The sequence below is a fragment of the Bufo gargarizans genome, chromosome 2 (assembly GCF_014858855.1).
Source record: "Bufo gargarizans isolate SCDJY-AF-19 chromosome 2, ASM1485885v1, whole genome shotgun sequence".
Lineage (NCBI taxonomy): Eukaryota > Metazoa > Chordata > Amphibia > Anura > Bufonidae > Bufo > Bufo gargarizans.
In genome coordinates, this window is record NC_058081.1 from 219803268 (window position 1) to 219875356 (window position 72089).

The window sequence follows — 72089 nt, forward strand, 5'->3', positions numbered from 1 at the left end:
GGGTGGAGTAATAGGCTTGGCTTCGTGTATAAATATATATTGCCATGGTGGGCTACACGTGACACTGATTATTTTTCTCCCCTTGGGCTTTCCACAAGGGGGGGTCTGAATATTGCTCCCTATTTGTAATCATTAAATTCAGCTGAAAACGTCCGGCTGCCTGCAGCCACCACCAGGGGGAGCTCAGTACATACCTCCCTATAGGTAGATAAGACTGTGGCGCACCCCATACTGCTGACTGAACCCCTGCCGCGGGAGCGAGACCGTATTGATTTCCTGCCACGTCCTCTGCTCCTGCATTGTGTCTGCGCCATTTATACCCGCAACTCGCCTGCGCCTCTTTACACGCTGCCTGTGGGGAGTAGTAGTCATTCACTAGGCTGACACATGTAGTCACATATGTTTTGGGCACATCCACACAGAATGGATCCACTTGGGATGCATATCTTATTTAAAGGGTTAATACTGCCACCGACCCCATGTATTTACACCGGCTGGGTTAAGTGTAACGTTATAAGCCAATGAAAGACTATTATTACCGCTGTCCTGAGGATCGGCCATCAGTATTAGGTCGGTGGCGGTCTGACTCTCGGCATCCTCGCTGATCATGTGTTTGAAGGGGCTCCAGCAGGAGCGGTAGATGTTTAGGGCCGCCGTTTTCTGACTGCGGACCCTGCACTCAATTGTATCTGCTTCCACTGGACCGAGATACAATCAGTGGCGGATTATAATTGGGGTGTTTGGGTCTGTAGCCCCGGGCCCGACATCGCTGGGGGGCCCAACGCCGACCCAAATGCCCAGCATGGGTACATGAGTGCACCCTTTAGGATGAGTGGTGCTATAGTCACATTTAATATAAACACTGTCCAGGAGCTGTACTATTATTGGCCTAAGTGTTTGCATTAAATGTGACTATAACCCCCCTCATTCATAGGAAAACACCTATGTGCTGCAGTGCATTAGTGAATTTCTATGGATGAAGGGGCTTATAGTCACATTTAATATTAACACTGTCCAGGAATTGTACCATAATGACCTGTGTATATTAAATGTGACTATAAGTCCCCTCATCTATAAGATTCTTATGGATGAGGGGGGGGGGGTTATAACACAGGTGAATTACGGTACACTTAACAGTGTTTATATTATATGACTATAACCCCCTTCATCCATAGGTATGAACCCATGTACTGCACATGTTTTAGCCCACCTTTAGGTTGAAAATATTTTTTTTATTATTCTCCTCCTTTAAACCTGGGGTGTGTCTTACATCCAGGTGCATATTATAAAGCAAAAAATACGGTATGTATTTTAAATTTGGCAACAAAATTTTTTATTTTGCTCCTAAATTTTTCAGTTTAGGAGCCAATGGCTCCTGGGTATTTTTGCAGTCCTATGTAACACTACAGATAGCATAAGGTAAAAGGTTTCTCTGGGATTTATATATTGATGGACTATCCTCAGGATAGGTCATCAATATGAGACTGGTGGGGGTCCGACTCCTGGCACCCTGGCCAATAAGCTGTTTGAGGAGACCGCGATGTTCCAGTAAGCTCCGCAGCCTCTTTGTTCAGCAATGTCATTTGATAGCACTGTGCTTGGTATTGCAGCTCAGCCCCAACCACTCAGATGGAACTGAGCTGCACCTTGGCCATGTGAACGATGAATGTGATGTCATATGGCCTAGGAAGAGACTGTGGCGCTCACGAAGCACCACAGCCTCTTCACATAGAAAAAACAACTAAACTAAAATAGAGGGAGGGGCCCAAGTTGGGTAGATAGCCCCGGGCCCATCATGCACTTAATCCGCCCCTGTTAGTATGGTGTTCCTAATAATTCTTTAGGTGAGTGTGTATATATATATATATATATATATATATATATATCTTAAAAGACATACATACATATTTTTGCATAATACTCCTTCCCTCTACATAACCTTTATAATATATGGTACATTTAGGCTACTTTCACACTTGCCTGATCCATCTGTATCTGTTATGAACGGATCCTGTTGTATTATCTTTAACATAGCAATGACGGATCCGTCATGAACTCCATTGAAAGTCAACGGGGGACGGATCAGTTTTCTATTGTGTCAGATTGTGTCAGATTTGCTCCGCATCTCATGACGGAAAGAAAACTACAGCTTGCTGCGGTTTGCTCTTCGTTATGGGAACGCCACCAAATGGGACGGAATGCATTTTGGAGCATTCAATTCAGTTCAGTTTTGTCCCCATTGACAATGAATGGGGACAAAACGGAAGCGTTTTTCTCCGGTATTAAGATCCTCTGCCGGATCTCAATACCGGAAAATGTGAACGCTAGTTTGAAAGTAGCCTTACTTGGAAAATGGCCTTAAAGGGGTATTCCCATCTCAGACATTGGGGGCATATCGCTAGGATATGCCCCCAGTGTCTGATACGTATGGGTGTCACCTGTGGGAACTGCACGTATACTTAGAAGGGAGCCCGCAAAGTCCCAGAGGGTGCACCGTGCATGCACGATTGCCCGGTCGATATATATTTTTTATTAATAAAAAATTCCAAATGAAAAATCAAGCTAATTTAGAATTTTTCAATTTTACATTTCTCAGCATTTAAGAAAGACTGCTCAAAAATACCTAATTATTAATATTTACATAGCTCCATTTGGCATCATTGTTCAATCCTACTTTTATAGTTTTTGAGATGCTAATGTTCAATTTTACAAAGAAAATTTCCAAATCCTATTTTTTTAGGGACAAATTCAGTTCTGAAGTTGCTTTGAGAGGCCATTCCCCTCATATTTAAAATGGCGTTTAGGACGTTTGTTAACTCTTTAGGTGTTTCACAAGAATTAAAGAGGACCTGTCATCACAAAATGCAGTGCAATCTGCAGGCAGCATGTTATAGAGCAGGAGGAGCAGAGCTGACTGATAAATGATTTACTATGAAAATTAATAAAATGTTTGGCTGCATTAGATGTATTAACAAGTTGTGGATTTGGGATGTAATTAATGTGCTCCAAAATTCTACTTTTAAAGGGAGTCTGTCACCACAGTATGCCATTATACACTGCCTACATAGCACTGTAGCTGTCACGAGTTGGACGTCCCAGGAGAGACCACCGCGTCGTCAAGCAATAAACGGAAATCAGGTACAGACACGCAAAAGTTTATTGCACAAACAAAAACCAGGGAAGGCAGCACAGACAAAACATGAGCTCTATGTACCGTCAGCACAGTGGGAGCAAACCCCCACTGCGCCACTGTCTAGTAATACTCCAGAGGGGCGTGACTAAGCAACTCCTGGTATTCACTAGGGCCCCAGATGGTAGGGTTAGGCTTTGCTGCAGGGAGTTGCCAGGGTCCACTCTGAAGCGTGAACTAGACAGTGACAACAGGAGCAAACGGACAACAGGTACCAGAAGGTACCGACAGTACATAGGCAAACATAAACAGGTAAATACAAATAACAACTAAAAACACAAGCAGGAGTTCACGCAAGGGAACAGGAGTGGCAATGAGCAGAGAAGGACTAGCTCCACCAGTGGTATACTGCGTGGCCTTGCCCATAGCACTCTGCAGCAAGGCATGCTGCAGCAAGGGCTTGCTGAACAGAGAAATATAAATACACAAGGTAACTCAAACATAACAGGCAGAACAGATAACAAAACACAGGAAAGAAGACGGGAATGAACAAGTAGGAAACCCACAGAGCACAGACAGACAGACATGGGATAGAGAGTACAAACTAGGAGCAGGACAAGACAACACACACCAGGAGAGCTGACCCAGAACTGAGGAAATCTCAGCCTTAGGCCTCTTTCACACTGACGTGTCCGGCCCGTTGCCGTATTGCGGCCCGCAAACTGTGGGCCGCAATACACGGGCGCCGTTCCGTGGGCATTCCGCATCACGGATGCGGACCCATTCACTTGAATGGGTCCGCAAATCCGGAGATGAGGAATGGTGCGGAATGGAACCATGGAACGGAACCCTACGGAAGCACTACGGAGTGCTTCCGTGGGGTTTCTTGCCGTTCTTCCGTTCCGCAAAAAGATAGAACATGTCCTATCTTTTTGCGCAACGGCCGGATCGCGGACCCATTCAAGTGAATAGGTCCGTGAGCCGCTGCGGCTGCCCCACGGACTGTGCTCGTGCATTGCGGCCCGCATTTTGCGGGCCGCTGCACGACCACGGGCCGTACACGTCAGTGTGAAAGAGGCCTTATATACAGGTTCTATGGGTGCAGCAGAGAGGCCACACCCATGGAGCAGACAGAGAGAATTAACTCCTAATAGGAACACAGGGGAGTTAACCCATACAGAACTACAAATAACACACAGAAACAAAACTTCAGCGAGGAGCGCCGAACGAGCAAGGACGGAAGGTCACAGCCAGAGATAGTGGCTGTGACAGTAGCATAACTATAGAGGAATCAAACGGTACCTGTTTCCTTTTGTTTTGATGTTCACCAAAGAAAAAAACACTGTTTTATTTGTATGTAAATGAGGGCTCGCAAGTGCCCGGGGCGGCGTTCGGGCTGTAAGTGCCCAGGTCGCTCATGCTTCTTCTCACATAACCCCTCCCCAGCCTGTTGCTGTAAGCCTCTTGCGTCATCCAGTTTACTGTATGAGATCCCGTCGGCTCATCACAGTGCGCATGCGCAGGCAGGATCTCATACAGTAAACTGGATGATGCAAGAGGCTTACAGGGCGGGCCAAGCAACAGGCTGGGGTTATGTGAGAAGAAGGATGAGCGACCTGGGCACTTACAGCCCGAACGCCGCCCTGGGCACTTGCGGGTCCACTGAGGAAGAGGGCAGTTGTATACCCTGAAACGCGTTTGGTTTCATGAAGACCCATCCTGACATGTCAGTTTGAAGATTCCCTGGATAAATCAGAACTTTGTGCTATTTATTGGATTCATTTCCTTCATACTCGGTTGAGGATATCAGGTTCACCGTGGTCACGTGATACATCACGTGACCAGCCAGCACTTCCTGCCGACACATCACGTGACAAGCCAGCACTATCTACCTTCGTTTGGTGTGGCTTTTGTTTGGGCCCGTAATAGCAGGACGTACTACTTGCTTACTGAGAGGACGGTATTTCCATCTGAAGACCTCGGTACAGGTAACAAGTGGTGTTGGTCTCGCACAGCCGTGGGACGCCTCGGCGTGCGGATCATCATTACCACACCACATTTACCGAACTCTGTTTGGATTTAACTATTGCTGTGGGTCCCCTTGACTGGCAGGTTTTATCAGAATCTATTTGTTCTATATACATCAGCCTGTTTGAAGTTATATTGACTTTATCCATCGTCTTCAGGAGGTTTTACTCCTTTAAGAAATACGCTTTCAAGCACAAGCACTTTATATAGAGTTTATCTCCAACTAAGCCCCCCAACTCGAGTCTTATTATCCGGATATTTATATTTCCCTCTTTATTTTCAGTTTTATTTGCATTCTGATGTTTTTATTGTATTGCATTTGCAATAAGCCGGACCGTGGTACGATGGCCAATTATGCAGTGGGTCAGGATAGGTGTATATAAGTCTATAGTTTGTTCGAGACGCCAATTGCAGCTTGCGCAGGTACTGTAGCAGGGCCCTTTAAGATGTTAAAGCTCACGTACCAGGTGAGGAATGTCAGAGGGGGATAATGTCTCTGTATAGCAGATATGGTAGTATCAACGGTGTCTCCTACCTTGGTACGGCTGGACTCCTGGATCCTGGCTCACTTGCAATAAATTGAGTGTTGTTAATAGGAGTAATTGAGGAACTTTGGTAGCAGTAAATGAGATCCAGACTGGTAATATAATTCAACTTGTCTTTACTGAATAGCAGCAGTAATCCATACAAGTTACAGCAATAGTCTCCGGATATGTACTCACAGCTCGGCTCGCAGGGAATGCTTCTTCCTGGAGGCTAGAGATGGCTGCTTTTCTTGTCAACCAGCTGAGGCTGATGGCTCAGGCTGGGAAGAATGATCTTTGCCTCAGCCGAGGCTCGATACTGTCTTGGGATCCCTGTTTCTGGGAGCTCCTACTAACACAGCCTACCCCAAGCGGGGGTAGTTGGTACACTAAACAAACTTCCTTCTCCTCCCCATGAGACAGGATATGGAACTAGCCCACTTCTGCTCACAGAGGAGGGGGCTAAAACTGGAATGAACTATTCCAGTCTAGCAATACTAAACTGGCTATGGACCTGATCACACATTGCTGCCACCTGCTGGTGTACAGGGAAATTACAGCATAATATAAAACAGGCCTAGAAATACATTAAATTACATTAATGACAATATACTTATATAGACGGACAGTAAAATTACACTTAACATGTTGTAGCAGGGAAAGAGAGTTTAGTAACATACTTCGGGATGTTACACATTTAGATGTTTATTAAATGTTTTATTAATGATTTTCGTTCCATATGCCCGTATGTGAGTGCTCGGACTATACTACATTTATATTCCTTTTCTTTAGTTGACTAGGCGGGTCAATCTAGTTCTTGTAGCACCACTGCACGATTTAGGCTGGGTGAGCCTCAATTGTATATACATTTAGTCATAGACTACTGGTTGCCTACTCTTGACAAGTGCATTTGTATTTATATTTGTTTAAAATTTAACTTTTATTTTGCTTTGTTAATAATAAATTGTGAGCATCTTATTATCTAACCTACTATATTAAAACTATCTCTGGACATCCATGTGTGTACTGATATTATTTATTTATTCGCTTTTAGCACTGTGATTGCAGCAGTGGTATAAAGATTGCAGTCGCTCTCTTTTAGCTAAGGCCTCTTTCACACTTGCGTTGTCCGGATCCGGCGTGTACTCCACTTGCCGGAATTACACGCCGGATCCGGAAAAACGCAAGTGTACTGAAAGCATTTGAAGACGGATCCGTCTTCAAAATGCTTTCAGTGTTACTATGGCACCCAGGACGCTATTAAAGTCCTGGCTGCCATAGTAGTAGTGGGGAGCGGTATACTTACAGTCCGCGCGGCTCCCGGGGCGCTCCAGAGTGACGTCAGAGCGCCCCATGCGCATGGATGACGTGCCATGTGATCGCGTGATCCATGCGCCTGGGGCGCCCTGACGTCACTCTGGAGCGCCCCGGGAGCCGCACGGATGGTAAGTATGCTGCTCCCCCACTCCCCGCTACACTTTACCATGGCTGCCAGGACTTTAGCGTCCCGGCAGCCATGGTAACCACTCTAAAAAAGCTAAACGTCGTATCCGGCAATGCGCCGAAACGACGTTTAGCTTAAGGCCGGATCCGGATCAATGCCTTTCAATGGGCATTCATTCCGGATCCGGCCTTGCGGCAAGTCTTCAGTTTTTGGGCCGGAGCAAAAAAAGCGCAGCATGCTGCGGTATTTTCTCCGGCCAAAAAACGTTTCCGTTCCGGAACTGAAGACATCCTGATGCATCCTGAACGGATTTCACTCCATTCAGAATGCATTAGGATAATCCTGATCAGGATTCTTCCGGCATAGATCCCCGACGACGGAACTCTATGCCGGAAGACTATAACGCAGGTGTGAAAGAGCCCTAACAGTAATAGGTTCTCACTGTTAGCTATATAGATACTTAATTTGTAACCTTTTACTGTGATCTGGCTACAATTTAGGCTGGTGTTAATTTGCTCAAGCAGTCTGGTTACTTTGAAACTGGCTGCTTGTACCTGTTTATCTGGCCCTTATTGCTGTGGCCATATATTGTAACATTTGCTGCCTTATGACGTCTTAGTCTCACAGATATTGGAATACCATTGCCTATCTTATGGTGCTGCTACTCATCTCACAGCTGCCTGCTAATTTGTAGTTAAATATTGCTATTACTTTAATATTGTTGCCATTGTTCCTGACTGTTAATATCATCCGAACTCCTACTCTTTCTATCTATAATCGAGCTGCTTACAGCGTCTTCTGCTAGCTAGTGATGCTTTATAGAACTGTGGAGTATCTTGCTTTGCTGACTAAACTATCGCCAGGAGCTTTGACTTTGACCGGCTGGATGCCCTAGAGTCTAAAAACTAATTACTGCCCCCCGACATGTTTCGCCATATCCATGGCGTCTTCAGGGGATCGGGCAGTCTGCACGGAGTTCGTGTGTGGCTGTGTTATTTATTACCTCCCTTTTCATGACGTTTTCTTGGACCAGCCAATCACTGTGCTTGTTAGAAATCGCACTCTTGTTACCTTCGATCTCTTTGGTTGTTTAATTCGATTACTACTGACGTATGTCTTCACGCGATATTTCATCAAATTTCGCGCATGTCTTCGGACTTAGAGCGTAAGGCTATTTTCGATCTGTGAATAGGCTTGTCATGATTCTTCGGTACGTTAAGCGCATGTCTTTGAACTTAGATCGTGGAGCTATTTTCGATTTTTCATCTGACTAATTTCGATTCTTTGCGATTTTACTATTATGGCATTAATTGTTTATATTAAACTTTCACTATATGTATTAATACCCACTGATCACTAAATTTATCTTACCACCACTCTCGCTGTTTGATTGGATTATTATTATTTTTTATACATACTTTATTAGACAAAACTATAAATTCTACATAATTTTCCCAATCATGAATTTAGGTTTTTATATATTTTTTTCTCTTTAGTCATGATTATAAATTCTACATATGATCATAAATTTTGATTATTTATTGATGAATCTATCACTGATTTTAGTAGTTGTATTAGGTACTTACCTAAATACATTTATTTATATAACTATATTTTAATATTGGCAAATCTATCTATTATAAGTGAATGAATTAACAGTGTTTTAGTGACTATTTCGCTAATATTATTGTGCCTATATACTTTTGATGGTGCACTTTTTATTAAACTATTAAATAATGTATACTTTATTCATTATTAGGCTCTCTTTCGTTAATATTAACTTTTTTTTATATTTTTGTGTTGAAAGGTGAAATAATATATTTTTATATTATATTTATATTTATAATTATATTATTTTTCTCTTCTCTTTTTAATATATATATTTATAGATTTACCAACTATTTTTATGATTTTGATGTATTATAAAGACATGATCGGTGGATTTTATATAACATTCATTAGTTTTTTTGTCTATCAGGTCTAATTTATTTTCCGGATAAGATGAGAGGTAATGTACTAGTTTATTTTTTTGTTTTTATTAGATATTTAATTATTGGTTGTTACTTTGTTTAGTTTTTGGCCACTACTCCATGATTTATTAATAGCGGTTAGACAACATATATTTCTCATATATTTATAGATTTGTCTATTCCTTTACTTTTAATTGTTTTTACAGGAAAGATGCATAGGTGAAGCCTTCGTTTAGACCTTGGGGTGTGAGGCTTTTTAATCTATATATCCAGTGAGTTTCTTCCTGCTGTAGTTTTTGATCTATATCGCCCTGTCTTGGGCCTGATTTTAATTTAATTATCCCTAATATTTTTAAGCTGTCGCTTTTACCGCCATGTTCAGCTTGTATATGTCTAGATAATGTAGTGTCCGTTTTTAGATTGATATCACTAAAATGTTTGGGAACTCTCCTTCGGAGTTGTTGTACTGTTTTCCCACGTATATTTTGGGGCAACTGCATTGTATAGCATAAACAACCCCCATTGTCTTACAATTTATATACTGGGAGATTTTGTACTTTTTCTGGTCAACCGGATTTACAAATTCTTTACAGGCTAGCATTTTACTGTTTCCACATGGATAGGATCCTTTTGTGGTTAACCATGTGTTTTTTTCTGTGTGTTGATAATTCCACTGGAAATTACTATGTACAAGCTGTTCTCTGAGGTTTGGTCCTCTTCTGTACGTGATTGTGGGGTATGGTGTAATCACTTTCTGTATATCCTCATCCATTCTTAGAACATTCCAATATTTCTTCAGAATGTTACTAACTTCTTGGTGTTTGATGTCATAGGTGCCTATACAGCGCACTATTTTTTCGGTGCCCTCTTTTTTGCGATCTTGTAATAGGTCGCTACGATCTACTTCTTTGGCCTTTCGATAGGCTTTATGTAACACTTTTTTTGGATACCCACGTTCCCAATTTTTTTTTGAGGTGAGCCTCAATACCTATATTCTTTTCATGAATCAAACGGTACCTGTCTTCTTTTGTTTTCATGTTCACCAAAAGAAAAAACACAGTTTTATTCGTATGTAAATGAGGGCTCGCAAGTGCCCGGGGCAGCGTTCGAGCTGTAAGTGCCCAGGTCGCTCATGCTTCACATAACCCCTCCCCAGCCTGTTGCTGTAAGCCTCTTGCGTCATCCAGTTTACTGTATGAGATCCCGCCGGCTCATGCGCACTGCATGGAGCGATGCTACTGCCCACAATGGTCATCACAGTGCGCATGCGCAGGCAGGATCTCATACAGTAAACTGAATGATGCAAGAGGCTTACAAGGCGGGCCAAGCAACAGGCTGGGGAGAGGTTATGTGAGAAGAAGGATAAGCGGCCTGGGCACTTACAGCCCGAACGCTGCCTTGGGCACTTGCGAGCCCTCATTTGCATACGAATAAAACAGCATTTTTTCCTTTAGTGAATAGTAAAACAAAAGGAGACAGGTGCCGTTTGATTCATCTATAGTTATGCTACAGTGCTATGTAAGCAGTGTATAATGGCATACTGTGGTGACAGACTCCCTTTAAACTTATGAGACGAGCTACCAACATATATTAGGTCACAATCTGTGCACATTATGACATATACAATGCCCACTGAATTACAATTGAGATACGTTTTAATGGGAAATGTCATCTTGTGCCCAGAATCATGAAAATTTCTTCTTTCCAAGACATAATGACATGTTTACTTGGATTTGTTCCACACTATATTGGAGCCAAGAATTAGTCTGTCTACAAGGAGCAGAAGTAAAATATGAGGGGGACAGTGCATTTCCCAATGGTAGAGGACGTCTTGGTACTATTCTACACCCTTTTTGAAGAACCTAGGACAAAATACCGTCCTCATGTAACATGGGTAAATACTTTAATATTGAATTCTTAATTTGGGAAAATAGTTTGCTATATGTTAATACTAGAGTAGATAAAATAGTGCTTAATTCCTTTTTATTTATCCTACAATTTCCACTTCTGTTTTTATGTTTTGTAGTAGCTTGATGTTGTTTTGGGCTATCCCCCGAGTCTCTAACAGTCCCTTGTGGGTTCTCATGATTAATAGACCTCCTGCCAAACAAGAGGTCCTCTCTTGACCTATTTTGTGCTATGATCCGCTCTCTGCAGCATCCAATGTGAATACCCCTTTAGTGTGACCGTGCCTCTATTGCTTTGCATTTCCTATGAAATGATTCTTGGCTACTGCAATTTCTGCATGCTCTAATCATTTCCCCTACCGGAATGCCCTTAATGGTATGTCGGGGATGATGGCTGGCGGCACATACAAAAGTATTTCCGCTGTATCTTTGTAATGCATTTCAGTTTATATGGGGTTATCAGGTAACCCTGTTAATTTCAAATCCAAAAAGTTGATGGTGCACGAGTCAGAAAGATACGTAAATTTAAGATTATATGTATTATTATTAAGATAGGAGATAAATGCTGGTATGGTAGACACATCACCCTCCCATATAATGAGCAGGTCACCATCCCAAAGAAAAAGGATTTACACTAGAATCCACATGATTTTCTTTCAAAAAAAAAAAAACACATGACTACGTTTGCTAAAGAGTGTGAAAATTTAGCACCCATGGAAACTCTGCTCTTTTGCAGATCAAACTTGTCATTAAACAAAAAATAATTATACTGCAAGAGAAACGCGGTTACATCCAGGATATATTCAATCAATGACGCAGAGCTGCTATATTTGTGGAGATGGCATTCCAACGCTGTGAGAGTAATATTGTGGGGAATCGATGTCTAGAGGGAGAGAAGGTCACTAGTCAGCCATATATACCGTATTTTTCGCCCATAAAATGCCCTTAGGTTTTAGAGGAGGATAAGAAAAACATATTTTCCATTACACCTCAGGTCAGACCAGCAATCAGACCCCCAATGTTAATCAGACCTCAGATCAGACCCCCAATGCCTCAGATCAGACCCCCATGCCCGCCCCATGTCAGCGATCATGCCCGCCCCATGTCAGCCATCATGCTCGCCCCATGTCAGCCATCATGCCACCCCATGTCAGCCATCATGCCGCCCCACATCAGCCATCATGCCCGCCCCACGTCAGCCATCATGCCGCCCCACGTCAGCCATCATGCCGCCCCACGTCAGCCATCATGCCGCCCCACGTCAGCCATCATGCCGCCCCACGTCAGCCATCATGCCGCCCCACGTCAGCCATCATGCCGCCCCATGTCAGCCATCATGCCCTCCGATCAGCTCATAAAATAAAATAATTTACCTCTCCTGCTCTTGGACGCCGCTGCTCCTCACCACCAGCGTTCTCTCTCTTTCTCTTCTTCCTGGTTCTCGGCTGTCAGCTGTAAAGGCTGTGCAGTGAGGTCACATAGTGCGCAGCCCTGAACAGCAGACAGCCAAGTGGAGGACCAGGAAGCGGTGAGTACAGATCCTTCACCGCTTCCCTGTCCTCCGGTACTAATGAAGCGCTTCCAAAATGGAAGCGCTTCATTAGTATTCGCCCCATAAGACGCAGAGGCATTTTCCCCCCACTTTGGGGGGGAAAAACTGCATCTTATGGGGCGAAAAATACGGCAATTATTTTTCCAGATTTTATTATCAGCGGCGGACTGGGAACTTAAAGTGGCTCTGGAAAAAAACTAAATGTGGCCCAATGTTGTAGGCGGGTCAAAATTGACAGAGGGCCATAGTGCAGAACTAAATATATCCCTAGCAGCAGTGGCGTACCAAGGGGGGGGCGGCCCGCCCCGGGTGCCACTCACAAGGGGGGTGCCATGACGGAGTCACCCCTCCATCCACTGGTGCACCGCGACGCGAGTGGATCCCGTCCTCGTCCGCCATCTTTACACAGACCGGGAGGAGCTAAGCTAGCGGGAGTCATGGGCAGTATCCAGTCTCCGCCTTCAGCCCCTGCGGTGAGTGACGCTACAGACAGGGCCGGCAGCATGGGCGCCCCGCAAACTTTCTAGTTGTGAAGTGAAAGGGAGCAGGTGTGTCCCCAGCAGGTAAGTGCGCGGCGTGCACCCCTCTGACTGCAATGAGTGGGAGCTGAAGCGGAGCTGAGTGGGAGCGGAGTGAGTGCTGAAGTTGGGGTTCACCTTGCAGCCAGGCTGTTCTTATAGTCTGGAGGGTAGTCATGTGGAGATGGTGACTTGCTGAAGTGGGTGACCCCGACCCTCTGATAAAGTGGCAGTGATAGAGGGGCTTTGTGGGGATCTGCACCCTCTGATAGACTATTTGTGGGGACCCCTACCCCCTGATTGAGGGGCTTTGTGGGTACCTGCACCCCATGATAGAGGGGCATTGTGGGGACATGCACCCCATGATAGAGGGGCATTGTGAGGACATGCACCTCATGATAGAGGGGCATTGTGGGGACCTGCACCCTATGATAGAGGGGCATTGTGGGGACCTGCACCTCATGATAGAGGGGCATTGTGGGGACCTGAGGGGGTGTAATTAAGGGGGGTGTTATTAAGGGAGGGGGTGTAATTAAGGTGGGGAGGGAGGGGGTGTAATTTGTAATAAATATTATTGAAAACATTGAAAAAAGTTTGTGCATGTTTTCTTAACTTTCTTGGGCGGGCGGGCGGGGGGTGCCAAACAAAGGGTTCGCCCCGGGTGCCAAATGCTCTAGGTACGCCCCTGCCTAGCAGAACCAAATACCACAGTGCAGCACAAAATATTGCAGCAGGCGCCACGGTATGGAACTGTATTATCATCCTGAGGACGTCAATACAGTTGAATTCAGGAGGGCACCTGCGGATGCTGGCCAGGTGCATAAGTACCTGATGCTCCTACACTAATTAATGCTGAGAACATCAGATCTTTATGTACCTGGCTGGCAGCCATGAGGAGGACTTGGATGGCCCCCTGGGAAATTTGCCTGTAAGGTCTATGGCCAGTCCGCCCCTGTTTATTATAAAAAAAACATTGAAGGACATCTGTTGTATCTTTGACATAGCCTGGTGTTCTCTTAAATAACGGCTGTAGAAAGGATTCTAACCACTTTCTTTTTTGTATTTTTCCATCAAAGTAGCTGTGTGAAGGCTTCTGTTTTTGCCAGATGGGCTGCATTTTATATTGGTATCCTTTTGGAGTACATATGTCATTTTGATTGCTTTTTATACCATTTTTTAAGTGAGGTGACTAAAACAGCAGTTAATTCATTGTTTTTTAAAGGGGTTATCCGATATCACGAACAGCCCCCCCCCCCCCCCTTGTGTCAGGCTCCGCAGAGGGAATATACTTATCTCGCTCCCCGCACCGCCGCGGTTGCTTCTCCCTGTACACGGATGAAAACATCCGGTGTCAGGGGAGAGCAGCCAATGGCAGGCGGGACGAGCTTCCCTAGCATCACAGGTGACGCTAGGGAGACTCCCCCCCGACACCGGATGTTTTCATTCGTGTACAGGGAGAAGCAGCAGCAGCGGGGACCAGGAGCAGCGCAGGGGCTGTTTGTGATATTGGATAACCCCTTTAAGTTATTTTTTTTCCTTACACCATTCACCACATGGGATAAGTAACTTGATCCTTTTATAGATCAGGTCGTTATGGAAGTGCTGATACCAATTATATGTAGTTTAATTTTTTTAACCTCTTGTAAATAAGTCTATATGAGAAAAGGCATTATTTTAATTGTAATTTTTATTTTACTACTTTTTTAAGTTCCACTTGGGGACTTGAAGATACAGAGCCCTGATCACTGGTAGTTTTGCACAGACACTGCACTGCCACCACACTAAATCGCTATTACACTCAGTTTGTCTTTGAAGTCTAGCGCAAGCTTTCACTGAATCTTTTCCAATTCTTCAAGACCACTCTAGGCTCCCCATCGCAATGTAGGTAAAGCACAGGATACATCGCAATGTAACGCTAACAATCCCTACACACTAGCGACTAGTGGAGACTTCCGGTCCCTTGAAACGCTTCACGTAAGATGCGTCAATGTTGCGTTCCAAGCCTCGTTTGTGGACGTTCGTCACTGTACGGTCGCATGTGATGCACGCACACAAGTCCCGCCCCTTCCGGCCAGCAGCGGGTGTTTATGGAGGTTTCTTACAGGTAGTAGGTGAGTATTGCCCTGTGAGGGTAAAACGTTTGGCCCCCTAAAGTCTGAAGCGTGCGGCCTGCGGTGCTCGGTGGTGAGGAGCCTGCTGCCGATATTCTCACTATGGTTGAGTTAGAACAGTACGGATGCCCTGAGCTGTGTTTGGCAGCCATTCTCAGTACTGGGTGAAGACACAATCCCCAAACCTGTCATTATAGAGAAAGCACTTGTAGCCTTACAGCAGGGGAAGCTGCCGATTGTGGCAGCCTGTACTCTGCTCTCATTGGAAGTCTGTCCTAAAGGGGGCACGTGCACGGGAAAACACAAGTTTCCTAATCCAGTTTGTGCCATATTTCTTTCCGTATGTTGGGCTGAGTTGAATTTTCCATCTATTTTTCATGATTTTGTTATTCGCTCATGTGAATTATGCAGGCATGGAGCAATCGTTAAGAGGTTGTCTGAGATGTTGATACTGATGGGTCAACAGGTTAGGTCATCAGTATCACATAGTGGTGGTGGGGTTTCCGATCTCAGGCACCCACGCCGATCCGCTATTTGAAGAGGCCTAGGCCAGTGATGTCAGGTTCATCGATGACATGGCCTAGGTGCATCGCGTGTTATATTAGGCCATGAGACTGTTAATAAACGTGGACCCATATGTCTTAGGAGCAGAGGCTGGGGAAATGTAGAGTTATTTTGTGCCCATTCAAATGTAATACATGGTCACACCTACTGGACTGCACGATAATCGGGACGATTATCGGGGACAATCGATTTTTTTTGCGGATGAACGAGCAAACGCTTATTCCTCAGCATGAAAGATGCCCAATTATCGGCAGCACAATCTCCCTGTGAAAAGAACAGAATGAGGGTGGAACGAATTGTCTCCTGCATTTATTTAGTATCCCCTGTGTAATCAGGCTGGTGCAAGTAAGCATCGATGTATGTGTTCTCATATATGAGATGCCTATCAGACTTGGTTCACATGTAGATTAGTGTGATTAATGTCTAAGGCTACTTTCACACTAGTGTTTCACTTTTCCGGTTTTGAGATCCGTCAGAGGGTCTCAATACCGCAGAAAAACACTTCCGTTTTGTTCCCATTCATTGTCAATGGGGGCAAAACATAACTGATCAGAACGGAATGCTCTAAAATGCATTCCGTTCCTTTCTCATACCAGAGAGCAAACTGCAGCATGCTGCGGTTTGCTTTATGTTCTGGGATGCGGAGCAAGACGGATCCGTCATGACCCACAATGCAAGTCAATAGGGACGGATCCGTTTTCTCTGGCACAATAGAAAATAGATCCATCCCCCATTGACTTTGGCAATGTTAATGTAACCTAGTCCCTTTATAACGGATGCAGACAGTTGTATTATCACTAACGGAAGCGTTTTTACTAAACCCTGCCGGATCCAGCAAAAACGCTAGTGTGAAAGTAGCCTAAGGGTAAGGGTACTTTCACACTTGCGGCAGAGGATTCCAGCAGGCAGTTCTGTCACCGAAGCTGCCTGCCGGGTCCGGCAATCTGGATGCAAACTGATGGCATTTGTCAGATGGATCCGGATGCGGATCCGTCTGACAAATGCATTGCAATACCGGTCTGCGCACATAATAAAGGTCTGCGCACCTAATGCCGGGTCCGGCACTAATACACTTCAATGTAAACTTAATGCCGGATCCGGCATTCCAGCAAGTGATCAGTATTATTGGCCGGAGAGAAAACTGCAGCATGCAGCGGTATTTTCTCCGTCCCAAAAAATTTAAGAGGGACTGAACTGATACATCCTGAACGCAATGCTCCCCATTCAGAATGCATTAGGATAAAACTGATCAGTTCTTTTCCGGTATTGAGCTCCTAGGACGGTACTCAGTGCCGGAAAACAAAAACGCTAATGTGAAAGTACCCTTAAACACACGTTTTACTGCAAAGTAATGTAGCCAATAAAGGGGTTGTCTCACTTCAGTACGTTGCATTCATGTACAGATAGTTAATATTACTTCCTTTGCTGGCTGGATTCATTTTTCTATCACATTATACACTGCTCGTTTCCATGGTTACAGACCATCCTGCAATCCAGCAGTGGTGATCGTGCTTACACACTATAGTATAAGGCCTCTTTCACACGGGCGTGAGTTTTTTTGCCCGGATAAGAGCCGAGTGCGTTGCGGGAAAATGCGCAATTTTTTCTGCGCAAGTGCAAAACATTGTTATGCGTTGCACTCGCGTGAGAAAAATCGCGCATGTTTGGTACCCAAACCCGAACTTCTTCATAGAAGTTCGGGCTTGGGATTGATGTTCTGAAGATTGTATTATTTTCCCTTATAACATGGTTCTAAGGGAAAATAATAGCATTCTGAATACAGAATGCATAGTAAACCAGCGCTAGAGGGGTTAAAAAAAAAAAATATATAATTTAACTCACCTTAGTCCACTTGATCACGAAGCCCGGCATCTCCTTGTGTCTCCTCTGCGCTGAGCGGCTGAACAGGACCTGGGGTGAGCTGCTCCATTAAATACAGGTTAAGGACTTTCGATGACGTCACTCCGGTCATCACATGGTACGTCACATGATCTTTTACCATGGTGATTCACCATGGTAAAAGACCATGTGATGACCGGAGTGACGTCATCGAAGGTCCTTAACCGATATTTAATGGAGCAGCTCACCCCAGGTCCTGTTCATCAGCAGCGGAGACACAAGGAGATGCCGGGCTTCGCGAGCAAGTGGACTAAGGTGCGTTAAATTTTTTTAAATTTTTTTTTTAACCCCTCTAGCGCTGGTTTACTATGCATTCTGTATTCAGAATGCTATTATTTTCCCTTATAACCATGTTATAAGGGAAAATAATAATGATCGGGTCTCCATCCCGATGGTCTCCTAGCAACCATGCGTGCAAATCGCACGGCATCCGTACTTGCGGTTGCCATCCGATTTTCACACACCCCATTCACTTCTATGGGGCCTGCGTCACGTCAAAATCGGAAAATATAGAGCATGCTGCGATTTCAACTGAACGCACAAGTGATGCGTTAAAAACATCGCTCATGTGCACAGCCCCATAGAAATGAATGGGTCAGGATTTAGTGCGGGTGCCATACGTTCGCCGCACGGATCGCACCCGCACGGAAAACTCGCCCGTGTGAAAGGGGCCTTAAAACGTCGGCCTCTCTGGTGGTAAGGACCATGGGAGCACACATAGGCTAGTGCTTTATCCCATAGTGTGCAAGCACGACCACCACTGCTGGATTGCAGGGTGGTCTGTAACCATGGAAACGAGAAGTGTATAATGTGATGGAAAAATGAATCCATCACAATACATTGTAGTAAGTGCCTTGTATTAACTTTCTCTACATGATAAATGTAATTTGCTGAAGTGAGACAATCCCTTTTAACTGTGTCAGAAAACCATGGAAAAAGGCACTGCCTCACGTGAACCCAGCCTTAGGTCAGATGGAAACTGTACTGGTGAAGAACCGAAGAATTAGGTGGATTGAAGTACCAAAAAAGGTTGACAAACTTGGGGTGAACTCATTACCTTCATGCAGAGAAAAGGATTCGTAGTACATATATGTTAGTAATTAGTACATTGCTGGAGATTTATTCTGAGGAATCTCCATACTAGGGTTGGGAAGAATTCCCCCCTTATGTGCATCTATATGATTGTTTTGCCTTCCTCTGGTTAATCCTGGTGAACTTGCCTTTTTATCAATCTTAGGGTCCATTCACACATCCGTATGTGTTTTGCGGATCCGCAAAACACGGACCCCAGTAATGTGAGTTCCTCATTTTGCGGACCGCACATCGCCGTCACTCTCATAGAAAATGCCTTTTCTTGTCCGCAATTGCGGACAAGAATAGGACATGTTCTATTTTTTTGCGGAACGGAAGTGCGGATCCGCAGATGCGGACAGCACATTCCGGCACCATTGAAAATGAATGGGTCCGCACCTGTTCCGCAAAATTGCGGACCCATTTTGCGGATGTGTGAATGGACCATAAGGCCACTTTCACACTTCTGTGTCTGTGATGAGCAGAACAAGACACTCAGTGATTCATTCATGGAGGATCAGTGTTTGGTCTGTGTGTACGTTTATTGCCCTTAGCTCGTCATTCGTCTTCCATGGACACAGCTAGGCTGAAAGTCAGTTTCCAGAGCATCTCTGCCAACGGTCCCTGAAAACCACTGACAGAACACAGATGCAATCCGTGTTGTATCAGTGGTTTTTGCAGACCCATAGCCCTCAATGGGCGTGTTTGGTCCACATCACAAACCAAAGTAGTGCATCTCGCCCACAGTGACACATTAAAATCAAAGGGTACGTGTACTATCCATGGAGAACACAGACGGAACATGTCCATGATTCACTGACTAGCTATGTTATAATAACCCCTTAAAATTAGGGTTTGCAGATAAGTATCATAAACTTGGTCTATGAATTGGAAAATGCCTTACATTTCTTCTCATACATTTATTCATTTTTTTTTTCCCCTTTGAAAGATTGCAGGTGAGGAAAATGTCTTTATACGACGATTTAGGCGTGGAGACGAGCGACTCAAAAACAGAAGGATGGTCGAAAAACTTCAAGCTTTTGCAGTCCCAGCTGCAGGTTAAGAAGGCAGCTCTAACACAAGCAAAGGTAAATGTCGGGTTCATTTGCTTTCTTTAGACAGAGGTCGCACTACATACATTTTTTCCGTCAGAGTAATATTAGTTCCCTTAGTATTTTTGTGCAGTATTTTTTTGCCATGGTGGAATACGAAATATTGTGCTGGGTGACTTTTGTTTTTATCTGGCCAGTAATTTTTCTGTAGTCATATGAGAGGTTGTTTTCTGTGGGATGAATTGTATCTTTTAGGCCTCTTGCACACACACGTATTTTTTATTTTTTTTTAGTTCCCCCCCCCTTGTTTCTGTTACCTTTTTGCGGTTACCTTTTTCCCCGGTTTCCATTACCGTTTGCGGTCTGTATGCAGAACCATTCACTTCAATGGGACCGCAAATACAACGGAAGGTACTCCAGTCCATATGCATTCCGTTTCCGTATTTTCCATTCTGTTCAAAGATAGAACATGTCCTATTATTGCCCGCGAATCACGTTCCGTGGCTCCATTCAAGTCAATGGTTCCGCAAAAAAAAAACGGAAGGCATCCTTATGTCTTCCGTATCCGTTCCGTTTTTGCAGGAACCATCTATTGAAAATTTTATGCCCAGCCCAATTTTTTTATGTAGTTACTGTTTAAACATTATTGTATGATTCCGCTTCCATTTGCGATCCGCAAAAAAACAGATCACAAACGGAAACCAAACTGAAAAACTGATCCGTTTAAAACAGACCGCAAAATACTGAAAAAGCTATACATACGGTCATGTACAAGAGGCCTTAATGACACTATTTTGGGGTACATATAACTTCCATACATATAAGCAGTTCTACCATTGTTTTTAGCACTTTATATTTCTGACGTTCTTCCTGCTGCATGTCTAGCATGTTACATTTATTCAGTGGGTCCAAACAGGTACCAGTTATTTAGAGTTTTATAGAATTATAGCAGGTGGCGTGCAAACATAGTGGAGGAAATTTATCAAACTGGTGTAAAGTAGAACTTTCTTAGTTGCCCATAGTAACCAATCAGATTCCACCTTTCATTTTCCAAAGGAGCTGTGAAAAATAAAAGGTGGAATCTGATTGGTTGCTATGGACAACTAAGCCAGTTCTACTTTAAACCAGTTTGATAAATCTCCCCCAGTGTTTTTTATATTGCCACATTTAAGGAGCCAGAACATGTTTCCATTAATGTAGCTTTAATAATGCATTGATATACTTTGTACACCAATGTGCTATAGCTTATCACTGTGACAGTGACAGGCTGGCTATTAGGGTACATGCACACGTTCAGGATTTATATGCGGAGAATCCGCAAGTGTTCGCAGGGATATCCGTGCGGTCAATCTGCATCAGTTGGTGCGGATTTGCGTCTGGATTTTCCTCATGCAGGTTTTCTCTCCCGATTGAAGTGAATGGAGAAAATCCAGTCAGGAAAAATAAAATAAATTGACATGATTTTAAAATCCGCACATAAAAAATCTGCATCGTGTACATGAGAATTTCAAATTTTTATAGAATGCAATGTACACGCAAATCTGGGTAGAAAATCTGCATGGATTTAGCCTTAGGTGCCATTTGTGGTACAGTCTAAAAGGCATGCAGTCATGGCAGGCTGAAGGCCTTTGTTAGGCTACATTCACACCTGCGTTAGGTGCGGATCCGTCTGGTATCTGCACAGACGGATCCGCACCTATAATGCAAACGCTTGTATCCGTTCAGAACGGCTCCGTTTGCATTACCAACGGATCCGTTTGACTTACACTGAAAGTCAATGGGAGGCAGATCCGTTTTCAATTGCACCATATTTTGTCAGTGAAAACGTATCCGTCCCCATTGACCTACATTGTGTGGCAGGACGGATCCGTTTGGCTCAGTTTCGTCAGACGGACATCAAAACTCTGCAAGCAGCGTTTTGGTGTCCACCTCCAGAGCAGAATGGAGATGGAACTGAGGCAAATTGATGCATTCTGAGCAGATCCTTATCCATTCAGAATGCATTGGGGCTGAACTGATCCGTTTTGGGCTGCCTGTGAGAGCCCTGAACGGTTCTCACAAGCGGACCAAGAAACGCTAGTGTGAAAGTAGCCTTAGCAGTGCATCACCACCACACACTTGCATTCACAGGGAGACCGATGGTGATAGACGGAGCCCTATTCCTCTGACTGACTAGATGCCACAGTTGCTATTTACCGTGGCATCTGAGGAGTTAAACAGCCAAGATTGAAGTTACAGCTAGCGGCTATCTTCAGTCAGCCCTCTGTGTGAATCTGTGTAATATAATTTTCTGTGCTTCCCAGCAGGAGGGTTAAACGCAAGTGCACTTTATTCTAATTGCCCGTGACAACACAATGACATCACTAGGGGTTTTCTGGTACTTTGAGTACTGTTTGAGAAGGCAGCAGTGCTCACAGTAGCTTTGCAGCATTCTCTCTGCTTTCCCTAGGCTGAGTGATGACACGTTTATCAGTCACGTGGCCTAGGGACAGCTCAGCCCCATAGAAGTACAGCCACTATACAATGTACGTTGGTGAGCATGAAGAGCGCTGGGACCTCCTTAGACAGCAGATACGGTTGACCCATCCACAATGTAGCTCATCAGTATTGAAAGCCCTTTTAAAAGCATAGATCCATCAAACATATACCTACGGTATGCATTTTATGACTAAACAATTCAAAATATTAAGTTGGTGGCGGATGTATATTTGAAATAGTGGTGTGAACTTATCTTTACATTAGGACCTTTTATTTTGTTTATTGGGGACCTTTGGTTGGACTGTTGTCAGATTCCCAGTAACAGAAATGACTGAATAAAGTCAGATGTCATTAAAGCACTCTGTAGCATTTCAGATCATTAAGATGGGCTTTCTCCTTAATATACCATCCTTCTCCATTGGCACAGTCACTCATAGTAGGCCAGAAGATCCACTTCCATCTGATTTCACTTCTATTTTATATTTGTAGTGATATTGTTCTAAATGTATTTCCCTTTTGTCTTACAGACTCACAGGACAAAACAGAGCACAGTACTTGCCCCCGTCATTGACTTAAAACGCGGCAATACAGATGATCGACAGATTATTGATACCCCGCCTCACGTGGCTGCTGCAGTGAAGGTATATTCTTATTCATTGGCTATTAAAGCTGATCGGTCAGCTCGGTGTAAGTACGGCATATTTCAGGGACAGTGTCCGCCCAGTCCTCCTCGCCGCCTCTTTCAGTGACATTACTTTCATTGGTGACATGGCCTAGGAACAGCTCAGTCTCATTCTAATGGATGGAGGTGAGCTGCGATACCAAGCACAGCCGCTATCAAATGGATGTTTCTGTGCTTGGTGAGCTGTGAGGAGGCTGTGGCACTCACTGGTGCACTGCGGCCTCCTCAAACAGCTGATCAGCAGGACCCCCCACTGATCAGATACCAATCACCTATCCTGGGTATAGGTCACCAATATCAAAAACCCGGAATCCCCTTTAATATGCTAAAAATAGGCATATTCAGATGACATTTATTTTACATATGGATACATAAAGCTTTTGGAACCTAACATAGAATAGGGTGTTTCCAGCATCTGTAGTATTTATCTGTTTAGAGAATGGACACGAATAATGAATTCTGAAAATGTACTTAAAGGGAAGCGGTCACAATAAAAATGCAGTGTAAGCTACAGGCAGCATAGAGCAGGATGAGCTGAGCAGACTGTGGGAAAGGATTCAGTATAACTCGGGTTTGTCATTTAAATTCCAGCTCATTCTGGGCTTTGAAGTCCAGGAGATGGTCCTATCGGTGATGGACAGCCTTCACCCTGTGACTGTGTACAGAGATAGCTGTCAATCACTGATAGGACCGCCTCCCTGACTTCAATACCCAGAAGGGGCAGAAATGTAAATGGATAAATTACAAGCTTTACTGAATCTCTTCCTACAAAATGATATATCAATCTGCTCAGCTCCTCCTGCTCTATAACAGGCTGCCTGCAGCTCAGGCAACTTGTTCAACCTGACAGGTTCCCTTTAAATAGTTTTGATAATTAGGAATACCTCCAATCTGATCTTATGTTGTATTTTATTTGTGTATTGTGCCATGCCGCTGTAGGACCCTGTTCCCAGTGGGTTTTCTACAGGAGATGTCTTGGTTCCGTTAGCTGATGAGTATGATCCCATGTTCCCAAATGAATTTGAAAAAGTGGTTAAACGACAGAGAGAGGAAAGGCAACGTCTGCGTGAGCTGGAAAGGCAAAAAGAAATTGAAGAAAGAGAAAAGTAAGTCAATTATTTGTTTAAAAATCAAATGGTTTCTCTATGCTTTACCACCTCTTATTCGTTCTATTAAAAACATAATGGTTAAAAAAAATAAAAAAAAATTCTCAATTATATTTAGACATAATCTGCATGAAAAACTGTAACATTGAAAATACATAGCATTAGTTATCTTGTATTGGGCCTGAGTTTACATCCTTTATTGTAACCCAGGACTGAATTTCTTTCGGTCGTCACTTGGCAAATCTTTGAGCTAGAAGGGGTTGTCCAGAAGAATCATGACAGTTGAGCTGAGTTTCAATATCATACACAACCTGTAGAAAGGTGTAATGCTGTTTCTAGAAGTACCGTATTTTTCGCCCTATAAGACGCACCTAGGTTTTTGGGGAGGAAAATAAGAAAAAATATATTTTTACCCAAAAGGTGTGCTTTTGGTGGGTTTGGAACTAATGGTGGTCTGTGGATGACGGACACTGTTATGGGGGGGATCTGTGGATGACGGACACTGTTATGGGGGGGATCTGTGGATGACGGACACTGTTATGGGGGGGATCTGTGGATAACGGACACTGTTATGGGGGGGATCTGTGGATGACGGACACTGTTATGGGGGGGATCTGTGGATGACGGACACTGTTATGGGGGGGATCTGTGGATGACGGACACTGTTACGGGGGGGATCTGTGGATGACGGACACTGTTACGGGGGGATCTGTGGATGACGGACACTGTTACGGGGGAGCTGTGGATGACGGACACTGTTACGGGGGGAGCTGTGGATGACGGACACTGTTACGGGGGGAGCTGTGGATGACTGACACTGTTACGGGGGGGAGCTGTGGATGACGGACACTGTTACGGGGGGGAGCTGTGGATGACGGACACTGTTACGGGGGGAGCTGTGGATGACGGACACTGTTATATATGTGCCATTCACAGACCCCCCACCCCATAACAGTGCCATCCACAGACCCCCCCCCCCCACCACTTAACTGTGCCATCCACGGATCAGCCAACCCCCCCAAGTATACAAATATAAAATGTCTTATTCAATAAAAATGTATTACATATGCCCCCTCACTCCTAAACTCCTAATAGTACCTTACATCCTATTCCTAATAGGTTCTGTACAACGCCGGTCTACCGGCAGGCAGGCCGGGCGGCCGGCGCGTCACTCACTGACGTCACTTGCCTGCGCCGCCTGCTTCATTCATAGAGTAGGCGGCGCAGGCAAGTGAGATCAGAGAGTTACGCTGCCGGCATCGTACAGAACCTATTAGGGATAGGATGTAAGGTACTATTAGGAATTTAGGAGTGAGGGGGCATATGTAATACATTTTAATTGAATAAGATATTTTATATTGCTATACCGGAGGGGCGGGGCTATAGTATACTGACTGCACTGCCCCGCCGCTATTCCCAGCCCCCAGCTCCTCCTACCAGTCCCTCCCCCGGCCCCCGCTCGCTCTACATCGCATCCAGCGATGTTAAACCTGCCAGCATTCGCCCCATAAGACGCGGGAGTATTTCTCCCCCATTTTTTGGGGGGGGAAAGTGCGTCTTATGGGGCGAAAAATACGGTAAGCAGCCATGTTTTCTAATCTTGTGCAACTCCTATTCATCCAAGAGCACTGTTAGATGAGCAAATGAGCTGTTTAGCACCAAAGCTCTGCCCTCCCCGCCTTAATAAAAAAAAAATTCCTTACAAAAAGTGTAGTAGTGAGTGATCAAAAAGTACTATGTACCTCAAAATTGTAGCACTGAAAACGTCACCTCATCCTGCATAAAATTATCCCCTACATAAGACGATCGGAAGAAAAAAAAAGTTTTTTCAGTATGAGTATTTTAAAAATACTTTTATTGTGTAAAATTGCAAGCATAAAATAAAACCTATACATAATAGGTAGTGCCGCATCCATAATTACATTGTCCTACCCAGTCAGGTAAATGCTATTAAAAAAAGTGTCAAAACGACCATTTTTGTCACCGTGCCTGACAAAAAAACATAATGGTGAGCGATCAAAAAGTACTATGTAACCAAAAGTGGTATCAATGAAAATGTCAACTCATGCGCAAAAAATAAGCCCCAGATTTTCCGCAGAAAACAAAAAAAAGTCCCCATATTTTACACAAAAACAGTTTATTTTTTTAATGCCTTGTGTAAAAGTAACAAAACGTAAAAAATAAATAAAACTGGTATCCCTGTAATCATACCGACCAGCAGAATAAAGATTTTTTTCCCGCACAGTGTTCGCTGCAATGGCAGAGTAGTTGCCTTTTCTTTATCCTGCTTCCCAAAAAGCTAAATAAAAAGCAATAAAAAAAGTTGTATGTACCGTAAAATAGAACCAATCTCTGAGAAAAAATTAAATGTATGGTCGTCAGAAAATGGCTGTACTGGTCTCCAGAGGCTGATCAATAGCAAAATGGCACATGTAAACCATTCCACCAAAATCTGCCCTCCAAAAACCTTCTGGCACTCCTTCTCTTCTGATCCCTGCCGTGTGCAATTTACGACCACATATGGGGTGTTGCTGTGTTCAGGAGAAAATGTTTAACAAAATTTGGGGTGATTTATTTATTTTTTCTCCTGTTACCCTTTGTAAAAATGAAAAATAGGGAGCTTATGCAACATTTTATTGAATGAAATGAAAATTTTCATTTTCACAGCCAAGTGTTTCTAAATTGTATGAAAACACCTGTGGCGTCAAAGTGGTCAGTACACGCCTCAAATTCCTTGAGGGGGTGTAGTTTCCAAAATGAGGCCACATTTTGGGGGTTTCTACTGTAGGGGTTCCTTAGTGTACCTTCAAATCAAACATGGTACCCAAAAACCATTCTGGCAAAATCTGCCCTTAAAAAAAACACATGGTGCTCCTTGCCGTGAGCGCATACAGCAGTTTACGGCCACATATGGGGTGTTTCTGTAAACTGCAGAATAGGTGTAATAAATATTGAAGTTTGTTTTGCTGTTAACCCTTGCTACCTTACAGGAATAAACAATGGATTAAAATGTAAAACCTGCAAAAAATGTAAATGTTTAAATTTCACCTCCATTTCCCTTTAATTTTTGTAAATCTCTACATGATAAACGCTATTTGTTGAAGTGAGACACCCCCTTTAGTGGAGTTCTCGGACTTCATAACAAAAAATAAGTACAGCGAGCATTGAGTGTTTCCATGTTACATATGCCTTGTATTCTTTTCTACCTATTTTTCACAAAATTGTCGTTGGTCCAACTCCCTGAAACTACATATCCTATACATCTGTTTCCTGTCTGTCTATGCCATCGCTCTTCAAACTCCTACGTCCTGCCTTGCTCCAGACATTCCTCCAACTGTGGTTCATATCCATATGGGGGGGGGGGGGGGGGGCGGCTTGAATTTCATATTGTGGGAGTAGAGGAGGGAGGAATTGGCAATAGCGGGATCACATGACCAGTTTGCACAATGGCCAAAATGGGTATAAACATAACAGATTGCATATTAGTAAATGGCGCTACAATAATTTGCTTGGTTGAATAATATATACTTTTTAAAAGCTAGATAACCCCTAACACAGACACAAACGGATATTAACCCCTTCAGGACCCAGCCAATTTTCACCTTAAGGACCAGGCCATTTTTAGCAAATCTGACTTTATGTGGTGATAACTTTTAAAACACTTTTACTCATCCAAGCCATTCTGAGATTATTTTCTTGTCACTTATTGTACTTAATGACAGTGGTAAATTTGAGTCAAAATATTTCATTATTTTTTTTAAATACCAAATTTACAGAAGAAATTGAAAAATTAGCAAATTTCCCAATTTTAATTTTTCATTTTTTTATAATAGATAGTAATACCTCTAAAAATAGTTATTAGGCTACGTTCACACTAGTGTTTTTGCTGGATCCGGCAGGGTTCAGCAAAAACACTTCCGTTACTGATAATACAACCGTCTGCATCCGTTATGAACGGATCCAGTTGTATTATCTTTAAGGCTACTTTCACACTACGCTACTTTATCGTTTTTCTTTTCCGGCATAGAGTTCCGTCCTAACTGATCAGATATATCCTCATGCATTCTGAATGGAGAGCAATCCGTTCAGGATGCATTAGGATGTCTTCAGTTCAGTCATTTTGACTGATCAGGCAAAAGAGAAAACCTTGCTACGGTTTTATCTCCAGCGAAAAAAACTGAAGACTTGCCTGAATGCCGGATGCTGCATTTTTTTTTCCATATGAATTTATTAGTGCCGGAATGCCGGATCCGTCCTTCCGGTCTGCGCATGCGCAGACCTTTAAAAATTAGGAAAAAATTAATACCGGATCTGTTTTGCCTGATGACACCGGAAAAACTGATCCGGTATTGCAATGCATTTTTCAGACTGATCAGGCATTTTTCAGACTGATCAGGATCCTGATCAGTCTGAAAAATGCCTGATCAGTCTGAAAAAATGACATGCGTTTGCATACAGTTTGCCTGATCAGGCAGGCAGTTCAGGCAATGGAACTGCCTGCCGGTATCAAACAATGCAAGTGTGAAAGTACCCTAATGTAGCCAAGACAGATCCGTCATGAACTTTATTGACTTGCATTGGGGGTAATGCCGGATCAGTCTTGCTCCGCATCCCAGGACGGAAAGCAAACTACAAGATGTTGCGGTTTGCTCTCCGGTCTGGGAACGCAACGGAACGGAATGCGTTTTGGAGCATTGTTCTGTTCAGTTCAGTTTTGTCCCCATTGACAATGAATGGGGACAAAACAAGCGTATTTTTCCGGTATTGACCCCCTATGATGGATCTCAATACCGGAAAACTAAAACGCTAGTGTGAAAGTAGCCTTACTTTACATTCCCCATATGTCTACTTCATGTTTGGATCACTTTGAAAATGACATTTTATTTTTTGGGGATGTTAGAAGGCTTAGAAGTTTAAAGGCAAATCTTCCAAAAAATTCCAAAACCCAATTTTTTAAGGACCAGTTCAGTTATGAAGTCACTTTGTGGGGTTTACATATTAGAAACCACCCATAAATCACCCCATTTTAAAAACTACACCCCTCAAGCTATTCAAAACTGATTTTACTAACTTTGTTAACTCTTAAGGTGCCCCTTGAGAATTAAAGGAAAATGGGAATGAAGTTTCTAAATGTCACTTTTTTTTTTTTTTTAGCAGATTTTAAATTTTAATCTTTATTTTTTTTTCTGCAACACATCAAAATCTATTACCCTGAATCTGGAGTTTACAGAAACACCCCATATGTGCTTCAAAAACGTTTTGGGGTCTTTCCCTTGCTTGCTGTCTGGGGGACTTGACCTGGAAAATGTTGCCCTGGTACAACACTGGCACCATGACTTCTTGAAGTACTGGGACCCTACCCGGCCTGGCTTTGAAAAATTTAGGACCTTGATAACCACCTCTTGGAACTGAAGGAAAGTTCATGTGTGGCCTGCAGATTCAAATAGCACGTACACATTGCGCATTGCCATCTGTACAATGTGTACGGCCAGCTTTTTGTACCACACTTTTGTTTTTGGTGTGGCACTGTAGAGCTTCAGAAGTTGATCTGAAAGATCCACACCTCCCATGTGCCTGTTGTAGTCCAGGATACAAACTGGTTTGGGGACAGTGATTGTGGTACCTCATACAGGAGCAGGGGAGCTGGTGTTACTGTGAATGGTGGTCAGTACAAGGATGTCCCTCTTGTACTTAACCGCCAGCATGTTCTCATGGAGGAAAGCCCTACTTTCACCCATTCTCAGTGGTTGTCCTACCAGGGTTCTAGGGAGGCCTCTCAGATTTTTGAGCACTGTGCCGCAAGCCACAATACCTCTGGCAGTTAGGGACATGAATAGGAGTATGCTGGTATAATTATACACATAGAGGTAGTAACCCTTATACAGCAGTGGGTACAGTAAGTCCCACACTATCTTCCCACTAACTCCTAGGGCGGGGGGCCTTCTGGGGGTTCAGGGAATCTTTCCCTTCGTAAAAAATGCGGAACTTGTGGGTGTACCCGGAGCTACTCTCACAAAGTTTGTATATCTTTATGCCATACCTTACTCGTTTGCTAGGCAGGTACTGGCGAAATCTAATCCTCCCTTTGAAGAGTAATAGGGGCTCCTCTACACTGACCTTTTTATCTTAGTTGTTCACCTCAGCAAATTTGGTGTTAAAGTGGTCAATGACAGGCCTAACTTTGAACAGACGGTCAAATGTTGGGTCGTTTTGGAGTAGGCACTGTGCATTGTCATTGCAGTGTAGGAATGTCCTAATAGACTCAAATCGCTTGCGGGTCACGATTTTACTGTAAATTGGAGTCTGGTAGAAAATGTCTGAACTCCAATATTGCCTAACGTTTGGCTTCTTTACAGAGCCCATATGCAGCAATTGTCCCCAAAACTTCACCATCTCTGCTGCACTTTCTGGGGTCCAACCTAGGGGTCTAGCGTATGCCGATTTAGTGTTCTGATCAATGAATTGTTGGGCGTATAAATTGGTGTGGGCCACCATTAAATTTACTAAATCTTCAGAGAAGAAGATTTTGAAAAAATCTAGTTCAGTGAAGCCCGTACAGTCTATCTGTATTCCAGAGCTGCCCTCGAAATCCGGAATTTGGGGATGATAATCATCAGAGGGTGGGGTCCATATGGGCTCACTCTAGGGGGCTACCTCAGTTTTTTTCCTCAGTTTACCTTCTAGAGGGTCCCTCATCAGCGGATGATGAGTGGGTAGAGGAGTACAGTAAACTGGCATCCTTTTCTCCCTCACTAGCAGTCTCACTATCGGAGGCAAGCATGGCTTATGCCTCTTCAGCTGAGTATACTCATTGGGACGGACGGAGGATTATAATTTTTTTTATTTTTATTGGGCTGTAAGGTGTGAAATGTGTAAACTCTAACTACACAAAAAAAAAATCTGCACAGTAAGGGAAGGGACAGTGATGGAGGGTGGTTTAGGGATCTGGAACAGCTGCAAATGGGAAAAAAAGCACCACCGAGAAGCACAGAACCTCTCTGCATGCAGTCACCAGCTAGAATGGCTGCATTCAGGGAGGTTCAGCCCTTTCCTGTGCAGCTATAGCGCTGTCATTGGCTGGAGCATTGTTCCAGCCAATCGCGGCGCTGGCAGGGGTCGCCAAACCCCTTCCTGACCTCGGAGGAGACCATTGCTGACTAGTTCAGCACCGGTCACCTCCCATGAACAACCACCTCCTCATTGCCCTACAGCTTCCTTCTGCTTCCGGCGCTGCGTTGTGCCGGTCTTCATTGACCGGCCAATTGCGGCGCTTGGAGCTGCAGGAAGGGCAGAAATATTGGGACACCTGGACATTAGTTTTTAAAGCATGCTATTCTAAATCCATAGGCATTAATGTGGAGTCGGCCTCCTTTTGCAGCTAAAACAGCTTCCACTCTTCTAAGAAGGCCTTCTACAATTTGGAGTGTGTCTCTGGGAACTTTTGCCCATTCATTCAGAAGAGCATTTATGAGGTTTGGCACTGATGCTGGACAAGAGGTCCTGGCTTAGTCTCCTTTCTACTTCATCCTAGAGGCTTCTATGTAGATCAGTCAGGTTCTTCCACACCAAACTCGCCCAACCATGCCTTTGTGGACTTTGCTTTGTGCACTGGGCAAAGGCATTCTTTAACAAGGCCTTCATCAAACTGTCCCCACAGAGTTGGAGCATGCAATTATCCAAAATGTCTTGGTATGCTGAAGCATTATGATTTCCAGTCACTGGAACTAAGGGGTGTAGGCAAAACCCTGAAAAATAACCCCATAACATTATCCCTCCTCCACCAAACGTTACAGTTGGCACAATGCAGGGTGGCAGGTAACATTTTCCAAACCCAGACTCGTCCACCAGCCTGTTAGATGGAGAAGTGGGATTTGTCACTACACAGAACACATTCCCACTGCTCCAGAGTCCAGCGCGCTTTCACCGCTCCGTCTGATGCTTAGCATTGTGCTTGAGGATGTAGGACCTGAATGCACCTGCTCGGCTGTGGAAATCCATGCCGTGAAGCTCCTGGTGCACAGTTTGTGCTGATATTAATGGCAGAGGAGGTTTGAAACTCCGCAGTTATTGAATCAGCAGAGCATTGGCGACTTTTATGCCCTTTGTGCCTCAGCACTTGGTCACCCCGCTCTGTAAGTTTACATGGTCCGCCACTTTGCAGCTGAGTTCCTGTAGTTCCTAGACACTTCTACTTTACCACTCACAGTGGATGGGGGGAATATCTAGAGGGGAACACATTTCATGAACTGACTTGTTGCAGCGGTGGCCTCCTATTACAGTACCATGCTGGAATTCAGAGTACTTTACTTACCGATCCTGCACATCCTCCCCCTCACTCATACGTCTGTTGCTACCTATATGAATTTACAGCAGTAAGACATTCTGGATTTTGTAACTTTCTGCCGTATAAGGGCTCATGCACACAACTGTATTTTTATTGTCCGCATCTGATCTGCATTTTTTTGTGGTTCGGACCCATTAATTTCAGCGGGACCTCAAAACATGCAGACAGCTCACTGTGTGCTGTCCACATCTGTATGTCAGTTCCAGCAAAAAAATAGAACATGTTGTGTTGACCATCTAGACGGGGCGGGGGGATCATTACTGTCATAGAACATATTATCCAGCTGTGAACATGTGTACTTTTAATATTCATTTGGGTCTGTGGAACATCTAATCAGTACAACTTCTGGATTATGCTGGTTATTAATAAAGCAGCATTTAATCTTCTCAGTGATTTAATACTTTTAATCTTTCTGATAGCGTGACCATCAGTATAAGCTGGGAGGTCATTTATCCTCTGCTTAATATGCATTCGGTCTCCTTCAGCAGTGCTGTGGACACTGCCGGGCTGCAATGTGATACGTGAAGATGAGAATTTACTTTCCCTGGTCCTAGCACCAATAACTTTATTGCGTCCTGTTATCTACTCTGCTCATCCGCAGCAAGCTTTGAAAGGGTTGGGATTCCTCGGGCTCAGTCCTTGGTCTTGGGCAAACGTCAGTTTTGGCGTTCAGTACCATCTCTATGCTGACGGTACACAATGAAATACTTCTTCCCCTGACATCACCCTGCATTACTACAATACACCAGTGAATGTCCTCTTTCTACTGACCTATCTAAGTCTGATGTCATGGCATGTAAATAGCATGCCGCTTCTTTGGGGCTATGTTCAACTGATTATTTTTCTCCTTCCTCGTCAAAAGCTCCAATTTATCCTAAATGCAGAAGCCAGAATTATACTATACTATATACTATGCTATACTATTTTATCTAGCAATTTTGCACTGTTTTTTTACTTTTTTTATTTTTTTGTTTTGTTACCATTTTAAAAAGGACAACCCTCTCACACACTGCTCTCCATATTGATGCACTGATGTTCCCTCATCTCTGCAACCTTAGCCAGTCAGCTAATAATATAAGAACAATTTTGCCATAAACACACTACGCCCATTTGAGCAGGGTTCTCACTCCATATTTCTGAATGCATAAAGACTATGAACACACTTGTGGGACCCTTTTTATTGTTCTATTGAACTATGCTTAGGCTAGAAACCATTAGTACAGTACATTTAGGGGTAGATTTGTCAAGACTGGCGCTTTCTGCAACAGTCATGATATCCCCTAAGCTGCTGAAGGATGTGCCTAGTTTGACAAGGCATACGCCTCGAAAATCACAAAAGATACAAAATATTCTACACGATATGAAAACTAAATATGCAAATGTACATGGCAACATTTATAAAGAAAAAATCATGGAAAATAATGCAATAATACACAATAGGTTGAAACATAATATGTGGACTCTCACTCTAATGATAAAATCCGAGACTCTCAGCCAGTATATTTTGATCAAAACACATCTGTGCCGCCTACCAGCGCCAAGAGTCAGGCAGGTCCTACTCTACACCTACCTATGCCATTGGGCATCTACATTCAGGAGTGCAGGCCCTCCACATATAGTATGTATCTTCTAGTTACCTCTGTGTGCATCCAGTAACCAATGAGAGGAGGAGCACACACAGCAATATGTACCACCTAATCAAGGTGGTCGGTGGGCTAGGTGGGGCAATAGTGTACAAAAATGCTGCTCCCCAGATAATAGGAGAGCATTCACACTTGGAGGTGCTACCCCTTCAAGAACATAAATTAGGTGCATCCTCTACAGTCTGTGCGCCTAACCAGAAATCCGCGATCGCTCAGAAAACTGGCATAAATGAAGATATATTTGTCACTGTATCTGGTCACGCCCCCTTCAACGCCCTTAACATGCCCTTTTTTTTTTTTTAGAAAAGTGCTCAGGGTGGTGACAAAGGGGAGATGGCAGTTGTTTTTTTTTTTTTTTTTTTTTAAGAAAAGTCACACTTTTCAGCCGGAAAGAACATTATAAATCTCCCCCTTTAGTGTTTATTAAACATTTTCAACAATTTGGGGGGAATTTATCAAGACTATTGCTTTCTGCGCCGGTCTTGATATCCCCTGCGATGCTGGAGGATGCACCTAATTTCTGATGAGGAGCACGCCTCTCCATAAATAAGGCGCATTCTCCTGCAGTCTGTGCACCCAATCAGAAATGTACGATAGCTCAGAGCTGCCATAGATTTCTGGCTTCATTTGCGCGTACATGGGGATACATTTGTCGCAGTGGCTGGCCATGCGCCCTTCCTCGCCCCTGCCACACCACGTTTTAGAAAAGTTGTGAGGATGGCAAAAAAGGGGTAGATTCAACTACTTTTCAACACCACTTGTCAGGCGCACAGGAAACCTCTTGTACAGTTACAGTGGAACTGCTGACTGCTGTGTAAATCTAAAATGGCTTCTGTTTTGTGTTTCAGGCGAAGAAAGGACCGGCATGAGGCCAGTGGGTTTTCCCGTAGACCTGATCCTGAATCTGATGAGGAGGAAGATTTTGACAGAGAGCGTCGTAAGAGAGGTCAGTTGCTGTAAGACGACAAAACGTTTGAGAAAACTCTAGTGACGTTTCAGGCCCTGTTTTAATGCATGTCAGTTACTTGGATAAAGTGAAGGGATACTAAAACTACAATGTACTGTATCTGCATTTAAAAGTGCTTGTGTTACCCAGACTACCTCAGGTTCACTGAAGATATTGATGCAAACTTCTCCAGTCTTTATTTGGGTCCATTTGCTTGAATGAAAGTTGGTCTTGTCCAATGCGAGAATCCCCACTGAAGAATAATTCTGCTGTGTATGAACATGGCCCTTATCTCACTTGCCTCCAATTTAAAGAACCTTCATAAACATTTAAATTATTTGCATGTGCATACATTCAGATAGAAAGATTTTTCTGAATGGAGCTGACTGAATGTGTGTCATAAGCAAATGCTGAAAGCCTAGGATCAGGATTAAGAGATTTAATATTTACATGACAAACTAATCTGTATTACAAGGTTACAAGACTGGAGCTGATGCCTCGTTCTAGGCCAAATTCTTTGATTCAAGGGCAGACATTCCAAGTAAAGGCTATACAACGCTTAAGGATTTCTTTATTTTTTTAAATCACCCCCTTTCCCATTTTTACATATAAAATATATAACCCAAAAAAAAAAAAACATATTGGGTATTGCCGCGTCCAAAAATGTCTAAACTATTAAAATATTGCAAAAAATTCCTGTGCACTGATCGCCGTATTGGAAAAAAAAAAAAAAAAAACACGATTTGCTGTTTTGTTACCTTTTACCCCCAAGTAATCCCTCAGTGGTGGCCGTGCTTGCACACTACAGAAAAAAGCACCAGCCTGTGTGAGCTCTCCCTATCCCGGCCAACAGAAAGGCCGGCACTTTTTCCTATAGTTGGCAAGCACAACCGCCACGACCAAGCAGTATATAATGTGATGGAAAAATTTATCAAGCCAGCAAAGGAGGTAATATGGATAAAAGCAATACATTTGTAAGTGCCTTGTATTCACTTTCTGTACATGATAAATGCCATTTGCTGAAGTGACAGAGCCCGTTTAAGGGGGTCATTTATTAAGAACAGCCTCTACATAACTTTGGCGTATCCAGAGCCGGTCTAAATGTAAGCCAGCTTTGTTGCTTTCTTACACATAGACCATTTTCTTTGCCTTAAACAGGTGTAGAAAATGATGAATTAGAGGGGCCTGCCAGCCCGTCCCCGTCCACTTTTTTAGACTTGGTGTAAGCAGGGAAAAGTCGCAGATTGCAGCGCAAATAACCCTTGATATACTCCTAATATAGTCATATTTCTGGATAGTAAATGACCCCCTAAAATTGTAAATGGCTCTGTTCTGTCAAATGTTAAACTACTGAAAACAGAAATTTAGTTTTTAACACTAGACATGAATCCCTTTAAAAAAAAAAAAAAGTGATTTCCATATTCTAAGTGTAAAATCGAAAACTAGACAAATGTATACTATAAACCAGATGGTATTTTACTTTAAAATTGTATTGGGGTTAAAACCAGTTGGGCCGAATATAGTGGATGGATCAAACGTAGCCGCAGGATTCTTGCCATAAGGGCTCATGCACACGGCTGTTGCTCGACTGTTCCGTGCATTGGGGACTGCAATTTGCAGCCCCCAATGCATGGGCAACATGCGTGCAGATTCCGCAGACAGATCCATCCTCACAGCAAAAAATAAATTATGTTCTGTGCCTCCGTTTCACACAGGACCTTCCGGATTGCAGGCCGCAAGACGGGCACAGCCGGGCCACGTGCATGAGCCCTAAGGGACAGGATCCTGAAAACTAGTAGCTACCATATAATATGTTTGCCAAACAGCTGCTGTTACTGGTATGGGGTTTGGCTGGTTAGGTGCGTGGCACAATATGCCAATTATCGCTGTTGTTGCCTGCAATCTCCTGAAAATGCCCCTTTATGTAATTCACATACAAAAGAGGCCACATGGGGCTAATGCGTGACCACTATATACATTTTACCTAATATTTAAAGTTATAATTACCTTTAACCCTTGCATCTTGAAACTACATATGAAGAGTACCTCGTGGTGCAGGTGACCAGTAGTTGGATCCAAAGAACTGAAGAGGAGAGGCGTTCCTGGAGTGACAGAAGAACAACTCCCCCCTCCCCTCCTCCTACCCCTTCTAGTTCCAAACCCACTTTTCCAACCGCTCTCCTGCCGTACAGGTGGAAGGCCCTTCTGCCATTTGCTTTTCTTTCTTTCCCACATCATCTAATGCCAATGATATGTCATCAGGAATGGATGTCGTGCTAACATGAGCACCCTGACTGCGCCTCACCTGCTTGCCCATACATCCTGCATACTGCGACACTAAAGTCCCCCAGTGACTGTATGAAATATTCCCACACTGCCGAGTATAGCATTTTCCCTCCACCACTGCGTGATGCCTGTCTGCTGCTGCTTTTGTGAACTTGTGCACTGCCAGTGTATTTCTGACAGGTAGTCTCCCAAATAGCAGATGGTGTACCTCTCCCGCGTTTGGCTTCAGGTCTCCCACTGCCTCCACCATGCTGTCTTTCGGGCATGCTTTCACCCTGCTGTCTTACATCACGTTGCCACCCTCGCCCCCTGATGATGACGACGATGCCCACTCTTCACCCGGCTCCCATGTGCCATCAGCTACATCATCATCTACAAATGTTATCTCACCTGTTTCTTGCACACGTCCCTGAAGGAGTCCACAGTGGACCTCTCCTCCAAGTCTGTGCTGGCCTGTAACTGCTGACTGTCCCTAGGTCATCGTCGCTGAAAAGCAGAGAAGAGATGGCGGCAAACATTACTTGGCTAACAGTCGGATCAGCAAAAGGAAGAAGCAGGTTCAGGACAGGTCGAGTGCATAGAGGCAGTTCCTGGGCCATGCCAACGAAGTGTGGTGTCAGAGGAACCCACCGATTTGCTGGCTGTGTATCTGTTGTAACTTAAGATGATTGTGAAGAGCGAGTCAACTATTCCAATACAGCTGGATTGTTGGTCACAGCACAACTGCTAGATGGGAGATGCACCTCTGGCCTGTTGCCACGGCTGCTGCTACTTGTGCTGACTACAGCATAATTTTTGCCACTGCCTGTTCCTTAGGAGAACCCAGACAGCTGACTGTTGGCTGTGGTGTAGGACAACTGTATCGCTAACAGAAGGCATTTGCTATTATAAATTTCATTCCACTTTGTACATGTACAGGGCAAAATATTTAACTGTGGCCTAATACTGATGCTATTCAACACAACAGTTAACAGAAGGCATTCGCTATAATCAGTTTCTCTCCACTGCACACAAGTACAGGGCAAAAAATGACACAGTCTTGGAATAAGGGCACAACTTAACTGTATCACTAAAATAAGGGATTAACTCTGAATGTGAGTGCTCTAGAACGTTATGCACACGTTTTCCTAAACTTTGGACCGAATTCTTTGAAAGCTTTGCTTTGCTCAACACTACTTATATGCAAGTGAATTCATATTTTTTTTAAATGTTTTACGTGCTGCAGAAAAGCAGGAAGAGTAAGGCCCCTTTCGCGCGGGTGCAATGCGTGACGTGAACGCATTGCACCTGCACTGAATCCTGGCCCATTCATTTCAATGGGTCTGTGTACGTGAGCGTTGTTTTTCATGCATCACTTCTGCATTGTGTGAAAATCGTAGCATGTTCTATATTCTGCGTTTTTCACGCAGCCCTGGCCGCATAGAAGTGAATGGGGATGCATGAAAAACGCATTAAATCCGCAAGCAAGTGCGGGTGCGATGCGTTTTTCCACTGATGGTTGCTAAGAGATGTTGTTTGTAAACCTTCAGTTTTTTATCACGCGCGTGAAAAACGCATCAAAACCCATTGCACCCGCGCGGAAAAAACTGAACAACAGAACGCAATTGCAGACAAAACTGACTGAATTTGCTTGCAAAACAGTGCGAGTTTCACTGAACCTAATCCGTCACGCTTGTGTGAAAGAGGCCTAAGAAACATCATTTTGGAGACTCCTTTGGTCTCAGGCATTAACCATTAGAGTTCAGGCCCATACAGTAATTTTAACACATGCATAGTCATTGAACATAATATATCTATTATTCTCCAATCTCCACCTTTTAATGTAAATGTAATTTAAACACTGATATGTGCCTGAAATGGCACCTAAAACTCTTGTCTTTATCCATTTACATGTTTTTCTTTTGTTTTACGTCTATAATTTTATTGCTATTATATATGTCAAACTTGCTTTGTCTTTGTATCTTGACAGTCATGGGAGGAGCAGCTATTGCACCACCTACATCACTGGTTGAGAAGGATCGGGAATGTAAGTGTTGCTATGACTTAGTGATTGCATTTTACCACTAGAGGGAGTCTTGGTACAATGTTGCTCAAGTATTTGTGAGCATAAAAAGGTCTGTCTGTAGCACAGTGTAACTTTCTTGTAATCCTTATATGATAGTATGTATTGTTTTGGTAGTAGTTGTAGTTTGCTTGGAACACAGTATATTTTTAACATTGTACACAAAGTTCCAATTTGAAGTCCTATCTATCTCCTTGGTAGAAAAATTAGACTTCCCTCACTGTGAGATGTGTTAGTAGCTGAAACATGCCATTATTATATAAGAGTGCACACACAAATCTACACAGTCTAAAAATCATTAATTCCAAATTTTATATAATCGGGCACCATATCACCTTTGTTTAAAAACCTTTGTATATGCAGCATCAAAGTCGCAGTGCTAAAAACTAAAAGTATAAAAACACTAGGCTTGTCGTTGGTATAAACTGCAATATTCATAATCATTCAGGCATAAAATACAATATATACTATATACATGGAAACATAAAAAAACCCCAGTAAATATAATGATTAGTTGCAAAGTTATGAACTGTAAATAGTATTTATGAATTATCTTTTGAGTGTTACATTGTCATTTCCTGATCTCATTTCAGCCATTGTGCCCTCTTATGATGAGGAGCCGAGGCCCCGTCCACCTATACCTAAAGCAGCAATTCCACCTCCCATATATGATGAGCCAGAGAGACCTCGGTCCCCAACTGGGCCCAGCAATTCATTTATTGCAAACATGGGGTAAGAGTTTCATTGCATAAGTAGCTTCTTGTATATCTAATATTATGATTTTATTTCTTACTCAGAGGACCGTTCACCAGTTTTTACTTTATAAAAGCAATACTGCATACTGTAGTCCATGTTCAGGAGATTCAATATCTAAATTTATTTCATGATCCGCTCCTCCTTTGCACCGATAGGCTCCCCGTTTGGTCTTGGCGACTGATATGCTAATAGCAGTGGTACAGGGAGGAGACATCTGCTTTTCTCAGTGGGCGTCCACTTCTCCCTCGCTGTGACGTGGTCCAGTTGCATCGGACCGTTTCACAGACGGAGAAGGAGAGTTGTTCTTGTGAGATTTGGTAAATCTCATGAGAACAGGCTATGTAAGCAGGCATAGTACTTGCCTACATAGCCTGCCCTGTTCTTGCGCCATTTACCAAATCTCACAAAAACAACTCCCCTTTGCCTGGCTGTAAAGCGGTCAGTCTGCCGTGATTGGAACGCATCACAACCAGGGAGAAGGAGATGCTCGCTGAGAAAAGCTGATATGTCCTCCTCCCTCTACTGATGCCATTAATTAGCATGTCGGGTGCCAAAACCAAATGGGGGCACAGTGGCGTAACAAAGGAGATAATCATGAAAAAAAATTGTGTGATGGCATGTCCTGAACATAGACTACAGTATGCGGTATTGCTTTTATAAAGTAAAAAATTGTGAAAGGTCCTCTTTAAATATCGCATCATTACTTGATAATTGGAATAATAGTGAAGTCTGATCCGTATAGTGGGCGATTGCAGATGTATGTTGACATATTGCTGAATTTCTTTATTTTAATTATTTTTACTAGGCCTAAAAATCTAGTTTGCAATGTATATGTTCAGTCACTGAAAATATACAAGTAGGATAGCATATGTTTTCAAACCTGAAGGCATAGCAGCTTTTAGGCATAATGGGGAGGAGGGATATTATAAGAGTAGTTTCTGTCTGAAGGCTCCTGGCTCAATGCGTGCTGTGACCAACATCTTCTTAACTTCTGGCTTCATAGTGGAACTGTGGCTCATAAAATTATGCAGAAATATGGCTTCCGGGAAGGACAAGGTCTGGGAAAACATGAGCAGGGACTTAGTACTGCCTTATCGGTTGAGAAAACAAGCAAGAGAGGAGGCAAAATCATTGTTGGTGACTTGGCTGATAAAGGTATGTTTCTTTTATACCCACAATAATGACATTTGCAAATGACCTACATAACAAGATTCTCTGTGTAAATATTGACATAAAAGGTAAGTTAAAGAGGTTGTAAATTTGGTATTCATATGTATATATCTACCTCGGGGTAAAAAAAAAAAAGGGAAAGTATCCACTCCCACAATTGCAATGGTATTTTGTTCCCGTTGCTCTCCACCTTATGGTCTTCGCTCAGCACATGAAATGGCTGGATTTGCCTTCTCAGTCAATCATTGGCTGAGGCTGGTCACTGCTGTGGTCAGTGATTGGCTAAGAAGGCATTTACAGCCTTTTCCTTTCTATCAATTCGGGACAAGGAAATGGGGAGTGGAGAGCAGTGGGAACCAGAACATGGCAGCAATGGACCAGTGCATGACTTCTTTTCTATCCAATTCTGTCACATTTTAAAGGGGTTAACCAAGACCTCAGAGATCGGACGACCTACGCTGGAGTTCATACTTACCTGGTCGCTGTCGCAGGGTTGTGGCTCCATTGCTCCCCGTCTTCTCTGCAGTTCCACGATGCTCTGGCATCAACATCCTGGTGACGGGCACAACATGACTGCTGTAGCCAATCACTGGCCACAACAGTAACCTGGCACCCATGCGGCACGTCACTGGTCAATGTGCCACTTGGATAACAGGCCACCACTGTGTTCACTGATTGGCTGCAACAGTCACATTGCACCATCAATAAAATGTTGATGCCAGAGCATCACAGATCTGCTGAGATGTCTGGGGAGCAATGCAGCTAGAACCCAGCATCGGACACCAAGTAAGTATGAACCCCACTGCAGGTCGGCCACTTTTTAAAATCTTGGATAACCCCTTTATACAAGTTCTCTCTTCCCAGAAAACCCCTTTAACCCTGGGCGGAGGTTTGCATTGATTGAAATACTGTAGTTTGGCACTTTGTAAATATGGATAACCAAGATGCATTGAGACCTAAGTAGTATGTCTCTTCTGCATCTTCATATTGTATATGCATGCTGTATGTTTTATGTTAGACCACAGATTATAACCCGAGAGGACAAATGCACATTGTGTGATGTTTTATTTTCTGGTTAGTCTTGTGGCCTGTTTTGTTGCGGTGGGATAATCTAACCTTTTGCATCATTTTCTTATAGTTGACGCATCTAAAAAAGCTGATCCAAACCCTCTTACAGAAATACTGAAGTGTCCGACCAAAGTGGTTTTATTGCGGGTAAGACTTTAGAAGCAATTACCCAAAGATACACGTGTGAATGTGCCCTTAAATGTGTCAGCAGATTTTACACCACAATGTGCACAGTTTGAAAAATGGTATATGGTCTTCATTTTGCAGAATATGGTTGGTGCAGGGGAAGTGGATGAAGACCTGGAGGGTGAAACAAAAGAAGAATGTGAAAAATATGGCAAAGTTAGCAAATGTGTCATTTTTGAGGTAAGTGCATTTAATTATCTTTTATCTATTATCCTTATGTGATTGTGTTTGTAATTACGAAATTGAAGTCCACACTACTGTAGTCGGTATTTGTGCCAGGTTGAAGGGTCAGCAACCCTGCTTTGATGGTATCCATGATGTCACCACTGCATGCTGTTTCTCCATGCTGCAGATTGCAGCATCTGCCCTTGATCATTTTATCTGAGTATTACATTACATATTCAAGTATTGCAAATTCTCACTTGAAGAGGACTTGTCACCTTGTCTGACATGCCTCTTTTAGTAACTAATTGCATTCCCCAATCTGTGTTGATTAGACTGCTCCGTGTATTCCAAGGTAGGATGTAGGAACACTTATGTTCATCGTGCTGTAGATAACTGAATAGGGATGTTTTTCAGTCCATGTGACATGCCCCATGATAGTTGGGGAGAACATATACAGCATGAGTGGGTTACTGAAGGAGAGGTCCCTGGGCACAATTGGATCATTACTTGAGATTCACCAATATATACCATGTACGTATACACTTTTTATTGTGCTGGAGAAAGACCCGTGTCCAGGTTGAATTATTACAGGTGTATGTTGGAGGAATCATACAAAATTTCTTCCATGACAGTGGCTTATCTCTAGGATGTGCCACCAATGTCTGAGACCTGCCTATATCTCTACTATTGGGCATGCAAATGAATGAGGGTGCACCGCGCAAGCCCGGCCTCACTCCAATGAGAGTGCTGAAAATAGCTGTGCATCGACTCTGCTATTTCTGGAACACTTGCCGAGCCATCCCATAGAAGTGAATGGGGACTCCATAGCTGTAATTGCACAGCACTGCAGTTGCTGCGGCGAGTAGGTAAACAGAGCAGATAAGGCAGCGCTCATATAAGTGCTACCTTCTCTTCAAACAGCTGATCTGATATTGATTACCTATCCTGAGGATAGGTCATCAGTAGTAAGAAGCAGATGATCCCTTTAATACTTCTATCTGTGAAAGCATTACTTAGCGAAAAAAAATTCACACTTCACAAAAACTATCGCACAGTATATTACATTTAAACATCTGCTTTTTCTGAACTTTGGGAAACACAAAAAACGGAATATACTGAAAATACTCCAAAATGACTATTTATAATGGCTCGTTTTGTCTAGGTGCAATTAGTGGAGGAATTAAAATGGCTGCCGTCAGATTCCTTTACATGGAATCTGTCCTAAATATACAGCAGGAGACGGTCTGTGTGAGAATGCAGATCAGTAGCCCCATGTAAGCTCCGTTCTCCGCCCTGTAGAGCACTATATTCTGTCCAGATGACAGCACAGATAAGATTCCATTGTCCATGCTTCCGAGCTAAGCTCACTTCATACTTGCAGGCTGAAGTCTTTTCTAACCACATACCTCCCCACAACAGTGCTTGTCTGGTCACACTTCAGCCTGTGAGTACGAGGTAAGTTTTACTCAATGTTTTCTCACAAAACTACATATGAGTCTGCTCAGCTCCTCCTGCTCTATAACAAGCTGCCTGCAGACTGCCCTGCATGTGATGACAGGTTCTCTTTAAAGTTTAACTGCCATATTTTTATTTATTTTTTGCTAATGGATAGGCAGCATTTTTCTTATATACTTTATTTAGTGAAAACCTTTATTTATAGGCGAAAGCTAGGGCTGAAATGTCCCTTAGCAGCGATCTTTTTCCGAGCTGTCTTCCTAACACTGCAGTGCTGTACTAGGGAGACGGGCTGGGAGCTGCTCGGTGTCTACCCGCACTGCTCCCTCACATAGTAGTTATTATAGATGAAATATTTACTTTCTTCCTGCTCACTGGCCAGTGCTATCAGTGATCGCTCGCCCTGTACTCCCGGCGGTCTTGTGTGATTAAAGGGGTTGTCCGGGTTCAGAGCTGAACCCAGGCATACCCCTATTTTTACCCAGGCAGGCCTTGTAATGTGAGCATTTAGTGCTCCAGTGCCATGCACTGAATCTCGCAGGGAGAAGACATTTTTTTTTTAGATCCGGTGACTGGGTTCTCTATAGGGACTGGCAGGCGGAGGCTTTCCCCTAGCAGTGAGCCCGGTGACATCACCGTCACTAATGGGCGGGCTTTAGTGCTGCCCTAGTCGTTTGATAGCTCTAAAGCAGACTCATCACTGCCGGTGATGTCAATCAAATACACACTGCTGGGCAGAAGCCTCCTCCTAGCAGTGTAAAAACATAAACAAAGAAGCCCTTGCCCTGCCTGATCCATCCCTTGTCATGCTTCGATGCTCCACTCAGAGGGGCTGCCTGGGTGAAAAAGGGGATATGTCCGGGTTCAGCTCTGAACCTGAACAACCCCTTTAACCAGCTGCCGGGAGCAATGGCTGTGTGAGCAGTAAGAGCTTAATACAGGGAGGCAGGGGAATCTGATCTACTGTTTATAGGGCAGAACTGTTTCCATATAGGCACTGAACATTTTCTCTAAATAAAGTACAGTAGGATGTGAAAGTTGGCAACCTTGTTAATCGTCATGATTTTCCTGTATAAATCGTTATTTGTTACGATAAAAAATGTCAGTTAAATATATCATATAGGAGACACACACAGTGATATTTGAGAAGTGAAATGCAGTTTATTGGATTTACAGAAAGTGTGCTATAATTGTTTAAACAAAATTAGGCAGGTGCATAAATTTGGGCACCACAAAAAAGAAATGAAATCGATATTTAGTAGATCCTCCTTTTGCAGAAATTACAGCCTCTAAACGCTTCCTGTAGGTTCCAATGAGAGTCTGGATTCTGGTTTAAGGTATTTTGGACCATTCCTCTTTACAAAACCTCTTTAGTTTATTCAGGTTTGATGGCTTCCGAACAGTGTTGGACTGGGGTATCTATGGCCCACCAGTAAAATTTATTATGGGGGCCCACCGTACGGATACATTCAAATATAATAAATAATCTAACATGTTTTTCATATGCTAAAAAGTTTTTGTTTTTTAACATAGGCTGGTTGAAGTGCTGTACATTGAATATATGTATATAGTGCAGTAAGTCTAATGTGTTATGTGCCACTTGTTCAGGGGGTGGGAGACTAGGGGCCCACCTTGCTCAGGGGCCCACCGGGGGATTACCCCGTATCCCTGTGGGCCAGTCCGAGCCTGCTTCCGAGCATGGACAGCTCTCTTTAAGGCTACTTTCACACTAGCGTTCGATCGGATCCGATCAAATTAATGCAGACGGAGGCTCCGTTCAGAACGGATCCGTCTGCATTAAAATGGCAAAAAAAAAAAAGCTAAGTGTGAAAATAGCCTCGGACGGATCCGTCCAGACTTTCAATGTAAAGTCAATGGGGGACAGATCTGCTTGAAGATTGAGCCATATTGAGGCATCTTCAAACGGATCCGTCCCCATTGACTTACATTGTAAGTCTGGACGGATCCACACGCCTCCGCACGGCCAGGCGGACACCCGAACGCTGCAAGCAGCGTTCAGCTGTCCGCCTGTCCGTGCGGAGGCGAGCGGAGCGGAGGCTGAACGCCGCCAGACTGATGCAGTCTGAGCGGATCCGCTCCATTCAGACTGCATCAGGGCTGGACGGAGGCGTTCGGGTCCGCTCGTGAGCCCCTTCAAACGGAGCTCACGAGCGGACAGCCGAACGCTAGTGTGAAAGCAGCCTTAGTCACAACACAGATTTTCAATTATATTCAGGTCTGGGGACTGAGATGGCCATTCCAGAACGTTGTACTTGTTCCTCTGCATAAATGCCTTAGTGGATTTTGTTTAGGGTCGTTGTCTTGTTGAAAGATCCAGCCCCGGCGCAGCTTCAGCTTTGTCACTGATTCCTGGACATTGGTCTCCAGAATCTGCTGATACTGAGTGGAATCCATGCGTTCCTCAACTTTGAGAAGATTCCCAGTCCCTGCACTGGCCACACAGCCCACAGCATGATGGAACCACCACCACCATATTTTACTGTAGGTAGCAGGTGTTTTTCTTGGAATGCTGTGTTCTTTTTCCTCCATGCATAACGCCCCACGCCCCTTGTTATGGCCAAACAACTCAATTTTAGTTTCATCAGTCCACAGCACCTTATTCCAAAATGACAATTAAGTTTATGATGATCAGAGACACTTGCGCTGCCGTTAGATATATCTCTGAGGCTGATGTTATCACCTTGTTTGCCGCTGCCTAGTATTGGGGTGAGTGTCTAACCTGCTCTCCCCTTTAATAGGTGGCTAATAGCTATATATATATGTATATAATACTGGCGCTAGTATACAGAGAGGGTAGGGGAGGGTGAGGATTACTACATGTATATGCACAGGACGCTAATTACAAGATCTCTACCTGTTATATGGTGAATAGTTGTTCCGTGGTGTGGTATGATCCCGTTGTTCTAGGAAGCGCTGTATAGATGAAGCTGGCTTGTCCAAATCTGCTTTTGCCCACCTCAAGCGGCACTTTTTGTGCTGTAGGCGGAGAGAAGGCTTCCTCTGCATCACCGAAATAGAAGACGTCATCGGCGCAGGCGCACTGAGGGAGTGCTGAGGAGACGAGCCTCCTCATCTCAGAGCGCCTGCGCCGAATCCACAGAGGCGCGCGATTTTTGAAATGTCGACAGGGCTGGCCGGAGGAGGAGATCCCGGCTGGCCCTGTCAATCAACACGACGAGAGGGCGGATTTCTGCAGCAGCTACCAGCAAGTAGCCGCCCTACTTGCTGTTAGAGACCGAATTTACATATGATAAAACTTCGTTTTTTGAAGAAACTGCTGGATCAAAGTAAGTGACACAATTATATTGTGATATATCGCAATATAACTAATTTCACCAGCCCAAAAAAAAAAAAAAATCACTTTAGTGGGGTGACAGAAGCCCTTTAACTTGAACTGAGCCTGTGGTCTTCCATTTCCTCAATATGTTCCTAACTGTGGAAACAGACAGCTGAAATCTCTGAGACAGCTTTCTGTATCCTTCCCCTAAACCATGATGGTGAACAATCTTTGTCTTCAGGTCATTTGAGAGTTGTTTTGAGACCCCCATGTTGCTACTCTTCAGAGAAAATGAAAAGAGGAGGGAAACTTACAATTGACCCCTTTAAATACTCTTTCTCATAATTGGATTCACCTGTGTAGGTAGGTCAGGGGTCACTGAGCATACCAAGCCAATTTGAGTTCCAATAATTAGTTCTAAAGGTTTGGGAATCAATAAAATGACAACAGTGCCCAAATGTATGCACCTGCCTAATTTTGTTTAAACAATTATAGCACACTTTCTGTAAATCCAATAAACTTCATTTCACTTCTCAAATATCACTGTGTGTGTCTCCTATATGATATATTTAACTGACATATAAGGAAAGCTTTATGCAGATTTGCTTAACTTCTTTCCTGTTTGCTGTACAAAAAATAGATTGCTGATTTATCAAAACTGCTGTAAAGAAAAACTGGCTTAGTTGCTCACAGAAACCAGATTCTACTTTTAATTTTTCCAAAGGAGTTCTCGAAATGAAAGATGGACTCTGATTGGTTGCTATGAGCAACTAAGCCAGTACTCCTTTAGACCAATTTAGATAAACCTCCTCCAAAGTGTATTTATTAGAAATTACTTAAAGCGAACCTTTCACCAGTATTTCACATAATAAACTATTACCAGTACCTTATAGATTATCCTCATTGTGTTTCAATGCATTCTTGTGTCGCTTTCCTGGGATGGATATTCATGAAAAAAACAACTTATAAAGTCCTCGTCTCCAGCTCCTGAAGTCACGCTAGAAGTCAAGGGGGTAGCCCTTCCCTCACTCCGGGCTGTAACTCCCCTGCCCTAACCCCACCTCTAAGTAGTGTAACTGACACCCGGCTCAGTCGCCGGGACCGCGCTTGTATAGGCGGCGCATGCGCCATCTGACTCAAGCGCGATCCTGTAACTGAATCTCGCGTGAGGAAGAGAAGACAGGCAGGCATCGGGGACGGCGCATGTGCGATTCAGTTACAGGATCGCGCTAGAGTCCGACTGCGCATGCGCCGCCTGTACAAGCGCGGTCCCGGCGACTGAGCCGGGTGTCAGTTACAGGGTTAGGGCAGGGGCGTTACAGCCCGGAGTGAGGGAAGGGCTACCCCCTTGACTTCTAGCGTGACTTCAGGAGCTGGAGACAAGGACTTTATAAGTCGTTTTTTTCATGAATATCCATCCCAGGAAAGCGGCACAAGAATGCATTGAAACACAATGAGGATATCTATAAGGTACTGGCAATAGTTTATTAAGTGAAATCCTGGTGAAAGGTTCGCTTTAATACATTCACTTGTAACGGTCTTACTGGTGGGAATTAATCAAAACTGGTGTAAAAGAAAACTCCACCTTTCGAACTCCTTTGGAAAATGAACGGTGGAATCTGATTGGTTTGATACATCTTTCCCAATGTCTTTCTCTTTTATTAGATCCCTGGCACTCCAGATGATGAGGCTGTGAGGATATTTTTGGAATTTGAGCGGGTGGAGTCGGCTATAAAAGGTAAATTGCATGTTTTCTGTAAACCCTGAACAATTTGTCAAAGGCTGTCTGTGGGAAGGAACGAGGTGGAAGGATAATAGCCGTCTTTTGTAATTGCAAAGCCAGTAATTGGTGTCACTCGTTACCTCCTACTTGTGTATTGTACAGTAAACAGGCTTAAGGTGGATTTAGAGGGGCTGACTGTGCGGCCAGCAGTCGGCTGCTTATTCAGTGAAGGAGACCGCTGTATTTCTATGCAGCGATCTCCTTCACAGTATAAGGCCTCATGCACACGACCGTTGTGTGCATCCGTGGCCGTTGTGCCGTTTTCCGTTTTTTTTCGCGGACCCATTGACTTTCAATGGGTCCGTGGAAAAATCGGAAAATGCACCGTTTTGCAGCCGAGGCCGTGATCCGTGTATCCTGTCCGTCAAAAAAATATGACCTGTCCTATTTTTTTGACGGACAACGGTTCACGGACCCATTCAAGTCAATGGGTCCGTGAAAGAACACGGATGCACACAAGATTGGCATCCGTGTCCGTGATCCGTGGCCGTAGGTTGCTTTCATACAGACGGATCCGAAGATCCGTCTGCATAAAAGCTTTTTCAGAGGTGAGTTTTCACTTCGTGAAAACTCAGATCCGACAGTATATTCTAACACAGAGGCGTTCCCATGGTGATGGGGACGCTTCAGGTTAGAATATACTGAAAAACTGTGTACATGACTGCCCCCTGCTGCCTGGCAGGTGCTGCCAGGCAGCAGGGGGCAGACCCCCCCCCCCCCCCCCCCTGTTTTTAACTCATTTGTGGCCAGTGCGGCCGCCCCCCCCCCCCCCCCCCTCCCTCCCCTGTAGTTACCTTGTGGGTAGCCAGCCCCCCCTCCCTCCCCTGTAGTTAACTAATTGGTGTCCAGTGGGCCCCCCCTCCGTCCGCTATAGATAACTCATTGGTGGCCAGTGGGCCCTCTCCCCTCCCTCCCCCTCCTAATTAAAATCGCCCCCTATCATTGGTGGCAGTGGTGAGTACCGATCGGAGTCCCAGTGTAATCGCTGGGGCTCCGATCGGTAACCATGGCAACCGGGACGCTACTGCAGTCCCGGTTGCCATGGTAGCTTAGCAATTTGTAGAAGCTTCATACTTACCTGAAGAGCAGCGATGTCTGTGACCGGCCGGGAGCTCCTCCTACTGGTAAGCGACAGGTCTGTGCTATAAGCAATGCGCCGCACAGACCTTTCACTTACCAGTAGGAGGAGCTCCCGGCCGGTCACAGACATCGCAGCTCTTCAGGTAAGTATGAAGCTTCTACAAATTGCTAAGCTACCATGGCAACCGGGACTGCAGTAGCGTCCCGGTTGCCATGGTTACCGATCGGAGCCCCAGCGATTACACTGGGACTCCGATCGGTACTCACCACTGCCACCAATGATAGGGGGGCGATTTTAATTAGGAGGGGGAGGGAGGGGAGAGGGCCCACTGGCCACCAACGAGTTATCTACAGCGGAGGGAGGGGGGGCCCACTGGACACCAATAAGTTATCTATAGCGCACGGAGGGGGGGCCCACTGGCCACCAACGAGTTAACTACAGGGGAGGGAGGGGGGGCCCACTGGACACCAACGAGTTAACTACAGGGGAGGGAGGGGGGGCCCACTGGACACCAACGAGTTTACTACAGGGGAGGGAGGGGGGGGCGGCCGCACAGGGGAGGGAGGGGGGGGGGCGGCCGCACTGGCCACCAATGAGTTAACTACAGGGGAGGGAGGGGGGGCGGCCGCACTGGCCACCAATGAGTTAAAAACAGGGGGGGGGGGTCTGCCCCCTGCTGCCTGGCAGCACCTGCCAGGCAGCAGGGGGCAGTCATGTACACAGCTTTTCAGTATATTCTAACCTGAAGCGTCCCCATCACCATGGGAACGCCTCTGTGTTAGAATATACTGTCGGATCTGATTTTCACGATGTAGCTCATATCCGACAGTATATTCTAACATAGAGGCGTTCCCATGGTGATGGGGACGCTTCAAGTTAAAATATACCATCGGATTGGAGAAAACTCCAATCCGATGGTATAAAAGAACTCCAGACTTTACATTGAAAGTCAATGGGGACGGATCCGTTTGAAATGGCACCATATTGTGTCAACTTCAAACGGATCCGTCCCTATTGACTTGCATTGTAATTCAGGACGGATCCGTTTGGCTCCGCACGGCCAGGCGGACACCAAAACGACTTTTTTTTCATGTCCGTGGATCCTCCAAAAATCAAGGAAGACCCACGGACGAAAAAACGGTCACGGATCACGGACCTACGGACCCCGTTTTTGCGGACCTTAAAAAAAAACGGTTGTGTGCATGAGGCCTAAGGATGAGGAATGGCTATTGCAATCATTGTTTCTCGGCAGAAGATCGCTGTTAGACCGCATGATCTGCTGCTCCTAAGCCATGATCGGTGGTGCCTGCATAAGTGACAGGATCACCCTATTGGCGGCACATTTAGATGGCTAGATGATCGGGAACGACTGTTCGCAGGAACAGTCATTTCCAATAATCTGGATGGTTATTGGTGCGTCTAAATGCACCATTAAGCTGAGCTTCCCCCCTCCCTCACCTAATAACAAAAGGATTGGGTATGTTGAAATTCAGCAGCCCGATCCTTATCTCCCTGACATCTGCAGGTTTGGTTAATATGCATCTAATGCTTTACTGTTTGTTTTCCATGATGGAAATCTCCTTTCATTTGTTGTCGCCAGGCTTATTTACTGTAAAGTATGAGTAATGTATTAACAGTAAACGTTTTAATGCTGATGGGTTAATTATTATTTCATCTGGTGCGAGTTTTCTGTTTTGGTCTTTTCTTTTTAACTACACCTCAAAAACATGTTGGTGACCCCACTGTCCCCTTTAGTCTCAGACTTTCAAGCCTTGATGTATTCATTGCTTTCTTCTCCTTAAAAGAAGTCTACCTGAGATATTGGTTTCAGGCAGGCCATATAGAATAGATTCAGGTGGGATCAGCAGGTCTATATTGGGTATCTTTCATAGCCGAGACAGAGAGAGGGCTTAGATTCTCAGTTGCGTCCTTGTGCGCAGTTGCCATTGATCTCTATGTATGGAGTATTGAGAAGAGCACACAAAGTTTGGCTGGAAGAAGACTGCTCCCACTGGGTCTTCCTTCTCTATAATGTTCCACCATGACTGTTGATTTTTTTTCAACTGCATTAATACTGCACTGTGCTGTCACTTTCATTGTACATTTAGCCACTGTTAACAAATATAGGGAGATAATGAATGAATGAAGGGGTTGTGCTAAGTTTTAAGGTTTCCCCTTTCCACAGGATAGGTGAAAACTAACGTGGGGTTCGACAGCTGGAACCCCCACTGATTCCGAGAAGGGTTGTTCCATTCCCCCGATCTGATGGAGTGCCAGATCAGGCATGTGCCCTGCTGCTTCGGTCATTCTCTATGGGACCATTGGAAATAGCCGAGCACTGTACTAGGTTCTCTGGCAGTCCCATAGAGAATGAATGAAGCAGGCGCCCCTTAAGATGGGGGAATAGGACACCCAGTAGCTGTATTATTTAGGCTTTGCTTATTATTGGTAATGTTGGTCTTGGTATACTGTGGGGTGTGGTTCTATAAAAGGTGTGTCCACAGGTTAGGTGGCGCAATACTTGGCTTGCTCCGGCAACGCCACTGCTCCAGACCACTTTTCTAGTTTATCTGTGTAAGAAAATAGCATCATCATAATTACATGTACACGTTGCTTAGTGTGTAAATGTGGTCTAGAAAGCAAAATGTATATATAAATCAATGAAAATATGTAATAAAACGTAAAGGTCAATTGCATATATAAAGTTTATAGCTCATATCATAACATAACTGTCTGTGGTCAAAGAAAATGACCCCCTACACTTTTCTGTAGAAGAACATTGCTGGAAACAATCCTAGGTCATGCACAACCCTTGATGTTCTGTTGAAAGGGGCTTTCTAACTGGTAAAAATTTTAAACAAGGGACAGAAACACTTAAAAAAAAATGTAAAAAAGTCAGTCAAAGCAACAAAATCATGTCGGCAACACCTAGAACCAGCCCGGACTCCCATTCTAAAACCAGTAGTTCCACAACTTGTATGTAGTGGTACAGTGCAGCATATCAAAAACTTTCAAACAGTCCGCAGATAGAGAGATGACAGCAGGTTTACACACAGATGGGTAAAGACTTACATGGACCGGCCGATCCAGGTGAGTGTTTACTTGCCCACGTGTAAGCCTGCTGTGAAATCAATAAAGACCCCAATTTGAAGTATCAGTGAGTACCGTGATCTCTCTGTGGACTGTTAAAAAAATAAAAGTATTACTCGCCTCTCTGATTTTCCAGCACTCCTATTTCTATCCCCCCCCCCCCATCCCCCGAGGTAAGTATTGCTGCTTTAAAAAGGACAGATGGAGAATCCAAAAGAATAAATATGTGGCTGTGGTATAATGTATTTATAACATATACATTAATGATTTATCATGTTATTTTTGCACATATCTTGTGGATTGAAGACTTTTTCTGAGATTTTAACCATTTTTATAATATACTGTATCAAACAAAGATGATTCTTTGTGCTAGAAATCAGGGTGTAAAGAATGTTCTCAGTAAAGCTCTAATAGCATTGCTAAGGAAAGTCTGTCTTCGGGCGTGAGCATTTTACCGAGTGCTGAAGATGCCAGCCTGCCTCTTGTCCCGGACTACGTGCATGTGCCCCATCACTGCCCACCACCCTGCCTATCTGACTTGTTGCACACAGGCATCTTTAGCGCTCAGTAAAATGCTGAAGACTGACTCTGCTTAGCAACTCTAAGTTGAAGCTTTGCTAAGAAAACTCTTTAAACCAGAATGACAGTTACATTTTAAGGGCTCTTTACACCGGTTGAGAATTGAATAGATCATTGCTAACAAGCAAAACGCTTCTTTATCAGGCAATTGGATCTTTTGTGCAGCACAACAATCCTTGTTTCCCGGTGGCAGATCGTGCTGTGTAAACCGGCTCTGCTGCTTGGAAACAGCAAGACTAACAGCGAGGCATTAGCAATCGCTCCTCAAACTTTGGAGGAGATCGCTGCATGTAAATGCAGTGGTCTCTGGTAGCGATCAGCAGATTATTGGGAAGGAACGCTTCCTGACAATCTACTTTTTCATAGTCCCATGTAAAGAGACCTTTATAATCTATAACTTTCCGCTGAGCATGTTGTTTGAGAAGAGTACAATCACAACTGAAGAGCATGCAAACTAATATAACAGCATGTGGAGATATAATGGAGCAGTCACGTGGAATGTTGATCTCTCTTCATGCTTAGAACAGAACTGTTTCTGCATTTGGCTTGACTATTGGTGCATGTCATAATGTCCACCAATCTAACAGGCTATTAAAAGGGAGCAGTTCTCCTGTGATTAGTGGGTCTCGCATGTTCACATGCTGCTACCGTAGAGTTACAAAATGAAGGTTAACTCGCCTAGTTTCTGTGTAGGACACAATATTGTGAAGATTCTGATTCTTTATGTGCTCCTATTATCTTATTACCCATGTTCCTTCAGAATGCTTATATCTTGGAAGTGATCTCGAATTTTGATATGTATGGCATCCTTAGGGCATCCACCAGAGCCGCTAAAAGGGTTTTCCAGCAAGCAGAAAGCGATCAGCTGCACAGTCACATGACTTATAGATGACACGTCAGATGAAGGTCATAACAGAGTTGTAGGGTAGGACCGTGGAGGATCCCAGGATACATGAAGCAAGAAGCAGTAGATATAACCAATATGGACATTTTAAGGGCATATCGTAATGATTTTGCTTACCGCCTGTGATAATTGAGACCACAGTTAGCTTGTCTCTGGCTAGACTGGGATGTGTAATCTGTGATTCCCAGGTTTTCACCCTTTAAACCCTATAAAGGATTCTGGACTTTACTGCTGGAGATTCCAAGGTTGCTTCCCCAGAATCATCACAACTGGCAGAGGGGCATTAGATGCTGAAGATGATTAGTAATAGCCAGAGCCTGGGTTCATTACTAGTAGGAGGATGAGCCAAAACCATGATGTGGTGGAGAACAAGGGTCAAGGCAGGAGTAGAATTGAGTCCAAGAATGGCAGACAAATCGGAGGCAAGACAGCAGACAGTAAGCGGAAGGAGAATTCAGAGAAATGATGAGTGAAAAGGCGCTTCTAAATCTAATGGCTACCAAACAGAAATCCAGAAACATACCAGCTTAGAGAAACTAATGGCTGGAGTGATCACTTCAAATTGAGCATCTAGTGCTCTGTTTGGCTGACGAGCCAGACTTTCTGGTCAGCCTTGGCTGTATGATTCATCCAGCCTGGTCTACAGATTGGCAGGACAGACATTCTTTCTGTGAACGTGCTGCTTGGCATGTCAACCAGCCCTGCTGTGATGTCTATTGCTGCAGTGACTGACGAGGTAGATATGTTACACACATGTGGTGCTGACTTTTTATCATAAGCTTTCTTCTAAAAGTTCTCATTAGTTCATAATAATTGATGTTCTTTTCTATGGCTGTTTGATAATCCAGAAAATCTGACAGTCTGACCTAATCTGTCCTATTGATACTAGGTATATTAAATACTCATATGGTGTATTATATATTGTGATTCTTCAGAAATAAAGAATAAATCATTGTTTCTTCTTTTTCACAGCTGTGGTGGACCTCAATGGAAGATACTTTGGTGGTCGAATAGTGAAGGCATGCTTCTACAACCTAGATAAATTCAGAACTCTGGACCTTGGAGATTAATTTTACTGTAGTCCTATACTTTGAAGCGAGTAGTCTCTTCAGAGTGTTGGGGACCATGAGTGTCATCTACTCATCATGGAAATATGTCAGTTTATCACGTTTATTGTGATGGGTTTCGTTTCTTCTTTTTATAGTATAAAGAACCTTTTAAAACCACACCAATCTTTGTACAGTTTGTTTCATTTATACTCTATCAAGATCCGTTTCTCTCCAGTGTGTATTTATTAGCAAAGTGGCATTTTATGAGGTTTTTTCCCATTAACAGAACAGAGGTCTGCCCTGTAAGCTCTGACTATTATCAGTATAAATGGACTAGGAAATGAAATCCAGCATAGCTCCCAGTGTAACTCTGTCAGGTGTCATGGATTTAATACATTTCTCTAGTTGTGTATAAAACATTTCTGTTCTATACGTTTCCTAAATAAAGTTCTCAGTACCAAATTATAGAACATGTCCTATTCTTGTACGTTTTGCAGACGAGAATAGGTGTTTTTACAAAGGGACCTGTGAAAGGTGTGGGGTGAATGTAGCCTAACTGATGCTCGAGTTAAACAAGAAGAACCATTGATCAAGTAATAAGACGGGGAGATGTCATCGGATGAAAGAAACATTTAATGGCATAGTAAAGATTGGAGGTAAATGATATTAAAGTTCCTAATGCTGAACATTCAGTTTATAAATACTGTTCATATGCAAAAGTAAGCTCCAGCTCACCGGTACCTTTTTTGTACCAGACATGCACGGTTGTAATCGGATTCCCGACCTTTTGTAATCCACAAAGTAAAAACCAGCACCGTTCTTAAAATCTGTGACGATCGTTTATTCTTGAGTACAGCAAGCCCATACAAACCATCACAGCACCCCAACTGTAAACGCGTTTCGGACAAACTACATGTCCTAAACGCGTTTACAGTCGGGGTGCTGTGATTATTTGTATGTGCTTGCTGTACTCAAGAATAAGGGATCGTCACAGCTTTAAGGAACGGTGCTGGTTTTTACTTTATAAATACTATAATGGGCAAGCACGGCGGTCGTAGCCATGGAAACGAGCAGTGTATAATGTGATGGAAAAATGAATCCAGCCAGCAAAGAAGGCAATATAGATAATAACAATACATTAGTAAGTGGCTTCTGTTAACTTTATCTACATAATAAATGCCACTTGCTGAAGTGAAACAACCCCTTTAATAAATCTAGTCCCAACTTCTTACCTGCCTAGTGATTTATAGTATCAACACTGATCAAATTGCACCTCAGGTAACTTGTAAGGCTCTGTTCAGATCATTTTTATGGCCTCCTTTTAACCCCTTAATGCAGGGGAGGGCTGGCAGCCTTAGTCCTGGGGGGGGCAAATCCAGTCAAGTGGCCCATTTAGCCCCGCCCATTATTAAAGCCCCTCCTACATATAATAGGCCACTCCCAACAAACACTGTACAGCTGACATTCTATAGTTGAGGCCTGTCTCTACACATCATATGGAGAGGGGAGGCCTGTCCTGCTGCACTGCCTGCTTCACATCATACAATAAACAGCAGGCTACAGCCAGGAAGCTCCTCCTCCGCTCTCCTCCCTCCCCCGATCCTGCTCAAGGCCTGTGGTTCCCTCCACCATCTGCCACCCGCCCGTGGCCTGCTGCCCCCCTTGACCGTCCTCACCCAGCTCGGAATCCTCCTTCTGCAAATGGCAGGGGGGGGGGGGGGGGGAGCCGGACGGAGCATCTCCTCTCCTACATAGCGCCCCATACCTCTTACATCCAGTGATGTCACCTTTGTTGTAGACGTTCTCTTTCTTTATCTTCTCCATTCAGACCAGACCGCCATGATGATTTTTCAGCCATCTCCAGTCTCTGCAGCGATTGAGAAACAGACATTAGTTTCCCACATTTCCATCATCTTCACATCTTCTGAACACCCTTTCCTGCCACCCCCAATACTGTGCTCACTGTGCCCCCAATACTATACTGCAGAAACAGTCCCCTGGAAATACTACCACACAGATAGTGCCCCCAATACTGTTCCCACTGTGCCCCCAATACTATACTGCAGAAACAGTCCCCCTGGAAATACTACCACACAGATAGTGCCCCCAATACTGTGCCCGCTGTGCCCCCAATGCTATACTGCAGAAACAGTCCCCCTGGAAATACTACTACCACACAGATAGTGCCCCCTTCAACAATTATTGGCACACAGTGCTCTAAAAAAATAACTGCGCCCAGACACTAATAGTATAAAGAAAATGTCCCCCAAAAATAATTGTGCTAAGCTGATACTATGCCAGGGTGCCCCCCAAAGTAACAGTGCTCCCCAAAATCCCACCAATAGAAATAATTCTCTGCCAGAGCACACCTAGTAGTAATAATGCCCCTTTAGTGCCCTAGTAATCATCATGTTCCTCATAGCCCCCCAGTAGTAGTAAAGCTCCCCATACGACCCCCTAGTAGTACTAATTCTCCCTATAATATGACAGTACATGAAATACCCCCGCTTAGTGCCCGCAGTTGAGCTAATGTCTCCATAATGTATGCCAGTATAAAATACCCCTATATAGTGCCCCAGTAAATGCCCTCATAGTGCTCCTCTCCCCCTTCCCCATAGTGTCCCCATAATATGCCAGTAAAAAATGCCCCTTCTTAGTGCCCCAGCAGATGCCCCTATAGTGCTCCTCTCCCCCACAATGTGCCAGTAAAAGAAATGCCCCTTCTTAGTGCCACAATATGCCCCAATAGTGCTCCACTCCCCCATAGTGCCCCCAAATAATGCCCCATAGTGCCGCTCTCCCCTACAGTGCCTCCCATAATGTGCCAGTAAAAAATGCCCCCTTAGTGCCACCAAATGCCATGGTGCCCCCCATAATGTTCCAATACAAAAGGCCCCTTTAGAGCCCCCACTTCCCCATAGTGCCCCAAAATAATACCCCTATAGTAACACCAGATGCCCCATAGTGCTGCTCTCCCCTATAGTGCCCCCCAGAATGTGCCAATAATTAAAAAAAGCCACTTTAGAGCCCCAAGATACCTCCATAGTGCTCCTCTCCCCCATGGTGCCCCTCCATAATGTGCCAGTAAGAAATGCCCCCATAGTGACAGCTCCCCCCCCCATAGTGACAGCTCCCCCCCCCCATAGTGACAGCTCCCCCCCCCCCCATAGTGACAGCTCCCCCCCCCCATAGTGACAGCTCCCCCCCCCCATAGTGACAGCTCCCCCCCCCATAGTGACAGCTCCCCCCCCCATAGTGCCAGCCCCCCCCCATAGTGCCAGCCCCCCATAGTGCAAGCCCCAATAGTGCCAGATCCCCCCAATAGTGCCAGACCCCGCCCAATAGTGCCAGCCCCCCCATATTGCTAGCTCCCCCATAGTGCCAAGCCCCCCATAGTGCCAGATCCCCCCATAGTGTCAGCCCCCTTATAGTGCAAGCCCCCCCATAGTGCCAGCCCCCCTATAGTGCCAGATCCCACCCACATAGTGCCAGCTTCCCCCCCCCCCCCCCCCTTCACATAGTGCCATCTGAAGAATAAAAAATATAAATATTCTTTGTTAAAGAAGGGCGGCCCAGCGGCCATTTTTTTAGGCGGCCTGGGGGGCAATTGCCTGCCTGCCCCCCGGCCCAGCGCTCCCCTGCCTTAATGACCAACCTTGCAAAGGCCTCAGTGACCTTTAACAGCTGATAAGCGGGGGTGACGGGAGCTGGCGGACCCCCACCGTTAAGATGCTGATGACTTATCCTAAAGCTAGGTCAGCAGTGTAAAACACTTGTCAAACCCCGTTATGGCCACCATGCCCCATTTAGGCCTTGAGCACATATAGTAGGTAATAAACTATCCTGAAGTTTTTGTGTGCCATTTGCCTGGTTACACAATTGGATTTAACATTACGCCTTTTAGTCCTTGGTTTTAATCGAGTTTGGGCTATTTATTGATTGTGGTATAAACTGGTTTTAGAACTGACTTTCTTCACTTTAATTGCCAATTTTGTCAAATCTGACAAACTATTGAGATAGATGTTGGAGTTTGATTCAGTTAAATCTGGGACAAAGGAGAATAGCTTTAAGCTAAAGATGAATGGTAAATTAAATAAAAAGTGTACTAACATGATGAAGACTTGCAGAACTTCTGTATTTCTAGTAATTATTTCTACACTGAGGTATACAATTTAGCTCTATGGATATGTGGGCTAAATATTTTAATTTAGGCCAGTTTCAGATGGCTATATGCGGTCTGTTTGATGGCCACATTTCCCAGAGGAACTGCAGCTCAGCTGACCAAAACTTCCTGCATCATGGTGATCCATGTGGGTCTACTGTCCTGTACTCACATGATGCAGTGTCATACAGATGTTCCTTTATTGCCACTTGGTACCACCACTTTTAGGGCTGGGGCTGTTTGAAGATTTTGTAACACAACTTTCCAGTTTTAAAGCTAGGGCTACACAACAGTTTTGACCATGACACAATGCACGGCCAGAGATCGCAGTGTATTGAAGCAGCAATAACTAGTGAGAGTGCCACAACCTTACATTTGCAAGAAATCCAGCATTGTGTCACATTCAAAGATTCCAGCCTAAAAAGTGAAGCTACTTTTGTGTTCTGCTGTAGACTATAACTACAACTTGTGATACAGTCTTCATTCAGCACCAGCTTTGGGTTGAAGGCACCGAATGACCTGTATGGAGTTGGTCTCCCCCTCTGTGGTCACTTAGACCTCTGCAGCCATTCACTGGCTTCAGCAGTGGTGTGCCCCTGAATGGCACATGACTGCTGAGCTTCTGTGGTAACACGAATGTGGGTGACACAATTTGGTGTCAATATTGTTCTGGAACAGAGGCCAATTTAGGCAGCAAGTGATCTTACAGGTCAGCAAAGTTTATATCATAGTGTTCAAATCATACTATATCAAACATCAAGAGTCGATCCAGCACTTGATAAAATCACAATTCTTCACTTTATTTAATATTCAATAAAACATCTCATCCACATGGCATTGAATTGTCAGCCTCACAAGCTTAACCTATGCTAACCACTTTCTTACTCGTGGCTACTAAAAAATGTGACTTCCCAGAAATAGCTGACCGCTCCACCTCCATTAAGCACCTGTATTATTATTATATCTTGGTCTACACCATGGGTGTTGAATATATCTAGGCACTGCTTGTGGGGCTGCCGATACAATGTCCTGTAAATAATTTGTTTTATTGAAATTGAAATAAAGTGAACAATTGTGATTTTATTATAGGGGTTGTGTGTAAATGGCATTTATCATGTAGACAGTCAATACAAGACACTTACTATCGCTCAAGTGAATGGAGCTTAGCCCAGCCCAGGCCAGTGATACTAGTCGTGACATCACTGGCCTGAGGAATACAGAGAGAAGGCGTCGCCCTCTTGCCTTCTGAAATAGCCAATCAGATGTGGAAGCTCTATCCAGAGGATAGATCATCAGTTAAAAAGAACTGCAGGATCCCTTTAATTTTTCCATCACATTATAAGCATCTCGTATCAGGGGTGCTTTTTCCTATGGTCCTCGTCCTACTCGGTTTACTTGCTCACTGCTGCAATTACAGTGGTGAGCAGGTGTAATTACAACGATGTTGTCCCCATGCACTTCTCTGTAGTAGTCACTTGAACAGACGGGCTGGAGCTGTCTCATACTTACCCTGCTCGCCGCTGCAGTTGTGACGGTGAGCAGGTAAACAGTTGATCGGTGGGGGTGTCATACCCCCGGTGATCTGATATTGATGACCGATAGGTCATCAATAGTACAAAAAAAAAAAAGATGACAACCCCTTTAATGGCACTACTTATTTATCACATCTTGTATTGAAAATTAGCGAAAAAATTCTCTGGCGAAATTGAAAAAACAAAATGCAATTCCACAATGGTTTTTGGTGTTTTATTTTTACGACATTCATTTACTGTGTGCTAAAAATGAATTGATGAGCATATTCTGTGCGCCAGTATGATTACAGCGATAGCAGAAAAAAAACTTGGATTTCTGAATATTTTCACCCACTAGTTGCTAATGCATCTACCCAACGTTCAGCTGGTGCCATCACAGGAAAATAGGAATAGCACATTTTCTAGGTGTGAGCGCTTCAGTGCTGGAAGAAAGACATTAATTAGCCTTTCTCCTCTGCCATTTATTTTCTGTTAATACACCTGTTCCCAGAGGTGTTTTTCTAGCTAAAAATAATGATAGAACATTGTGTTCAGGTCCCAGCAGTTTAGTATATCTTCATTATAGCTTGTTACTGTTCTAGAATCAGAAAACAGTATTTGCTTTGAAAACATTCTACATGTTCTGTATCTCACATGTTCCTCATATAGGGTGGTTTAGGGATATTGATAATACACTCCTCAACAGTGAAATTGCAACACAAAGAAGGAAAAGTCGTGGAATTATGTAAGTCACAGGGTCTATAGACCTATCAATGATATGCAAACGATTAAAAAACATAAGCAAAATATGCTGCTATCAATGAGGTTATTAATAGTTGTCTGAGGTATTCTGCCACTCTGAATGCACTTGGGCACGCAAATCATCTGCAGCTCCCCTGCAGTTGCCAGTCGCCGGCTATCACTGCGTGGGATTACTAAAGTGGAACTCATCACTGAAGACGAATTCATTTCTATATGCCATTCTTCTAATCTGAAGATCCATTCATATAGATCAGGGATGGCCAACCTGAGGCTCTCCAGCTGTTGCAAAACTACAACTCCCAGCATGTCCAGACTGACTACAGCTATCAGGGTACAGCAGAGCATGGTGGGAGTTGTAGTTTTACAACAGCTGGAGAGCCGCAGGTTGGCCATGCCTGATGTAGATGTTGCTGCCATTCCAGTTCATTGTTCTCCCAACCACTGGGACAGACATTGTTGAATAGTGCTAGTATCTCACCCTAGGCATGTAGCAATCTGCTGGAGTAACAAACCAAAGTCTCTCAGATCTGAGATTCTTTCCATTTCAGTTTGCAACAGGTGACAATAACTGGCATGTCAAACAGGAGGCATCACACAATCATCCTACATGACTTGATCCAATTTTATGCCCCTCCCACATGCCACAGATTGGAGCTAGGTGCTTGAAAATGTGATCATCAAGGTGGTCTTGAATGATAAAGGAGTTAATGGTGGTATCAGTCAAGCTCTAGGTTAACACCTTATATTCCTGGTGGTTTTTCTGATACAGGCCAAACCATTGCTTCCCTTTACATAGCAAGAGTGAAATGATAATAGTTTGGCTGCTTGCAGCCTCCCATGACTATACTATGACCATGCTATGACTGTTCCTGTAATTTTTAAATTAGAACCATGTTCAATGGTTGCTAGATTTACTGTTAATTCACATAACGACATTCTATGGATACACTGTCATGAATAGAAGTCAGTTTACCTGTACATGTGACATGGTCCAAAACGTCTGTTGTAGTAGTAAACATTAGAGTGAAGTGCCAGTAAGTGTACAATAAATGTGCCTTAAAATTGTGTGATGAAGATACTTATGTTAGTTTTTTCCCAATTAGATTATAAAAGGGTTGTAACAAAGTGCACCCGCACTTACAAAAAGACGTATGCATTCTTTGTAGGGTTGTTTCGGGTGTAAAATTTTTTATACACAATCAATATTTTTGCCTGGTATCGACCTCAATACTAGGATTTGCCTTTTTTCGATACCAGGCTTCGCTATTGCACAGTCTAGTATGAGAGAAAAGGAGCGTGCTGCTCTCAGCGTGCTCCGTGTTCTCCTCAGCAGCACAGGGGAGAAGGAAGCAGTCTCTCCCCCCCCCCCCCCCCCCCCCCTGTACCGCTGCTGCCGCTGCCATCAATGATGTGAGAGAGGGCCGGGCGCACTGCGCCACTAATTAAAGTAAATGTTTAACCCCTTAGCGCAGAACGCCGTACATGTACGGCGGGGGATGCATTGCCAGAATGCATTCCGCCTTACATGTACGGCAGGATGATCGGGCGGGCACCGGAGCGGTGCGCACCCGATCACTGCAGGGGTCCGGCAGTCCCTGGTAGCCGGGCCCCTGCTGTATCCGCCGGCATCGCTGTTTACAGCGATGCCGGCGGATTAACCCTTTCTATGCCGCGGTCCGCGCGGACCGCGACATAGAAGTTGTTTGCGGCAGGTGAGTGATCGCATCGAGTCCCCGCGCTGCTGTGGCGGGGACCCGATGCGTGACAAGGCAGCCCGATGCCGTGCAGAGGCTGCCCAATGCCCTGCACGGCATCGGGAACTGCCTTCTACGGGAGCCGAGGAGATCCAGCCTCAGGCTGGGTCTCCTAGGCAACCAGTTAGTGTATGACTCAGTGTCATACACTAACAGGCAATGCATTACAATACAGATGTATTGTAATGCATTGCAGAGGGGATCAGAGTGGGATAGAAATAAAGTTTTAAAAAAAGTTAAAAAAAAAAGTGTTTGGAATAAAAAAATAAAGTTTCAAGTAAAAAAAAAAAAAAAAAGCCCCATTCCCCTGATTTTCTAATAAAAAATTGAAAAAAAAAGAAAAAACACACATATTAGGTATCGCTGCGTCCGTAACGAACGGCTCTATAAATATATTACATGATCCACCCCATCCGATAGGCACCATAAAAAATAAAAAATAAAAACTGTGTATAAAAAAGCCATTTTTGTCAACTTACATCACTAAAAGTGCAACACCAAGCGATCAAAACGGCGTATGCCCCCCAAAATAGTACCAATCTAACCGTCACCTCATCCCACAAAAAATGAGCCCCTACATAGTACAATCGCCCAAAAACTGAAAAAACTATGGCTCTCAGACTATGAAGACACTAAAACATTTTTTTTTTTTTCAAAAATGAAATCATTGTGTAAAACTTAAATAAATAAAAAAAATATTTATATATTGGGTATTGACGCGTCCGTATTAACCTTCTCTATAAAAATATCACATGACCTAATCCCTCAGGTGAATACCGTAAAAAAAATAATAAAAAAACCGTGTAAAAAAAGCCATTTTTTGTCATCTTACATCACAAAAAGTGTAGTAGCAAGCGATCAAAAAGTCATACGCACCCCAAAATAGTGCCAATCAAACCGCCATTTCATCCCGCAAAAATCATACCCTACCCAAGATAATCGCCCAAAAACTGAAAAAACTATGGCTCTCAGACTATGGAGACACTAAAACATGATTTTTTTTGTTTCAAAAATGAAATCATTGTGTAAAACTGACAAATAAAAAAAAAGTATATATATTAGGTATCACTGCGTCCGTAATAACCTGCTCTATAACAATATCACATGATCTAACCCCTCAGGTGAATACCGTAAAAAATAAAAAATAAAAACTGTGTAAAAAAAGTCATTTTTTGTCACCTTAGATCACAAAAAGTGTAATAGCAAGCGATCAAAAAGTCATACGCACCCCAAAATAGTGCCAATCAAACCGTAATCTTATCCCGCAAAAAATGAGACCCTACCTAAGATAATCGCCCAAAAACTGAAAAAACAATGGCTCTCAGTCTATGGAGACACTAAAACATGATTTTTTTTGTTTCAAAAATGAAATCATTGTGTAAAACTGACATAAATAAAAAAAAAGTATATATATTAGGTATCACTGCGTCCGTAATAACCTGCTCTATAACAATATCACATGATCTAACCCCTCAGGTGAATACCGTAAAAAATAAAAAATAAAAACTGTGTAAAAAAAGTCATTTTTTGTCACCTTAGATCACAAAAAGTGTAATAGCAAGCGATCAAAAAGTCATACGCACCCCAAAATAGTGCCAATCAAACCGTAATCTTATCCCGCAAAAAATGAGACCCTACCTAAGATAATCGCCCAAAAACTGAAAAAACAATGGCTCTCAGTCTATGGAGACACTAAAACATGATTTTTTTTGTTTCAAAAATGAAATCATTGTGTAAAACTGACATAAATAAAAAAAAAGTATATATATTAGGTATCACTGCGTCCGTAATAACCTGCTCTATAAAAATATCACATGATCTAACCCCTCAGGTGAATACCGTAAAATATAAAAAATAAAAACGGTGTAAAAAAAGCCATTTTTTTGTCACCTTAGATCACAAAAAGTGTAATAGCAAGCGATCAAAAATCATATGCACCCCAAAATAGTGCCAATCAAACAGTCATCTCATCCCGAAAAAAATGAGCCCCTACACAAGACAGTCGCCCAAAAAATAAATAAAACTATGGCTTTCAGAATGTGGAGACACTAAAGAATCATTTCTTTTTTTCAAATGCTTTGTTATGTAAAACTGAAACAAACAACCAAAAAAAGTTGTCATATTTGGTATTGTCGCGTCCGTGACAACCTGCTCTATAAAAGTACCACATGATCCAACCTGTCAGATGAATGTTGTAAATAACAAAAAATAAAAATGGTGCCAACACAGCAATTTTTTGTTACTTTGCCTCACAAAAAGTGTAATATAGAGCAACCAAAAATCATATGTACCCTAAAATAGTACCAACAAAACTGCCACCCTATCCCGTAGTTTCTAAAATGGGGTCACTTTTTTGGAGTTTCTACTCTAGGGGTGCATCAGGGGGGCTTCAAATGGGACATAGTGTAAATAAACCAGTCAAGCAAAATGTGCCTTCTAAAAGCCACACGCCGCACCTTTCCCTCTACGCCCTACTGTGTGCCCGTACAGTAGTTTACGGCCACATATGGGGTGTTTCTGCAAACGACAGAATCTGGGCAATAAATATAGACTTTTGTTTGGCTGTTAACCCTTGCTTTGTTACTGGAAAAAATGGAGTAAATAAAAAATTTGGCAAAAAATTTAAATTCTCGAATTTCATCTCCATTTGCCAATAACTCTTGTGGAACACCTAAAGGGTTAACAAAGTTTGGAAAACCAGTTTTGAATACCTTGAGGGGTGTAGTTTCTTAGATGGGGTCACTTTTATGGAGTTTCTACTCTACGGGGGCTTCAAATGGGACATGGTGTAAATAAACCAGTCCAGCAAAATCTGCCTTCTAAAAGCCACACGCCGCACCTTTCCCTCTACGCCCTACCGTGTGCCCGTACAGTAGTTTACGGCCACATATGGGGGGTTTTTCTGCAAACTACAGAATCTGGGCAATAAATATAGACTTTTGTTTGGCTGTTAACCCTTGCTTTGTTACTGGAAAAAATGGAGCAAATAATAAATTTGGCAAAAAATCTAAATTCTCGAATTTCATCTCCATTTGCCAATAACTCTTGTGGAACACCTAAAGGGTTAACAAAGTTTGTAAAACCAGTTTTGAATGCCTTGAGGGGTGTAGTTTCTTAGATGGGGTCACTTTTATGGAGTTTCTACTCTAGGGGTGCATCAGGGGGGCTTCAAATGGGACATGGTGTAAATAAATTAGTCCAGCAAAATCTGCTTTCCAAAAACCACACGCCGCACCTTTCCCTCTACGCCCTACCGTGTGTCCGTACAGTAGTTTACGGCCACATGTGGGGTGTTTCTGCAAACTACAGAATCAGGGCAACCCATATTGAGTTTTGTTTGGCTGTTAACCCTTACTTTATTGCTGTAAAAAATGGGTTAAAATTGAAAATTTTCCAAAAAATAGAAATTTCTAAATTGTTTCTCCATCTGCCATTAACTCTTGTGGAACACCTACAGGGTTAACAAAGTTTGTAAACCCAGTTTTGAATACCTTGAGGGGTGTACTTTCTTAGATGGAGTCACTTTTTTGCAATTTCTATTCTAGGGGTACAAGGGGGGGCTTGAAATGGAACATGGTATAAACAAAACCAGTCCTGCAAAATCTGCCTTGCAAAACCCATATGGTATTCCCCTCCTTCTATGTCCTCCGGTTTGGCCAGACAGTAGTTTACGACCACATATGGGGTATTTCTGCAAACTACAGAAGCAGGGCAACCCATTTTGAGTTTTGTTTGGCTGTTAACCCTTACTTTATTGCTGTAAAAAATGGGTTAAAATTGAAAATTTTCCAAAAAATAGAAATTTCTAAATTGTTTCTCCATCTGCCATTAACTCTTGTGGAACACCTACAGGGTTAACAAAGTTTGTAAACCCAGTTTTGAATACCTTGAGGGGTGTACTTTCTTAGATGGAGTCACTTTTTTGCAATTTCTATTCTAGGGGTACAAGGGGGGGCTTGAAATGGGACATGGTATAAACAAAACCAGTCCTGCAAAATCTGCCTTGCAAAACCCATATGGTGTTCCCCTCCTTCTATGTCCTCCCGTTCGGCCAAACAGTAGTTTACGACCACATATGGGGTATTTCTGCAAACTACAGAAGCAGGGCAACCCATTTTGAGTTTTGTTTGGCAGTTAACCCTTGTTTTTTTCCAGGAAAAAATTGATTATATTGGAAAATTTTCCCAAAAATCAAAATTCTTAAAATGTATGTCTTTTTGCCATGAAGTCTTGTGGAAGACCTAAAGGGTTAAAAAACAGTTTTGAATACCTTGAGGGGTGTAGTTTCTAGAATGGGGTCATTTTTGGGAGGTTTCTATTATCTAAGCCTCATAGTGACTTCAAACCTGAACTGGTCCATAAAAAGTGGGATTTTGAAGATTTCTGAAAAATTTCAAAATTTGCTTCTAAACTTCTAACCCTTGTAACATCCCCAAAAAATAAAATATCATTCCCAAAATGCTATAAACATGAAGTAGACATATGGGGAATGTAAAGTCATCACAATTTTTGGGGGTATTACTATGTATTACAGAAGTAGAGAAACTGAAACTTTGATATTTGCTAATTTTTCCAAATTTTTGGTAAATTAGGTATTTTATTATGCAAAAAAATTAATTTTTTTGACTTTATTTTACCAGTGTCATGAAGTACAATATGTGACGAAAAAACAATCTCAGAATGGCCTGGATAAGTCAAAGCGTTTTAAAGTTATCAGCACTTAAAGTGACACTGGTCAGATTTGCAAAAAATGGCCTGGTCCTTAAGGTGAAAATGAGCCTGGTCCTTAAGGGGTTAATACAAATCCTGGAGGAGGGTGCTGGCAATTAGTGGCAGCTAAACCCTCAGGTGCCGCACCCGCCTCCTGTATTAAATGTTAATTAAATTATCATTTTTTTTGGCGCAGTGCGCCCTCTCCCCCTCACAGTATTAAAATAATTGGTGGCGCAGTGCACCCCCCAGGATTAAAATCATTGGTGGCAGTGGCCACAGGGTCCCCTCCCCTCCTCCTCATTGGTGGCAGCAGCAGTTCCGATCAGAGCCCCAGCAGTGTAATCAATGGGCTCCGATAGGTTACCTACTGAAGCCCTGGCTGCCATAGTAATCTCCCTGCTGCTGTGTGTACTATGCACAGGGCAGTAGGGAGAGTGTGAGATCCTATTAATCCTAATAGAGATCTATCAGGGTGAATAGGAGAAGGGATTAAAAGATCCCAGGTTCTAGCCCCTAAGGGGGGGGAATACTTATTAAGTAAAAAGTAAAAAAAATAAAAAAAAAAATATATGTATAAATCACCACCTTTCCCAATTTTACATATAAAATATATAAACAATAGATAAATAAACATATCACATATCGCCACGTCTGAACAGTCCAAACTATTAAAATATTCTAAAAATGTCCTATGCGGTGAGCGTCATAACAGAAAAAATAAAAACTGTGCGATTCGCCTTGTCCCCCCAAATAATGGGATCGGACTGTTAGATTATGGGCCGGACGTTCCATAAAATGCAAAATGCACGCAGCTTTTTTTGGTGTTTTATTTTTTTTGAATGGTAACTAGTATCGAAATACTTTTTTTATGGTATCGAAACCGAATCAAAATTTTAGTATCAAAACAACCCTAATTCTTTGCATAAATTACTATTGCTACAGGTTACCATTTGATCATATTGGGGTGGCCACTCCACCTAGCTCACCTTTTGTTACATTCCTGTTGCTATGAATTTAAAGGGGTTATGCAGGGTAATATATTGATGACCTAAGGTTTTTATCATATAGAAAACAGTAGCACTCAGCATCTGGTCCAACATATATAATTTGAACAATTAATAAAAGTAATTATTAAAATCCACATTTATTCAAATATATAAGTTAAAAAAGTCAACTGAAAACCCAAAACAAAAATAATTTCAGGAAATGTACCGTATTTTTCGCCCTATAAGACGCACCTAGGTTTTTGAGGAGGAAAATAAGAAAAAAAATATTTTGAACAAAAAGGTGTGCTTTTGGTGGGTTTTGAACTAATGGTGGTCTGTGGATGACACTATTATGGGGGATCTGTGGGTGACACTGTTATGGGGGATCTGTGGGTGACACTGTTATGGGGGATCTGTGGATGACACTGTTATGGGGGATCTGTGGATGACACTGTTATGGGGAACTCTGGATGGCTCTTATTGGGGTCTCTGGATGACACTGTTATGGGGATCTGTGGATGACACATGTGTCATCCACAGATCCCCTCTATAACAGTGTCCTTGTAGTGTGAATGACTCCCAATACAGGGGGTGGGGGTCGCATCTGGTTTTATAATGACAGCGGGGCCCGTGCAGTGACTGTATTCTACTAGACGGGCCCCGCTCACTGTATATACCGTAATCTTATCTATTATTGTGGCATTGTTAATAGTAATCAGCGCTGTGTATTACTTACAACAAGCACTCGGTAGGTAGCAGAGAGGAGGGAGGAGGCAGGCCGGGAGGATGGGCGCTGGCAGCGTGAGTCACTATGTCATGCGCCCACGCCGCCTGCTTCATTCATAAAGTGGCCGGCGCAGGCACGTGACGTAGTGACTCACGCTGCCAGCGCCCGTTCTCCCGGCCTGCCTCCTCCCTCCTCTCTGCTACCGAGCGCCTGTTGTAAGTAATACACAGCGCTGATTACTATTAACAATGCTACAATTATAGATAAGATTATGGTATATACAGTGAGCGGGGCCCGTGTAGTAGAATACAGTGACTGCACGGGCCCCGCTGTCATTTTAAAACCAGATTCCGGCCCCCATCCCCTCCTCCCTCTCAGCTGATACACCCGCCGCGCGGCATATCATTGACAGTTTGGCAAAATGCAGCATTTGCCCCATAAGACGCACTGCTATTTTCCCCCCACTTTTGGGGGGGAAAAGTACGTCTTATAGGGCGAAAAATACGGTATATAAGGATAATTAAAAATTTTAAAATTAAAAAAATAAAAATAAACACCAAGTCCCAATTGGAGCTTCCTGTAATATAGTTTAAGAGGAATTTGTTCAATTCCAAAAGTTATTGCTGTAGCTTTCAAACACTAATATTTAAACAAGCATATAATGAAATGTATTGAACTTTATTCACATTGCTCCAGGTATTTAAAACAGATAAAAAGAAGTATATAATTGTGGGAATGTTTAAGTCTCTCAGTATGTGTGTATCGCTCTGGTAATTCATCTATATATACACACCACTCTGATTTATATATGTATACCGCCTTTGTTTGGGTGGTTTATCTCCAAGGTAAGTAAATAGGTAAAATATTAGTCGTTCATCCACACAGGTAAGTAGCCGGTAAACATTTGAATGGTTTAATATCCAGATTCCATGTAAAAACATGTAAAAACTTGATACAGTAATTAATATTTCATAATGTTCATCATGGAGAGCTTGTTTACTATGGAAACAACATTAATGTAGCCAACGGGTTATGAGGTATCGACGGTGAGTCTCTTAGTATATTACTCACTGTTTGGTGATCTGTTGTTAGCAGATACTGGTGGCGTCCCACCCGGTAATCAGCTTCACTCACCCTGCTTGCTGGTAGCTTGAGATTTCGGACGTTTTGACCGCGTTGTCAATGCACTGAAGTTGCTTCTTCCCGTGTGATCTGGTGTGCTACTTAGTTTTTGCCATTTAAGCTGTGGGCTGAATTCGGCGTCCCACGTTTTGTACCTCACGTCACATGCTCCTAGATCGGACGTTACTGTGTTTGTGTTATTGCTCCACTGCTTCTATTGTCAAGGTGTAGTTTTAAAAAGTTGTGATGCCTTTTGAAGTGGGACGAATTGGGTCTTGGTGGGTGGTCTCTGTATCGCCAGACATGTTTCGAGGTGCTCTGACCTCTTCCTCAGTGGCCATCTGAGGAAGAGGTCAGAGCACCTCGAACTAAGTAGCACACCACGGGAAGAAGCAACTTAAGAGCATTGACTATGCGGTCAAAGTGTCCGAAATTTCAAGCTACCAGCAAG

General features: G+C 43.5%; 1 protein-coding gene across 1 annotated transcript; it reads left to right on the forward strand.

Moving 5' to 3' along the window:
* The first annotated feature begins 15089 nt into the window (after positions 1-15089).
* Positions 15090-56080, forward strand: RBM17 (RNA binding motif protein 17). Its single transcript, XM_044280019.1, has 12 exons — positions 15090-15184; positions 19668-19806; positions 22776-22889; positions 23870-24036; positions 34872-34969; positions 39225-39281; positions 39911-40049; positions 41077-41228; positions 42382-42458; positions 42579-42677; positions 49081-49153; positions 55825-56080. Exons 2-12 carry the CDS (start codon positions 19684-19686, stop codon positions 55920-55922), a joined length of 1197 nt encoding a protein of 398 aa, XP_044135954.1. The 5' UTR covers positions 15090-15184; positions 19668-19683; the 3' UTR covers positions 55923-56080.
* The last annotated feature ends 16009 nt before the right edge of the window (positions 56081-72089 follow it).

Bases quoted from the DNA above. Each gene is read 5' to 3' on its own strand.
- RBM17 (XM_044280019.1), top strand. From the start codon at position 19,684: ATGTCTTTATACGACGATTTAGGCGTGGAGACGAGCGACTCAAAAACA. The intron at 24,037-34,871 runs GTAAGTCAATTA...TTTGTGTTTCAG, and splicing joins GAAATTGAAGAAAGAGAAAA to GCGAAGAAAGGACCGGCATG. The intron at 39,282-39,910 runs GTAAGTGTTGCT...ATCTCATTTCAG, and splicing joins GGTTGAGAAGGATCGGGAAT to CCATTGTGCCCTCTTATGAT.